At 35.2% G+C, this 72,089-nt stretch overlaps 1 protein-coding gene across 1 annotated transcript; it reads left to right on the top strand.

The window, feature by feature from the left end:
- The first annotated feature begins 35,880 nt into the window (after positions 1–35,880).
- Positions 35,881–38,458, top strand: LOC131856840 (uncharacterized). The gene is made up of 4 exons (XM_059208779.1): positions 35,881–36,228; positions 36,450–36,597; positions 36,689–37,225; positions 38,262–38,458. Exons 1-4 carry the CDS (start codon positions 35,881–35,883, stop codon positions 38,456–38,458), a joined length of 1,230 nt encoding a protein of 409 aa, XP_059064762.1.
- Positions 38,459–72,089: the final 33,631 nt, after the last annotated feature.

The raw sequence follows: 72,089 nt of genomic DNA, 5'->3' as shown, positions 1-72,089 counted from the left end.
AGAGAGGGTATTTGCATTAGAGTATGTATGGAAATTGGAGAGCACAGATAGGTACTTCCATGGTCAGAAAAAGAAGAGCATATTTCGTTCCTTTCCTTTCTCACATGGAGGGTTCACATTTGAGAGAAAAGCATTCAATGTGGCACATGATTTTTTGACAGTTTTTAACTTTGGTGATGAGGGTCTCTGGCAGTATGATCTAATCAGTGTAGTTCAGGAAAGGCTTAAGAGATATGGGAACTCTTCAGCATTATGTCAACATGAAAGTAAACCATTGCTAGAAAAGCTTAGAAACATGGACTCCTGGGATGAGGTTAAAAAAGAAATGGAGAAAATTGTAGCTGATAATAACATTTCAACAGAAGAAATTTCATCACAAATTATGGCATTGCACACACAGAGGACAACAGAGGAGGGATAGGGCATCCAAAATAGGAGGTCCTACAATTTCTACCTAAAATATGCTAATCCATCTAATAAAAATATTCCCAAATCAATTCTGCACGAACGTAAAGAGAATTATTGGACTCAAACCAAAATAAATGATTTTTGGACTGTGAGGAGGAATCTCGGTGAACCAAAGACAAGTGCAAAATTTGAGACCATTGATGAGGATGGAGAGTTTAGCAAATTGTGGAATATGGAGCATCCCACAACAACACATGACAAGAGTGAAGATGATGATTAGTATGAGGTTGAGCCCACTCAAACAACTACTACAGTCCCTAAAATATTAGGTGCAATCCATGAGGCAATGAAAGACAAATATAGAAAAGGGGCAAGCATTGTGGAAAAAATGGGTTTTGAAGGTGGTGGTCTAGGTCCCAGAGGAGAGGGAATTTGGTATCCACTTCAGGTACAACTTCCATCAGGGTCAAAATCAAAAGGTCCTGTTAAACCAGTCATTGGACTTGATTCTTCAGATTCATCACTGATAGGTACTACTCATTACCCTCAAGGTCCACCTACATTTGTTTCAGGTTCAAATCCACAACCACCACCACATCATGGTATTCCCATTGGTGGTGAATCAAGTTCCACTACCACTGGTGGGGAATCTGGGGATAGTATTCCTATTATTGTTCAGTCAAGTGTCATTGTGATTGGTGGGGTTGGCATGGGTACTACTATTGATACTAGTTGACAAGGGCAACAACAAAAAATCTCTCGCAAGAGGCCACCAGTGGTAGATACTCAATCTCATACTATTGAGAATCCTATATCAAGTGCCACTGACACTACAAATCAATCATTTGCAACTTTATATCACACACCTCAAAAGATTATGAAAACTACACATGAAAGTGTCAGTGGGAGTGGGATAGGATCAAGAACTGTTGTTGGTAATCCTAGTCAAGCATTAGTTAAAACCATAGGAATAAGTGGAACTGGAGCCTATGATATTCCTATGTCACCTTTAAAACATTCAATTGCTTCAGCAAGCCCAGATTTTCAATTTCATGATTACTATGAAAAATATGAACACACAAAAAAAGAAAAAAAAGAAAAAAAGAAAGCATTTCATAGGGTTTCCCTGACTGAAGTTGTAAATGAACAACCTACAAGGAACAGGGTATTTCCAACATATTAACCAAAAAAAGATATGATGGAGTTCATGGTTGTTATGCCCCCAACCCCAACTAAAGATAAAAATCCACCACATAGTTAGATAGATCCCTCTAAATTTCAAGTTAGCACCCTCCAAATGGATTTTTCCAAAGTACATAATGTGGACAAAAGTAGTGTGTCAAAAAGGATTAACGAAGTGGTCTACACTTCATTGCTAAAGGTGGAGAGAAAAAAATAAACTGGAGAAACAAATAGAAAAGTTATAGGTAGACCTGGAAAACAAAAAATCAAGGAGGAAAGCAGTAGATAGCAAGTGCAATGATCTACAGAAAAGGATAAAAAATTCGGGCTCTACAGTAGAAATTGTAGAGCAGGAGAAGATGGATGCAGAAATGAAGGACCTGATAGAAAAACTGGCTAAAAGCAGTAAAAAATTTGATGAGGAAAGAGCCAGTTTTAAAAAATTATACAAAAGTTATGAGTCTGTTGCTATCGAAATGAGAAAATTACAGGACCTATTGGATCATGGGAAGGAAAAAGAAAAAAAATTGCAAGAGGAAGTAGAGGAAGAAAAAAAAAAATGTGCACAAATGAAAGAAGACCTGCACAATGCAAATGATAAAATAAAAACTTTGGAGGATAGATTGAAAGATAATATGAAAAATATAACGAAGTATATACAAGAAAAAATTTGGCAGAAAATAATGCAGAGGAGTGACAAGTTGTGTGAATGGTTTCAATTGACTGAAAGTCTGAGACTAATTTATATGAAAATCAAAGGGCTCTATGAGAAGAGCACACATGTTTATTCAAAAGAGGATATGGCAAAAAAATTCTGAAAGTAGTCTACAGTTCCAGTGACAGTTGCTTGGCATCCAAGGGAATTAAGAGCCTCATTGATGCCATAGTTAAGACATCATCTATCATTCAAAAATGCCAGAAGCTAAGGGAAACATCAAAAGTTATGGAAAATTGTGGAAAAAAGATCTTGAAGCTGCAAGAAAAGAAAAATAATTTGATTAAACTTGGTTTGCCTAAGACCGTTGACCCATCAAATAAATTCATTGGAGAAGAAGCTTATAAAAAAAGCATGGAGATAAAAATGAAGTCCGATTTAGACTTGCTTCCAAAGGACACAACTCCCCAAAGCTTTCTAGAATTCATCCAACCATTTACAACTCTAAATTTGGTATTGGATGAAATAGTGATGTCAAGTAAATCTTCTAAATATGGAATGTTGACGAAGTTGGAGTTGACTTTCCATAGTTTATAGACTATTGACCTTCCATCAGATGGAGAGTGGAGCACCCTACAAAAACTGGCACAAAAATCTTAAGAATCATAGTATGTACTGCACAATTTTCTTCTTTTACTCTTAATTTCAAGGTTTTATGTTTTTTAGTTTGCTATTTTGCTAATCCAGCCTATGAATCTATGGTGCACTCGTTATTACTATTTTGCTAATCCAGCCTGTGAATCTATTTTATGAATAGGAAAAAACCAGCACTCGCTATTGCTATTTTGCTAATCCAGCCTATGAATCTATGATGTACAGTGCAAAAATTCAGCCAGTAAATTTTTATTCTCAAATTCTCCCTTGCTTTAACATTTATGCATTTCTCTATTTATGTTTAGTAGGTTTTAGGCACTGCTATTATCTATGTTTAATTTGTCATGGCATGAATTAATATTTAATTTTGAACTCTATTTTTTGAACAGGAGACATCAAACATGTAGAAGATGTTAAATTGCTAATACGGCCCGTGATGGCCATATAAATCTATGTTGAGTTTGTGATTTTGATGTTCAGGCTTTACATGTTGCAAACTTGTAATTTGACCTGAAGCTATTGTTGCTCCCTTATTTCTATAAAAGGGAATTCAGGGTCATTTGCAAAGGGTTTTGAAACTTTGTATTCACTTTTGCATGGACAATGGAGAATCACATAGGAGCTGTTGTTGCTCTCTTGTTTCTATAAAAGGGAATTCAGGGCCATTTGCAAAGGGTTCTGAAACTTTGTATTCACTTTTTCAATTTGCATGGAGAATCACATAGATTGGTGTATTACTATTGAATGAATTGTATCATATGGCTATATTTTGAAAGAATGAATGAAAATCTAAGTTCTTGACATGTGTATTACTATTGGATGAATTGTATCATATGGTTTTGAAATGTATCACATAGATTTGAGACTCAAACATGTATAGATAAACAGTAAACATCTTTGTATCAATAAACACATTATGGTTTTTTTTATTATGCTATTTTAAATCTGGAAATAGAAAGTTGAAAAATACAATTACAAATCAATATTAAATTCTAATTACAAAAAGTAATATGATTTTCTAATATGAATGCTGAGATACAGTAATAAGATTAATAAATACCAATTTCTTACAGTTGTCATTCATCCTCATCAAATTTAGAGCTTTCTTGATTCTTGTCTGTGGTTTGAGCTTCTTCACTTGGAGTCTGCATACCTTTGCCGAGCTGCATCTCAATGCTACCAGTAGGTCCAGTACATGGGGCAATAGTCCCATTGACACTTTGGTTTGAAGTGTTTCCCAAACCTCTTCTTTCACATTTGGACCTCCAGATTTGCAGTGCCCTATCATAAGGAAAAGTGTGGACATCATACCTAGATGTATAGAGTCTCAAGGAATTTTCCAAATTTTTGTCTAGTTTGTTTCTTAGCTTTGATTTTAGGAACCCCAAAGCACTGAAAACTCTCTCATCTTCCACCGAACCCAATATCATGGTAAGACATAAATCAACAAGCTTCACATATTCTGGCATTGAATCACACAATGTTTAGTTCTCAACTATAGTTTTCCAAAGCCTTGTTATTGATCCCTCTTCATGGGGGTTCTCCATTTTTTCATATTGTTCTCTCATAGTGTATGCAAAATGAGATGATTTCTCTCAAAGATGAGTTTCATCTAATATTCCATTTATAGTTACTCCATTCAATTCTCTAGATGTGTAAAATTGTTTTATCAAAATCAGTAGCTTACTTCGAAAATAAGATGCAATGTTGAGGCTCCAATAATGAGGAAACACAATAGACATGGCTTCGAGAAGGTTGTCAGTAGGGAATCTACTTCTAATTTGTGAGGAAATATCATATGCAATTTTCTTCACAGAAGTAGTTATAGTCTCAACAATCTTGTTGAAATCTTCCCTTGTAACTCTTGCTAGCTGCTTCCTAGGGCGCTTTCCTAGTTCCTTGGGGTTGACCATGGCATAGAATTGCATTGGTATCTCAACTCCCTGTACATTGGCACATATCTCTTCATCTACACCAATTTGTAAAAAGTTATTAGGATTGTTCAAATTTGTGAGTGACTGCCACTTAACAAATTTTTCATCAAATAGTGTTGGTTGATTTCGATAGAGATTGTCGAGGGTCATGCATGTCATCCTACGTAGCATAGCATATTCTGCAATATACAGAGCTCTTTTATGGACAACCTTCATAATATTCCTCATTTCCTCTAGCATAGGCAAAAGAGCTGCTAAAGTTAAGAGTGTCTCTAAATTACTTAACCTGCAAAGAAGTTCAGGAAATTTTGGTTGATCTGATTCATCGCGAGTTGTGTGAAATAGTCCAATCAAGGATGGATATTCTGAAAACACTCGATGCGCTGAACCATCCAAAGAGATCCATTTTGTATCAATATCCTTGAGAAGCTTGTTCCCATCAGTTATTCCATCAGCAAAGTGTTGAAATTCCATAAATTGCTTGGGACTTCGACAAAAGTGTGAGTAGAGCTCTCTGATTAAAATTTCTTTTTTTTTTAACCGAAGCAAACTTGCTCACAATTCCAAAAGCTAGATTCATTCTGTGAGCCATGTAGTGAATTGCAGTAATGTACAATGCAAATGAAGTTTCAATCTTTGTACAAAGACTGTGCCTATGACCTTGCATTACTAAAGCTCCATCTGCTTTAACACAAACCAATTTTTTGGCTACCGTCATGTCATCCATACCTCCATATTCAATTAAACTTCTCTTTACTAGTTGAAATAAATTTTCTATTGTCGCACTCTCCTTCATTTTAGCAACATATAGTAGATGAGGTTGGTGGGTATGATTCTCTATAGTATAAACATGCATGCATACCCATGAAGTATTCTCTCTTGCCGTAACTTCGTCTAAAGAAAATGCAATAAAGTTTGACTCTCTTATTTTTCCTTTGCATCTTCTTTTTCAACCTCAACAAGACAACTTGCCCATTCCCATCCATTGTTTACTGACCAGTGTCTATTAGGATAGTTAGGAACTTTCAAAAAGTGTAATAAACCATTAATTAATGGGAAATTTGTCATAGCACGCCCTCTGCTCAAAATATAAAAAACAACACTTAACTGAACAACTTTGCCCAGTTGTTCTATTTGCATTGCTTTTCCAAAAACAACTTCAATAGAACCTTTAACTTCAGTAAGCTTCATCTATATTTTCTCATGAAAATAATACTCTTTGGCATTGCTCACATGCTTACATTCCTCCTTTGTTTTCGATCTTATCACTGATTTTTCAACCCCGTCTATCATTTTTTTTTCATAAACTTTACCCATATGCTTTTCTATGGTGTCAAATTTTAGCTGCAACCTAATTTCCTTGTTATGATTCCAAGTGCAAATCTTACACCTAAATTCTATTAGAGGCTCGCCTTCAATTGGATTCTCCACTGGTTCAATGAATGGATACTTTGATGCCCAATTAATTTGATTGTGGTTCACCCTTTTTTGATATGGCTTTTCTTTTCCCCTTTCATGCATTATCATCAATGGTATTATCACCTAAGTTGATTATATCATTCTAGCTAACTTGGGTATCTACTAGATAATCTTCTTCAAGATCATCCTGATCTGAGATATCAGGTTTGCCATCATCTTCAACATGTGGTGTAGGTGGCAAATTTTGTACTTGTACTTGTGATGATGTACCTTCCTAATTTTCACCACAATCTTTTCCAATGCCAAAGTATGAAGACAACGTTCTACTTTTTGTTGGCCTCTCCTGGCCTTCCCCACATTCAGGTTTCCTACCCCTCCTCCCTGTTCGACATCTCCAATGAAATAAAGGCTGCCAAAAAAATATCAATTTGTTGAAGAAGCAATAATAGACTATAATGTATAATATACCACTTCAAAAATATGATCGCTCACCTTTAGGTCACTAGCAGTCGCCAATGCAGTCAACAACAATGATTTTCCTTGGTCTGAAACTTTGCTATTGATCAGAATTTAGAGCCTAGAACCCAGCAGATTGTGTTGAGATAGATCTGATCTTTACATGTATTTATACCAATCCTTATATGGCGAACTCCACAGGAATTTTATATGGTATACAAATATTTGACGAATCTCACATAACTATAACACGACTTATGTAATTTTCTAGGCGATTATAGGTCGTCCAAATAATTGGCGAATACAATATAGTTGGAAAAAGTTGGGGTGAATGGAGACACACATCGGCAAGATGTTAGGAAAATTGGGTCACCTTGACTAACAAATCTGCACATGCCTATAGGCGAATTAAGGCCATCTATTAAGGCAACCTCAGAGAGTGTAGGCAAAAAAATTAAATTTACCGTGTGTCCACCATATATTGTATTGGCGAAACAGTCGCATAGAAACATTTAATTGCATAAAACATATGGCGATCGGGTCGTGACTTTGACAAAAAATGATATTGTTTTGGTGACATGGCCACCCCTAATCAGTACAAAATATTCTTCATTTCTGACATGGCCAACGTGAAAAATTCACCATTGGCAAATATTCGCCACTAAAGTAATCTCTGAGTTGCATTTGCATTTGCATTTGGCTTGCATGTCATTCTTGTATAGGATCCCACAAGCTCATCTTATCCAAGGTCAAATCTATCGCAGGAATCAATAATATATCATCATAAGTGTATACACAATCAGACTAATGACTCATTTCTCTCCTAATATTGTCGACCCAACATGAATCTTATGCTACCCCCTCAAATATGATCCCACATCAGCATAGCTGCATCTTCTTGCAACTTGATATCAACAAAATGATAGTTATTTATCCAATCAACCTTATCAATTCTATTAATCAATCTCATCTGATCTATTCTATCATATCTTATACAGGATGTATCTTTCCTAAAACCAGACATTCTGATCAAGTCTTATACAGGATATATCATTGTTTAAACTAGATGCTTTGATCATATTTCTCTTATACAGGAGGTGTAAATCCTGAAACTAGACTAGATTTCGATCTTCTCAATCTAATCAATCATATCCATTCAATCAAGCTTTATCAATCATCACATCAAGAACAACACCATCATGATCAAATAACTCACACTTTCATCAATCAATGTTGCGGAAATCAAATCAATTGTAATCGGGAAATCAATTTTGCAACGATCCAAACACTTCAAAGGTCAATTATCTCACCTGATCCCTTGAGGGGGCATCATCATACCGCATTTATCAATCAATGTCTAGGGCATCCTATCGAACCAATATCATCATGAGATTATTCTTTGAATCAACGTGTCATCACACCTCGCTTCAAAGAGAGGCAAAATGTATACACCTAAATATGGTCTGAAGATAATTAATTAAATAAGCAATTATTTAATTAATCCCCCCACCTAATTTAATTGAACTCATTAGCAATTTGATTAAATACCTTTCATCTACTTATTAATAAATCTAAGGATTTATTTAATAGGTTCATTTCAATAATCCCCTTTGATTGATTAATTCAAATTAATTAATCCTCCCCCCTTCATTTAATTCATTCCTTCTAATCTCCTAATTAATTAAAACAAATCAATTTATGAGTTGTTGAAAGTTAATTAGCCTTTTCCTATTATTTGAATTTTTAAATTCAAATAACCCACATGCCTCCTAACTCCTAACCATCCCTTAACCTAACCCATTTCACCTGATCTTGGGTTTAACTAACCCTATCCTATCTTGCACATCCTAACCTCCTTATCCTAACCTCCTATGGTGTGGATATTCTCCCCTTGAGACACATGGAACTTAGGCCAAGTGTCCCTCCCTCCAACCCCTTCTCCAACCTCCTGTGATGAATCTCGCGTAACTATAACATGACTTATGTAATTTTCTAGGCGATTATAGGTCATCCAGATAATTGGAGAATACAATATAGTTGGAAAAAGTTGGGGTGAATGGAGACACACATCGGCAAGATGTCAGGAAAATTGGGTCACCCTGACTAACAAATCTTCACATGCCTATAGGCGAATTAAGGTCATCTATTAAGGCAACCTCAGAGAGTGTAGGCGAAAAAATTAAATTTACCGTGTGTCCACCATATATTGTATTGGCGAAATAGTCGCATAGAAACATTTAATTGCATAAAACATATGGCGATCGGGTCGTGACTTTGACGGAAATTGATAATGTTTTGGTGACATGGCCACCCCCAATCGGTACAAAATATTCGTCATTTCCGACATGGCCAACGTGAAAAATTCACCATTGGCGAATATTCGCCACTAAAGTAATCTCTGATTTGCATTTGCATTTGCATTTGGCTTGCATGTCATTCTTGTATAGGATCCCACAAGCTCATCTTATCCAAGGTCAAATCTATCACAGGAATCAATAATATATCATCATAAGTGTATACGCAATCAGACTAATGACTCATTTCTCTCTCGATATTGTCGACCCAACATGAATCTTATGCTACCCCCTCAAATATGATCCCACATCAGCATAGCTGCATCTTCCTGCAACTTGATATCAACAAAATGATAGTTATTTATCCAATCAACCTTATCAATTCTATTAATCGATCTCATTTGATCTATTCTATCATATCTTATACAGGATGTATCTTTCCTGGAACCAGACATTCTGATCAAGTCTTATACAGGATATATCATTGTTTAAACTAGATGCTTTGATCATATTTCTCTTATATAGGAGGTGTAAATCCTGAAACTAGACTAGATTTCGATCTTCTCAATCTAATCAATCATATCCATTCAATCAAGCTTTATCAATCATCACATCAAGAACAACACCATCGTGATCAAATAACTCACACTTTCATCAATCAATGTTGCGGAAATCAAATCAATTGTAATCGGGAAATCAATTTTGCAACGATCCAAACACTTCAAAGGTCAATTATCTCACCTGATCCCTTGAGGGGGCATCATCATACCGCATTTATCAATCAATGTCTAGGGCATCCTATCGATCCAATATCATCATGAGATTATTCTTTGAATCAACGTGTCATCACACCTTGCTTCAAAGAGAGGCAAAATGTATACACCTAAATATGGTCTGAAGATAATTAATTAAATAAGCAATTATTTAATTAATCCCCCCACCTAATTTAATTGAATTCATTAGCAATTTTATTAAATACCTTTCATCTACTTATTAATAAATCTAAGGATTTATTTAATAGGTTCATTTCAATAATCCCCTTTGATTAATTAATTCAAATTAATTAATCCTCCCCCCTTCATTTAATTCATTCCTTCTAATCTCCTAATTAATTAAAACAAATCAATTTATGAGTTGTTGAAAGTTAATTAGCCTTTTCCTATTATTTGAATTTTTAAATTCAAATAACCCACATGCCTCCTAACTCCTAACCATCCCTTAACCTAACCCATTTCACCTGATATTGGGTTTAACTAACCCTATCCTATCTTGCACATCCTAACCTCCTTATCCTAACCTCCTATGGTGTGGATATTCTCCCCTTGAGACACATGGAACTTAGGCCAAGTGTCCCTCCCTCCAACTTCTTCTCCATCCTCCTCCAATTTCACCCTTGATATCTTCAGACTCAATCTTGTGTCATACCCAAACTTTTGGGTATGAACGGGATAACTTAAAAAAAAAAAAAATAACAACCTAATAACATTAAATTTGCTAATATGAAACGCACTAACAAGTTTTGTCTTAACTATGTTTGAGTTAACACTACCACTAACTCAAGTAAGTGAAAATAATTTAAATGCGGAATACTAAAAGAATTATTTATTATCTCATCAATTTCAATCAATAAATTAACTTAACCAAAAATCTCTAAATTAAATGACAAAGATAATATTAATCTCCAATAACCATTAATTGCTTTTAGGAACTAAATAAATTAGTCCTAGCACTTAGATTATTAATGCCTATAGCACGATGGCCGCAGTCGTGCTATGGGTCGCGGCCCATAGAGGCGGCCTTGATACAACATGCAACTTTTTATTTACATTTTTGCAACTGAAAATATAGCATCCCTTTTCTTAATCTTTTTCTGCAAACCAAGTAAAAACAACAACTCCTATCTTGACTTTTTCCTTCCATTCCAAGCAACCTGCAAATAAATCATAAGGCTTGACCATGGAGTGCTCACATCCCAGCCTAGGCTTACTAGAAGCCACCCCCGAGCTTGGAGAACTAAGCCCTAGACAAGTTACACACATGCAAACACAACAAGCAAGGGAAAACATAGAGCAAACACTTTCCCAACCAAGGCTACACTTCATCACAAAATGTGATGATTTTACATGGGTGGTAGTGGACCAAATACCTTGAGGAGACTGCAAGAATGGTAGATTGTAAGCCACCTCATGACAAACAAAGATATATCATAAGTTCATTAACCCCAAATCCTTATGCCCCCCCAAAGGCATTCATGCCATACTTTCTCCCCTTATGACCCCCAAATGCATAAACCAAGCCATGCAATGAGGGTCACATATACACCCCTTGAGTTCACTCTCATAATGAGAGTCTCTCACTCGAGGGCTGTCAAACTCCTACCACCTACAAGACCATCCTACTCTCCCAAGAGTAGAAGGCCTTGGTTACTCCCAAATCATAGGAAATGCATAAAAGAATAAAAGAAAAGTCGCATAATAATTTTTACAAAAGAAAATACAAGACAACAACTTTTTTATTCAAACAATCTTTCCAACATAAACATGCAACTTAAAAAGAAACAAAAGAAGAAGATGAACCAACCTTCAATCTGCCCAAAGGTTTGCTAGAACTAGTTAGAGGATGAGCAGCCCAAATCCACAAATCTTCCTTCTACACTTAGCCAAAATTCCATCCCAAAACTATATTTTTCAAAATTGCATGATCTCCAAAAATGGAGAGTGGGTGATTACCCACAAAATCTCTCATTCTTGCCTAAAAAGACCTTAGTGAGAGTTCTCACAGGTTTCTAAAACTGAAAAAGGAAAAAGTAGGAAAAAGTGGAAAAGGATCTCTCATCAAAAGTAAGGTTATCTAACCTAGATGGCACCTTCTAGTTTCAATTTTTGCTCACCTTAGGAAACCCACATGGAAGTATATACATGTCTAAAAATACTCCTAACCCATAGGTATACCTTATGGACTTTAGGAAACACCTTTAAACTACCCCTAGGAGTCCATTTGACCCCTTATAAACCCATCTAAAGTTAAATTTTAGGTCAAACCTATGTTGACCACTCCAAAGACTCTCTACCCAAGGAAAATTTAGAAACACATTCAAATGTTTGAAAAAGCTAAGGTTGAAACAACTCCCTCCAAGAGACAAGTCAAAAATCAAGACATAAATCAACACATGTGTCAAGTGACACAATAAAATACATTACAAAATTACACATAAAATTTGTCTCTTGTTGGTTTTACACAAATTAATAAATTCAATTTAACACACATGCATCATTTACTTTCACAAATAAAATACGATACATACGGGGTGTTGTCTCTCTAAATAGACAATCCCTGGTTTTACGAACGTACATAGGTCTAGGTTTGGTTCTCCATATATTTCCATGGTCACATGGATAATTTTCATGTGCATCTCAATTACACATTAGTACTTCCAAATAACCTCATAAAATATTAAGCACATGAATAAGAATACACGTTAAACACTTTGTATACAATTGACATTAAACAAAATCAATATATCTTGTATCAAAATAAATCCACATAAGTAATTATCATAATCCTCATAATTTTGATCCATACATAAGACATGCATCCTATTTCTATCATCATAGTAAAGTCCTATAAATCCAATAATGACATACATCATCACAAAGTTATCCTATTCTAGAATCGTATAGAGTTCTATATCTATAATGCATAGAAATGAAGCATCCATATATATCAATGTTATCCAAATCATGAAATCATATAAGTTCTAAATCCATAATGCATAAAAATAAAGTATACATAATAGGCTCAACATCAAAATCACTGAAATGCCTGGATGAGTCGAGGTAGGGCCTCACACCCTCCCCCTCTAGGCATGAACTTCCTCTTGGAGTTCATGAAAAAGATGGGGATACTATGATCTCATACGTGCTGCGTCCTCCCATGAAGCCGTAACCTCATCATAGCAATCCCACTGGACCCTAACCTAGTCCAGCTCTTGACCTTGAAGGGCCGGCATCTAGCTTGCCAAAATGTGAATGGGCTCCAAAGCTAGCTGCCTGTCTGACTCCACCTGCAAGGCATCCCAATCTAAAATATGAGACTCATCATAGATATACTTCCTCAAAACTGATACATGAAACATATTGTGGATGCGTGACAGGCTAGGTGGCAATGCTAAATGGTAGGCAACTAGTCCTATCCTCTCAAGGATCTCAAATGGTCCTACAAAGTGAGGTGAGAGCTTAGAACCCTTTCCATAATGGATTGGACTCTTATGTGGCCGCACTATCAAGAAAACTCTGTCTCTAACTAAGTAGCTATGATCTATCCTCTTCGCATCTGCATACATCTTTTGTCTATCCTGTGCCTCTCTAAGATGCTGCCTAATCAAATTCACCTACTGCTCCATATCCCAAACTATCTTAGGACCAATAGCAACTCCGTCCTCTATGCGGTCCCAACTCAATGGTGTCCTACAAGGCCTGTCATATAATGCCTGATAGGGTGGCATCCCCAATGAAGTGTGATGCCCATTGTTATAGGAAAACTCTACTAAGGTAAGGTACTCTTCCCATCTAGTTTGATGATTCATGACGTACATGCAAAGCATATCCTCTAACACCTAGTTAACCCTCTCTGTTTGACCATCCATTTCTAGATGATAGGCTGTACTGAAATTAAGCTTGGTGCCCATAGTTTCCTGTAATGCCTTCCAAAAGGAAGAAGCGAAGAGGGAATCCCTATCAGAAATAATCTTGCATGGAATGCCATGAAGTCTGACAATGTCTCGCAAGAACACCTGTGCTACTGCTGGTGTTGTGAAGGTAGTCTGAACTGGTGAAAAGTGGGCCACTTTGGTCAACTTGTCAACTATCGCTAAGATGACATCATGGTGATGAGATGACATAGGGAGACCAATGATGAAATCCATGGATATAGTATCCCACTTCCACTTTGGTATAGCATGAGACTGGAGCAACCCACCTGGATGGTGGTGCTCCGCCTTGACTCTCTAACACTCAAGGCATCAGGCTACTAACTCAGCAATGAGCTGCCGCATTCCTGGCCAATGATATAACTATCTCAAGTCAGCATGCATCTTCTTAACTCTGGGATGTGCTGCATAAGGAGCTCTATGAGCCTCCGTGATAATGAACTCTCACAATCCCCTGGAAGAAGGTACATAGATGCACCCTCTATGGCGTAATAGCCCATTGGACTCTAAGGAATAATCCATGTATTTCCCTTCTAGAGTTTCCTAATATCGTATCACCTAACAAACCTCTAAATACCATCCATCCTCTAGCAACTTCTGCAATATACGATCTCTCAAATCCGTGCCCATAGATATGGTGTATACCTTGTGACATCTCCTACTCAAAGCATCTAAAACTACATTTTCTTTCCCTTTGATGTAGTGAATGTCAAAATCATACTCACACAAGAACTTCATCCATCTCCTCTAATGTGCATTAAGGTTTAGCTGAGTGAATATGTACTAAAGGCTCTGATGGTCTGAATGAAGCTTAAAATGATGACCCAAAAGGAAGTGTCTCCACCTCACAAGTGCATGCACTACTGCTACAAGCTCAAGGTCATGAGTAGGGTAGTTAAGCTCATGAGTCTTAAGTTTCCTAAACGCAAAAGCTATAGCCCTACCATCATGTATAAGGACTACTCCTAAACCCTCTAGGGAAGCATCTATGCAAACCATGAAGTCAGCTGAGGGATCTGGTACTACAAGGATAGGTGCGCTAGTAAGTGCCTTTTTGAGTTCCTGAAAGGCCCTCTTGCACTTCTCTATCCACTCAAATTTCTTCCCTTTACGTTGAAGAGAAGTAATAGGATGTGCAACTCTAGAGAATCCCTCAATAAAGCGTCAGTAATAACTTGCTAAGCCCATGAAGCTCCTGACCTCTGTCACACTAGTTGGCACTGGCCAATCCATAATAGCTCTGATCTTTGATAGGTCAACTAAGATCCCATCATCGGAAATAACATGCCCAAGGTACTTGACCTCTAAACAAAAGAATGCACACTTCGACAAACTGCCATACAACTGATTATCCCTCAAACACTGCAAAACCTGCCTCAAGTTCTCCTCATGCTCCTTCTCATTCTGAGAATATATCAACATGTCATCGAGGAACACAATCATAAAGTGTTCAAGAAATGTGTGGAATACCCCATTCATGAGGCTCATGAAAATAGCTGGAGCATTCCTAAGACTGAATGGAACCACAGTGAACTCATAGTGGCCATATCTAGTGCAAAATGCGGTCTTGTGGATATCACTTTCCACTATTCTCAACTGATGGTATCCTGACTTCAGATCAATTTTGGAAAATACTTTGGCACCCTGAAGTTGGTCAAATAAATCATCGATCCTGGACAAGGGATATCGGTTCTTGATGGTTACTTTGTTCAACTGACGATAATCTATGCATAACCGAAGAGATCCATCCTTCTTCTTCATGAAGATGACTGGTGCACCCCAAGGGGATAACATAGGATGAATGTGACCCTTCTCTAGGAGTTCCTCAAGCTGCATCTTGAGCTCATTAAGCTCATTTGTGGTCATCCTATAAGGTTCTCTTGAAACTAGCTCAGCTCCCGGTACAAGGTCTATATGAAAGTCAACCTCTCTACGAGGTGGCATTCCTCATAGCTCTAAAGGAAACACGTCTAAATATCCCTTAAGGATAGGATGGTCATCAATCGATGTTTCCTTTTCATCCTCTTCCTCTCTATCACTGATGGTGATGGCTAATAGCTGACATCCCTTTCACATGCTTTGCTTAAGCTGCATTGTGGAAATCATACGAAGAGACACGGGTCTCTAAATCCTGGTGATTACTATGGGTGAACCATGTTCATCCTCAAACTCGATCTTTTTCAGGCAGAAATCCCTCTTGGCTCTATGGGCATAAAGTCAATCTATGCCAAGTAAAATGCCATATGATCCAAGTGGTGTAACTCTAAGGTCCACTAAGGTGGTGGTATTGCCAATCTAAAGCTGACATGCCCTAACCTCTAATTCCACTGACACTCTAGCCCTTGAAGCTAACTTCACTTCCCAACTGACACCTTGTCTAGTTGCCACTAGCCCACACCGCTCCACAACCAATGGAGATATAAAGGAGTTAGTAGCTCCTAAATCAAATAATATAGATACACTGCTACCTCTGATCATACCTGTAGCCTCAATGACTATGGCCTAGTGCTCTGCCTGGTGGTTGTCAACCACTGCGAAGACTCTATGGGACCTGCCCATATCTCCAACTATAGGCTCTGATGCTACCATCCTCTGATTCTTTGCCATCTGACCCTAAGGACACTCTCTTGCCATATGCCTCATGGCTCCACACGTGCCTAAAACTGAATGTTCTGAGGCCTAGAGAAAGACTGTCCCCCTGTCCTACTAGAACCACTATACCCACCCCTGGAGGATTGTTGAGTCCTTGCCGGAAGTGTGTAAGGAACTTGAGATCATTGATCTCATCTCTGACCCTGAGACTACCACTACTTGGGCTTTGCACCCTGATGACTCTGCAGAGGCCTCTACCTCTGGTTCTGCTATGACTGTTGCGGAGGAGGGGGTTTGGAGAACCCCGATGTGTGCCTGTTATTACCCTTCCAATGGGGGTTCTGAAACCTCTAAGTCTGGGGTATAGGGTTTCGGTTCTGGAACCGATCCCTTATATCCTGTGGCTTGACCTGAATCTCCTCTTCTATCAAAGCCTTCTCCACGGCAACCCGAAGGATCCCTGGAGTGGACATCCTCACTGGTCCTTCTATGCCAACATTCAGCCCTCTGATGAAATAGTTGATGAGAAGCTTCTCATCTTTCAAGTAGTCCACATAGGGCAAGAGCTCGAAGAACTTGCTCTTGTATTGGGTCACTAAGAGACCCTTCTGCTGGAGGTCATGGAACTCATCTATCCTACACTGTTTGTAATGCTCTGACAAGTACCTTTCCCTGAACCTCTCTGTGAAAATCTCCCATGTGAGAGTATCAACAACTAAACCACACTTGTATTCCTCCTATCTCCACCATGTGGAGGTCGTTCCTCTCAATAGGTGGACTACTACACGTGCCTTTAGATTGCTCTCATAGGAGCGCAATGCAAAGCACCTATCTAGGCTCAAAAGCCAAGCCTCAGCTTCTACCCCGTCGGTAGATCCCCCAAAAGATGGTGGCTGGAGATGCATAACCTCTCTAATTAGATCTCCTAGATCCTGATGTGATCTCTCATAATACACTAGCTCTGCTACTAGAGGTGGTCCTGGTAGCTGAACAGACTCGGGCTCATGCCCAGCCTGACTCTCTATGAGATTAGGAGGTGGACTGCTACTTCGTTCCCTATCTGCCGACCTATGGCTCCCTAAGTTCTGATTTTCAACATGATGATCCTCTGTTGGAAGCCTTTCCTGGACTATCCCTATTAGGTTCTAGAGTGCTTCTAAGATGTCTCAGTTTGGGTCAACCAGCCGTTCGAGAGGGGCCTCTAGGTTCCTTTTCGGAACCAATTCCTCCCTATCAACCTCTTCGTGTGCCATACTTTCACGCCTAGGACCTCTACCATGTCTGTGAGCTTGTCGCGTAGTCGGAGGCATCTTTATGAAAAAATAAAAATAAAATAAAATAAATAAATAGTTTTTCAGAGAAAATATTCAATTAATTAAAAATAAATATCATAGAAAATTAATTTAATATAATTAATTAAATAATTAAAGCGAAATGTAATGGAGAAAGGTTCCTAGTGTTGGACACCTTACTCTGATACCAAAATGTCATGCCCAAACTTTTGGGCACGAACGGGATAACTTTTTTTTTTTTAAATAACAACCTAATAACATTAAATTTGCTAATATGAAACACACTAACAAGTTTGTCTTAATTATGTTTGAGTTAACACTACCACTAACTCAAGTAAGTGAAAATAATTTAAATGCGGAATACTAAAATAATTATTTATTGTCTCATCAATTTCAATCAATAAATTAACTTAACCAAAAATCTCTAAATTAAATGACAAAGATAATATTAATCTCCAATAACCATTAATTGCTTTTAGGAACTAAATAAATTAGTCCTAGCACTTAGATTATTAATGCCTATATTTTATTTCAACAATAATTAAAATGTGGTTAAACTAATTCGACTAAAGGGTCAATTAAATCCCTAATGTAAATTTCCCTATAAAATTTAGTCTGGAATAGCCTAAATTTAGGTGGTCTAAACAATCCCCTAAAGTCAAAATAACTTATAAAGTCAATATAATTTCCTAAAAGATTACACTCTAAAAGATATTTAAAATTAAAAAAAAAACATCATATTCGAATATTTACATGTCCATATGTTTATATAAAACATATATAAAATATAAATACATCATAAAATAATAATTTGAAAATTAGACCTTTACATGCATATGTATAAACATGTGTGAATATATATATATATATATATATATATATATATATATATATATAATTCTCTTATTTCCTAAATAATAGAATAACCACAAACCCTTAAATTATAAGTTATAAAAGTATAAATAAAAGGAATTACCCTCACATTTTCTTTTATTCCTTTTAAAATTTAAAATACCCTAACCCAAATAGGGTTAGGGTTTCATGATTTTTTTGTTGAAGGAAGGAGGGGTTGAAGGCATGGTGTAGGGTTTTGTTTTGCAGGTGGCAGTGGTGCTGAAGGAGGGGAGAGGATTCCATGGGGGGAGGCTCCTCGCAAGGATGGCCGCAGTCGTGCTGTGGGTCACGACCCGTAGGGGTGGCCTTGGCCACCGCTGTGAGATGCGGCCCGCAGCTTTGGTTGCGCTGTCACCGTGGGGCGCCGCCACAGGGGGGGCCGAAGCCTCCTTGACTGTGGGTTGTGGTCCACAGTGGTGGATGTGGCCACCACCCACAGCGCGGGGGGGCCACCTTGCGGGGATTCCGCAGGGGCCGAGCCCTTTTTTTTTTCTTTGTTATTTATTTATTTTAAATTTTTTTGATTTTACATTATTTAAAAAATATATATATATATATAGGTATATATATAAATGTATATATATATATATGTATATATATATATATATATATATATATATATATATATATATATATATATATATAGTTACCTTCAAAAGTATATTTATATATTTGATATTTTTAAATATACTTTTGAAATTTTAGGGCAAGATTTAATATGCAAATATATGTATTTTTTTTTGAAACCAACTTGCAGGATATAAACAAAATAATGACAGTAAAAAAAAATAGCAAATTTATTTATTTATTTAAATACCATGTAGCTAAAATTAGAGATAGACTAATTAACTTTAGATTTATTTTCTGCAATTAAGTAAAATGACATAATTAAATAAATTTAAGCAGCAACTATATTAGACTAGAAACCATTGAAATAAATCTTAGAGATATGCATGTTAAATTTATTAAACCATGATATGTATTTGGAAATAAATAATTAGAACTAAATGCAAAATTTTCTTTTATTAACATGCAAGCTTTCTACTTTACTCATTTCCCATTATTTCAATATGCATACGGAGATAAAATGAACCTTTATTTTCAAAACTAACATGCATACTACAAATATTATTTCATTAACTATAGGAAACTTAATCCAAGATATACATTTCATTTTTGCAACAAAATGATACTTAATAAAAATAATGCATTTCTTTAAAGTGTATTTAAAATACAATATAGCCAACAATACAAATGGCTGAGATACCCAACTAGTCTCTCATTTCTATTAAATGCAGACTTTAAATAAAATAGATACATTTTCTTTTTAAGGTAAATACAATGTGCAACTTTTTATTTACATTTCTGCAACTGAAAATATAGCATCCCTTTTCTTAATCTTTTTCTGCAAACCAAGTAAAAACAACAACTCCTATCTTGACTTTTTCCTTCCATTCCAAGCAACCTGCAAATAAATCATAAGGCTTGACCATGGAGTGCTCACATCCTAGCCTAGGCTTACTAGAAGCCACCCCCGAGCTTGGAGAACTAAGCCCTAGACAGGTTACACACATGCAAACACAACAAGCAAGGGAAAACATAGAGCAAACACTTTCCCAACCAAGGCTACACTTCATCACAAAATGTGATGATTTTACATGGGTGGTAGTGGACCAAATACCCCAAGGAGACTACAAGAATGATAGATTGCAAGCCACCTCATGGTAAACAAAGATATATCATAAGTTCATTAGCCCCACATCCTTATGCCCCCCCAAAGGCATTCATGCCATACTTTCTCCCCTTATGACCCCCAAATGCATAAACCAAGCCATGCAGCAAGGGTCACATATACACCCCTTGAGTTTTCTCTCATAATGAAAGTCTCTCACTCAAGGGTTGTCAAACTCCTACCACTTGCAAGACCATCCTAAACTCCCAAGAGTAGAAGGCCTTGGTTACTCCCAAATCATAGGAAATGCATAAAAGAATAAAAGAAAGGTCGCATAATAATTTTTACAAAAGAAAATACAAGACAACAACTTTTTCGTTCAAACAATCTTTCCAACATAAACATGCAACTTAAAAAGAAACAAAAGAAGAAGATGAACCAACCTTCAATCTACCCAAAGGTTTGCTAGAACTAGTTTGAGGATGAGCAGCCCAAATCCACAAATCTTCCTTCTACACTTAGCCAAAATTCTATCCCAAAACTGTATTTTTCAAAATTGCATGATCTCCAAACATGGAGAGTGGGTGATTACCCACAAAATATCTCATTCTTGCCTAAAAAGACCTCAGTGAGAGTTCTCATAGGTTTCTAAAACTGAAAAAGGAAAAAGTAAGAAAAAGTGGAAAAGGATCTCTCATCAAAAGGAAGGTTATCTAACCTAGATGGCACCTTCTAATTTCAATTTTTGCTCACCTTAGGAAACCCACTTTTTGAGGTGACATGGGAGTAGACACATGCCTAAAAATACTCATAACCCATAGGTATACCTTATGGACTTTATGAAAGACCTTTAAACTACCCCTAGGAGTCCATTTGACCCCTTATAAACCCATCTGAAGTTAAATTTCAGGTCAAACCTATGTTGACCACTCCAAAGACTCTCTACCCAAGGAAAATTTAGAAACACATTCAAATGCTTGAAAAAGATAAGGTTGAAACAACTCCCTCTGAGAGACAAGTCAAAAATCAAGACATAAATCAACACGTGTCAAGTGACACAATAAAATACATTACAAAATTACACATGAAATTTGTCTCTTGTTAGATTTACACAAATTAATAAATTCAATTTAACACACATGCATCATTTACTTTCACAAATAAAATATGATACATACGGGGTGTTGTCTCTCCAAATAGAGAACCCCTAGTTTTATGAATGTACATAGGTCTAGGTTCTCCTTATATTTCCATGGTCACATGGATAATTTTCCTACGCATCTCAACTACACATTAGTACTTCCAAATAACCTCATAAAATATTAAACACATGAATAAGAATACACGTTAAACACTCTGCATACAATTGACATTAAACAAAATCAATATATCTTGTATCAAAATAAATCCACATAAGTAATTATCATAATCCTCATAATTTTGATCGATACTTAAGAAATGCATCCTATTTCTATCATCATAGTAAAGTCCTGCAAATTCAATAATGCCATACATCATCACAAAGTTAGCCTATTCTAGAATCATATAGAGTTCTATATCTATAATGCATAGAAATGAAGCATCCATATATATCAATGTTATCCAAATCATGAAATCATATAAGTTCTAAATCCATTATGCATAAAAATAAAGCATCCATAATACTCTCAACGTGAAAATCTCTGAAATGCTAGGATGAGTTGGGGTAGGGCCTCACATCTTGACCGTTGATTCTTGCCACCTCACCCCTGGCCTTGGAAATCCTATAAATATCCCCCATTTTGGAGCACAAAGGATCCCATCTCATATCACTTTAAGGATTTTTACTATAGGCATATCCATTCTAGCAATATCATTTGAGCATTGTTATTATAGGAAATTGCATCTTAGATCTAGTTTAATTTGATCATTTTCTAGCATAATTGCTGAATCATGTAGCTTAATCAATCTCTTTTCTAGCTTAATTCCATTATCATCATAGCTTAATCATGTATATGTTATGGGTCCCACAGATACTGAGAGGGGGGGGTGAATCAATATTTAACCGGTAATAAGAATTTCTTAAGTTAAAACATGCAGAACATAATATAACAATGTACCGGTATGAAAGAAATAATGTAATAAACAGAATCAAGAACATCCACATGAAAAGTACACCATAACACAAGATGTTTAATGAGGAAACTTAGTGTGGGAAAAACCTCAGTGAGATTTGTGACCCACAATATTCACTCACTGGCCAATAAGAGAATATTACTTATAATAGGGGCCTGCACATGTAGGAAGGCCAACTGCCTAGAGATCACTGCTCAATGGGAAGTCACACTAACTTACAATAAGGATTATACTAATCCAATGACTTGTACTACTTTACAATAGCATCTCCAATGCTAGATTCAGTACTGGTTCCTACTCTGTTCTTTACATATACCCTTTGACCTATATTTCGCACATTAGGTCTACCTAATATTTTCCTTAATACTTTTTCTACCTCTATATCAAATGTCTATAATGATCTCCTTTATATATAAGAGTCATTTTACAATTTGCCAAGTTGGCTTACAATAATAAACAAAATATTATATAACAAAAATCTTGTTGGCCTCTGTGCTGGTATACTTGTTTTCTTCTATGTCAGTGTTGGTGTCCTGAGTGTCAGTGTAGAGTGTGATCTGCTAATGCCGGTGCACTATCTTGCCGATGTAATGATTTGTTAGTATAATGTCTTGTCAGTGCCATAGGATTGCAAGGTTTCCATCAATGACAAAATCTTCAATCACATACAATGTCTCATTGGAGTGTCCATATGCCAATAGTATATCATTAGCTTAATTATCCTCTTGGATCAATCTAGCATAGTCAATCTCATATAGCTTGCATATCATCATCATTTCAAATCCTCCATCTAGGTGTATTCAAGTCAATGGGATTGCTTATCTAGATTTGAAAGAAAATCCATACTTGCATCTCTTAGGAGGTGATAGGTCGCTTTGTCATGGTTTATCTTTCATTTGATTTGAATTTACTAACCATTCTTGTAATGATCTATTGAGTGTTTGTGTTGTAGCTGCAACTGCCCTACTTCACACACATGATAGTGATAAGACTATTTCAGTGTGACCTTAGAGTTTGGTAATATTCTTCAAGCCGGTAGTCGAAGTCACTCTTCTTACCGACAAACTATGATATCGATAAGATAGTTAATGTGCTATAGCAAAAAAGTTGGATTTCGGTGTAACATTAGTGTTCAATAAGACATTTCAAGAAGGATGTTGAAGACAGTCTCTACTGATAAGACCATATCAATAAGACATTGCCGAGTATTGATGATAAGGGGATAGATTTTGGTGTAGCCTTTCTTTTTGGTCAAGCAATTATGAGAGATTGCCAAAGTGAGATCTTTTGTCGATAACCTTTGAGACTTAGTGGGGACCATGTTTGATTGGTTTTCTCTTGTTGAGTTGGATGTCGATGGTTGTAGAGGTTAATCAGTGACTTGACGATACCAATATGAACAGATCAGTGAGATCATGCACTTAGGAGATGCTCTGATTCTATATTGCCAACTAGCCTATGCACATGTAGATGGACACTCAAAAAGAGTTACCCATAAAATCCGTGTCTCTTTTTGTAAAAATCTCGTGGTGACTTCCTGTAGTTAGTTTTTGGTCTCTTAAGTCATGACTTAAGCCTTTCTCATCATTTTTGTGACCGACCCCTTCTTGCTAGCCTCCCAGTTGCATGTGCTTTAAGTCACTCCTAAGTCATGGTCCTAAGTGAGATTGTGTGCATATGAGAGGCTCTAATTCTATCTTGTCAACTCTCCTATGCACATGTGGATGAACACTCAAAAAGAGAAATCTTTTTGGTGAGATGCTACATCCTAGTGACTTTTAAACATCATCTTGGTGACTTGTTGATGCATACATGGATGTACACATCAAAAGAAATGACCATCAAAAAAATCTTCTTACACATCCCAATGACTTAGAGATGGAGGAGGTTGCTAAACCATGACAGATATGTGGCATCAAAATCATTAGATAGTGCAAAACTCATCAATGATGGTTTTAAAATGTTTCAACTACCTAACGATGCCAAGTGTTGCAAAACCGACCATCGGGGAAATTTTTCTGACAAATGTTGATCAAATCAAATCAACAATGAAGTTTTAAAGTTGCTCAATTGTTTGTTCCAAGGAATCAAAGCACTAATTCAAGAGAATTTTCTTAATTTTGAGAAAAAACTCGATTGAAGGCGAAAGAAAATGCAAGCTCAAGCTTTGGAGATTGTGTTGCAAAGAAGCTAAAGAAGAATTGTAGACAAGGGAATTTGGATAGTGAGTTACCTTCTTTCCCCTTTTCTTGCATTAGTCTATAATTTGTTAAAGTTTAGAGGATAAACAATTTAGAAACCATATCCATAGAAAGAAGAAAACCAGAAATTTTTTTTTAGGATTCCTCCATAAAATTAAGAAACTAGAAAACTTGTCAACCTCATCCAAAGCCTCTACAATAGAGGGCCCTAAACCCAAAAGAAAAAATAAGGAGACGAACCTCTGCGATGACCTAAATGCTCAATGTCTAGGGTCTTCTCAAAGGCCAAGAACTATAGGGTGTGCAAATAGATTTCATGACTCACAGAGGAATTGTAAAGAAGCTTATATGTCATTTAGAGGCCATAACATTTTTCATATATTTTTACATCAAATAAAATAAATAAGTTCCTGAGTGTAAAACCTAGAGGCTAGGGTTGGCTCAATTGGTAGTCCCAAATTTATTTGTAAATGTGGACTTGATTAGAGTAATTACAAAGCAATACAATCCCAATACAAGGTACATTCAATCAATTTATAGGAACCTGATTGAAATCAGTAAAGCTAGTCTTTGTAAAGTGTTTGGCATGGAGGATGTAGTAGGCAATGCCATGGTTATCGACCTGGGTAGCTTGAAAATAGAATACCAGAGTGTCGAGTGGATTTATAGGAGAAAGTGGCTACCACTTCATAGGTCCAAATTGGAAATTTTTTTTTCAAAAGTTTGATAAAACAGACCTACCACCTTATAGTGTTGATTTGTTTCAAAATTATTTCTAGATGCCTTATTATGTTGTATGTCAAGTGCTTGGTTTTGAGGGAAAGTTACACATGCCTAAGGTACTTATAGTGTTGATTTGTGATGTCCAAAGTAATGTTGAAAATAGATCTTTTGACTATCATTTCTTTGTAGCAGAAGGGATTCACAATGCCCTAATCTGTATCCAAAGGGATAGTTCAACTATCACATTCAAATAGTAGTCCTTATTGATGCATATACTATTACTTTTTGGATAGAGAAATAGATTCTAGAGTAATGAATCATGCATTAAGGAATTTGATGATGATGGAGCAAGGCATACCATGTAGTTGTCGACATCTATTTGGGATTGTGGTTTTATGCATGCCCAATATTGTTGTTTTGAGGAGCATTTTGTTCAAAAACTATATGGTTTATTTGATCATAACCCTAAAAGGTTGTCAGATAAGATCATGAAGTTTTTGAGGCCTAAAGGAAGGGAACATGAGATAAAGGTTAAAAAAAACAATAATTGGGGTGATTGATACATCATAGAGAAGCATACTTACATAACAATCTATGGATTTGAGGGACAAACACATTTTCTACCTATGATAGTTCCCGATAGACTGACATATCTAGAAATAATTAGAAAAATGTGTGGGGCAGATGCTCCTTTTGATAATTCACATAAGGCCCCTTTTCTCCCTTCTTATCTTCATATTGGAGATTTTAAAGTTTCTTCATCAAGTGGCTTTGCAAAAGCCATCAATCTCTTGGATAGTTATAAGTTAGCCCTACATTTAGAGGGCCAAAAATTTGATTTAGAAGGATACATCACATTTGCAAGAAGTTATGTAAGTTTGGGCTCATATGGTCACACATTTGTGCTCAAAGAGGAATTAACAAGGAATTTACCCACTTATGAAGCCACTTTGGAAAGGGTTAAAGCATGGATAAGAATCCGGCAAGCTGAGAAAGCAAGAAAGCTAGTTAACCCTACATACAAGGGTGCATTTGCAGAGGAAGATAATAAAGTTAGAATAATGGAGTTGTTACTCTAACATGAATATAGGTTGACATCAAATGTACCAATCATTTCCCCATCTTTATCCATTGTCTCCTCCATCATGGCGTAAGGACATAGGGATGTTTCTCCTTTAGCTCAAATGTCTCTCGTTCCATTAGTAGGATTGGAAGTATCATAAGATGTGGAGGAAAATGCAATAACCCATGAGGAAGAGGAATAGATTATGCAACAAATGTAGGTGCATGTGCTAGATTACTAGCCACCAAATGGTCAAGATGATGACATTGCTGAAATTATTGATTTCTTAACAGATGAAGTCAGAGCTCTGGCTGCCAAGAAGTTTGTATCTGATGATGATTTCATCATTACAAGTGAGTTCAAAGTGTTCATTAATAAATTCATGGGAATGAAATTGAATGAAATAACTCTTGATACTCCCTCAGATAAAATAGATGAGGTTGTCAAACAATTTTGGGTAGAGGTCCGTGAAGAAACAAAGGACATGACCCCAAAGAAGGGAAGACAATTCCTAAAAGAAGCAGGATGTATGCTCCTTCTAGGGACAAATATGTCCTCTTCCATCTCCTTTGACAATCTTGGGAGATATCAAGATTTGGATCTAAAGTTAAGTGATGAATAAATAAATAAGTTGTGCTATGGTTAAGATTTTAGGCCTAGTGACAAAGTGTTGGCTATATGGTGTCTGTATCTACCTCACAAGAGGTCTATCACCATTGCAGGTCCACAAAAAATTTTGGGGCAATTTATGGTTTACATGGTGGAAGATGTCATTGCAAAATAGGTTATAGATTCAAATGTAAATACTACATTATTTACCAAGGCTATAGTAGAGAAGCTCATAGCTAAGAATGAGGAGCTGGATCAGAAGAATCGTGAGCTAAATGAGAGATTAAGCACCTTTACACAACAAGGTATTCTATTATCTATAGAGCATCATGCTACTCAATTGAATATTTACATATCCATTGAGAAGGAAAAGAAGATAGAAGCAAAAAGATGATTGGCCAAGGCTTAAGAGGAAACTAAAAGGCTTAGTAACGATCTCAGAATTTATAAGTTCAAAATGGTTCAGAAGTTTATCAAAGATAAATTTGCACAGATGCTACCTCATTTACAAAGAATGTGGAACAATTACCAAGATATTGCAGGTCTTGTCAAATGAAGGTAGAGTTTGGATTGAAATTGACTCAAAGGTACATAAAGAGAAAGCAAGAATTGTTACAAATTTTTGAGCAAAATGGAAGTCATTTTAATAATGATGTTCAATTGCAATTAGTAACTATAATGGATGATACAAAGGCTATATTATCAGAGATCAATCTATTATTGAATGAAAATCATAAATATCATGGGCATCTAGGGAAATCTTTGAAAAAATTCAATAAACTACAAGGAACACAACCGCTAGCATTTTTCAAGGACATAGGAGAAGATGAAAATGAAGCCAAGTGGAAAGAAGATCTTGGGAAAGTGTTTCTCCATGACACAATGAATGAAGTGTGTTGATGATGTTGACAAAGTAGAAGAAAACCTTTATAAGCAGCAAGAAGGAATGTCACAAATGGATTTTAGTGTGAGGTTCTTGAATAGACAAATTGCTTTGGTGGCTAGTAAAGCTTATGAAAAGCATATAAAGACATACACCGAATTCTTGCAAAAGGAGAAATGATTGCTCATGAAGACCATATTCTGGTTGAGGCTAATGCAATTTTGAAACATGTGCAATTATCTAGAAGCTTGTTTGGCTCCTTTACTTTTATAAAAAGGAATTCAAGGCCATCTGCAAGTTGTTCTCAAAAAATCTCTTAGGTGGGTAGAATGTATTATGTTTGACACTGCTTTATGAAATTATATACACAATTGAGTTGAATGAAATGACTATAAGAAAATTCAGATTGTCTCCCATTTTATGTGTTTACTTATATGAATGGATGTGTCTATGGTATATTAATTTGTCTTCACAATTAATTATGAATGTGTAGTATGAATTCTAGGTTTATTTCAAGGAAAAAAATTTAATTACGTAATTATATTGCAACAAGGTAGACACAACTTATAGTGATTCTTAAGTAAAGACAACAAATCCATGAGGAAGCTTCTGCAATTTATCAATTTCTTTATTATTATGCAAAGTTGAAATAAGATACAAATTAATGGTGCAATGGAGGGCTAGACAAACTCGCATCTACCTTCAACAGTTAACACCAAAATCAACTTGTAATTGGACAACCTAATTGGTCTCATTCAATTTCATGGACGACATTGTCTGAAGCTTGTTTTTCTCCCTTGTGTTTATAAAAGGGAATTCAAGGCCATAGTGACAAGATTCTGATTGTTTTTCAAAAAGTAGTATGTAATAGGCCAAAAGAAATAGAGAAAGAGTGAACATTTCCTTTCTATAGATGTCTTCTTATAATGTATACTTATATTTTGAAAATTAATGATTAAATGCCATTTCTAGATTGTCTCATATTTTGTGTCCACATATTGTATGAATTTTTATGTTAATGGCATATGAGTTTGTCTTCCTCAAGTAGTAATGTGTAATCTGAATGTGGGTCTCTTTTAATGAAGGAGTTAAAGTATACTTTCAAGGTTACTGCAATATGTGTTTGATTTGAAATATTGGTCATTTTGTTATGATTTTCATAACAGATTGTGCAAGCCATAAAATGTTCAAAGTGCTAGTTGAATGGTTGCATAGAAAGTGTTGACATTCTGTAGGTTGGACTTTGTTTACCCTAGGTAGACACCGATCGATTTTATATTTTTAGGATTATTCTTATTTCACCTTTTATATTCCTTGTTTATCTTTTTTATTCTTATCTCACCTTTTATATTTGTACAAGAGGAGTAGTTGTTAGTTTAGAAAACCAATCTCAATGCAGACATATAAGATACAAACTGAGGTTGTAGCCAGAACTAAGAGTTTATCCTCTTTCCTTGCTATATTTTCATTGATACATCTACTTAATGTAACAATGTTAGCCCATGTATGATTTTAGTATCTTGAGGCATTATTAAGGTCTAATCACCTTGATTTTGTAGAGCCAAAAGTGCAGGAGATTGTAACCGAATCTTGTTCCTTGGCCAAATCCAACCTCAAACCTATTGATAAGAACATGGATAAGTATTTAGGGTTTAAGGATCTGTTGACTTGTGAACCAACACAACCAAAAAATTCCTATCCAACCATTTCCAAATTCAATCACCAAATATTCAATCACTTCAAGGTTCAACCAAATCCAAACTCCAAATGCAATCAATATGCTCCTGGATGGTAACCTAGAAACATTATAAGAAAGCTAAATAAATAGACAATTAATTCAAAACCATAGAAAATCATCAACCAATCAAAATATTTCATAAAACTATTTGTTATACCTACCATACATAATATTGAGGCAAATAATATTTTAACAATATTATTTATTTACCTCCCACAATTCAACCAATAAGGTAAAAGTGTAGGTAGGCTATATAATATATCCAATAACCATGTAATAACAAAGGTTAATATATATTTAATAACAATAGTATTATAAACATTAGTAAATTAATAACAAATCAAACTCGATAGGATAATAGGGTAGGTAATAAATATAATAACCAAGGGATAAATAACAAATCAAATAAAACCATATAAATCAACTCTGCAATAATTAATTAAATAAAAATAATAAATCATAATTAAAAAATAAATAAATAATAAATAACCATCAACAATAAATCAATTAATTAAATAAATCAAGCTCAATTAATCATTAACCAAGCCAATAAAAATAAATATTAAATAATCATCCAAATAATAAATAAATAATCAAACTATAATATAAATGTTATATTAATTAAATGCTAATTAAATATTAATCACATACAATCACCTCAAGGCAACCTGACATGGGGTCAAAAAATGACACAAAACTCTAACCACTGACTTGCTCCACAACACAAAACTGCCAAGGTGAACAACTTAAGCTTAGAGTGTAAGAGGGAAACACATGTTGTCTCCAACAACTTGCCATTGGGATAAAGACACGGTCAGACCTGTGAGACCAGGTGGAGTTGATGTCTAGTACCTGCAAACTTGCATCCACCACTAAACACAATACAATATATATACAACACATATACATCATAAATGATCAAGCAAGTGATAGAGAATCACAAAGTGATATCGTGTTCGCAGTGGTATGACATCGTCTCTAATCACAAAGACACTAGAAGGAAATCACAATTATCAAAGCATCAACTTAGTCATCATAATCATAGAGTAGGGTTAGCATAATCATAATATCATCAAAATTCCATAAGCAATATGATCCATCATAAATTATGAACACATATAAACCATCAAATATAGGTCCATCATCAATATCGTTTAAGATGTATCAAACATCCACATTAGTCATCAAATAGAATGTGTCCACATAAAGTATCTAGCATCATCAATATCATCTGAGATAGAAATCAAAGCATCACATATGAGTCTATATATGTCTATCGATGCATAAATCAAAATGCAAGTCTAGGAGGGACCAATCCCAAAGAGACTATCGGAGCACAAATCTAGAAGTGTGTATCACATCCTCTCACAAAGGATGATTCAGGGAGGGGCACTACATTATGCTTAATAAACATTCTTGACCAAAATAAAGAGGGGGAGAAAAAGAATATAGTTATAAATAAAAATATTTTAATGCTATAATAATACAATCATCATCCAATCCTTGATAAAGAATATTTACAAAAGAAGGTGGTAAACTCTAAATATTTTTCCCCATTGGAGTTAAATCTAGATTTTATCAAATACAAGTTAAAAAAATAGAAAATGATTGTTTTTAATTCTTTATTAAACTATTATGAATTGATTTATAATGGCATTTTGATGCAAGAGCATCCCCGGTTCATATAAATCTTGCATCAACCAAAAATATTTGTTTTTTGTTTTGTTTTCTATTTGCAGTTTCAACATTTCTTTATGCGTGTCCCAGATTTGTCTCACCGAAACTTGTGGAGCTTGATTTTGCTTGAAGACCTGATCATCTTCCTTATTTCAAAACCATAGAGCATTTGGATAATTTTTCAGCAATTTATTTCTACCGGTTTCTGAGATAGTTTTCTATTATCGGTTGCTTGGACCTATTTGCATTGGTGATCTATCAGATCCCTTCCATAGCTTGGAAAGCCCTGAACATTGATTTTGATTTTCCTTAGCATGTGGCTGACCTTACTGATTATTGTGGCATCTTCCACTTTCCCTATGTGTCTCAAGGGGAGAGTATCCACACCATATGAGGTTAGGATAAGGAGGTTAGGATGTGAAAACTAAGGTAGGTTTAATTAAACCCAAGGTTAGATGGAATGGGTTAGGTGGTTAGAAGTTAGGAGGCATGTGGGTAATTTGAATTTAAAAATTCAAATAATAAGAAAAAACTAATTAAATTTGTTTTAATTAATTAGAAGATTAGAAGAAATGAATTTGATGGGGAAGAATTAATTAATTTGAATTAATTAATTAAAGGGGACTATTGAAATGAACCTATTAAATAAATCCTTAGATTTATTAATAAGTAAATGAAAGGGGAGAATTTAATCAAATTGCTAATGAATTCAATTAAATTGGGGAGGGGGATTAATTAAATAATTTCTTATTTAATTAATCATCTTTAGACCATTTTTAGGTGTATACACCTATATGTTAAGTTTTGTGAGTTAAACCAGTGTAAAGGGTTAAACCTTTCTATGTAATGTAAACAGTAAACCCTATCAGCTATTAAACCCATTAAATAAATAAAAAACTAGCAAACCAATCGCTCTGCAATTCCGTTAGCTGTTAATGGCAGAAAGGGAGGACATGCAGAGGAAATTAGAATAGACCTTTGTAAGGAATTGAAGGAGGATGTGGTGTTCTGGGAAGAGTATGCGGTAATTGCCAAAATAATAGGTTTGAATTGGCCAAGAAAGGATATCAAAAAGTGGGTCGAATGCAATTGGGGAAAAAGAACTGTGATTAAATTTATTGCTAAAGGTTTTTTTGTAGTTTTCTTTGAAGAGGTGGAGGAGAGAAACGGTGTGCTCACAGATAGGAATTGGTTTATCAATATGCATGCGGTATACATTCAACCATGGATACCTCATTTTGATCCAACCTCGTTGGCAGTTTATTCTGAACCTGTATGGACACGCCTATATAATCTTCCGATAGAATATTGGAGTGAGGAATTATGGGAGAAAATTGGTAGAATGTTGGGCACATTGCTGGAAATAGATTTTGATGATGCAGAAGATATTTGCAAATGTGCCCGTATAAGAATTGCAGTAGTTAAAAGTATTCCTGAGAGCATAACCTTGGTTTCTGAATACGGGGAATGGACTCAAAAAGTGGAGATAGAAAAGAATTAGCAAGATGCCCTAGATGTGGTAGCGAATTCCATGGCAAGAAGGAATGCAAGATGTATGTTAGAAAGGCAAGAAGGTACTTAGAAAACCAACACAGACTTGGAGAAGAAAAATAGAGGAAAGTAAGAAAATAGTTGAGTTTCAAGGAAAGGAAAAAAATAAGGAATATGAACAGACTCACGTGAAAGAAAGAATAGAAATGGAAACTTTGCAAAAGGTTGACGAAGGTGACATGGAGAAAATGAAGGATAATATGGAGATAGAAATAGTGATAGATGGTGAGAACAAGAGAAAGGAAATCAATTATGGACCCTCAATAGGAAATATAAATGGCAATGGTAACAATGCAAAGGAGGATTGTAGAGGTACACCCACTAGAGAAAAAGGGTTGTCAGATACTGAATTTGAATATGAAAGGGGTTCAGATGAAGAACCATTTCAAATTGATGAATTGGAAAACATTGACCCTAGATGTATAAGCCAATCGACAAACGCTCTACTGGGGAAAGCAAAAGGAGTAAGGGGCAGAAGAAGCAATAGACAAAAAAGAGAGGATGGAGATAATGAGAAGGGTTTAATTGGTCTAATGAAATTCATTAAGAAAACCAAGGGAGAAGGAATCTCCCTTGGAAAACAATGAAGATAACAACATGGAATGTCAGGGGTTTATCGGCCCCTGACAAAAACCGCTTGGTCAAGAGGGCAATACAAAGAATTTCAAGAGATATTATAATGATGCAAGAGACCAGGCTAAATGAAGAAAAAGAATCCTTTTTCAAATCCTTTAGCAGGATGTGGGACGAAGATTTTTAGGAGGTGAATGGGTCAGTGGGTGGATTGGTGGTCCTATGGAATCTAGACAAAGTTTCAGTAAATTCGATCTCCAAGCAAGAAAACTGGATGCAATGTAAAGTTAGAGTTTTGCAAGAAGATCTGGTTTTTTCATTGTTCAATGTTTATGGTCCAACCAAGATAGAAGAAAAGAAAAGGGTTTGGAAAGAAATCTTAGAAAAAATTAGAATGGTTGATTCAAAGAAGGTGATTGTGGCAAGAGATTTCAATGCTATACTCAATAACGAAGAAAAAACTGGAGGATTAAGAATGAATGCCCGAGTGATAAAAGACTTTAGAGATTTTGTGACAGACAATAACCTTTTTGACGTTATCCCTAAATCATGAAATTTTACATGGACTAATAGGAGGGCAAATTTTAGCAGAATTTCAGAGAGATTGGATAGAATATTTATTGGATCATATTGGATTAGAGGATAGTTTGATTTGGAGTCAATAATTTTTCCCATAACACTTTCAGATCACTTCCTGGTATAGTTGAACTGCACCACACCAATGGTAAAGGTGAAAGGGAATTTTAAATTTTTGAGCATGTGGTGGAGAGATACAAATTTTGAAAAAAACATTGAGAAATGGTGGGAAGAATGCATAGATTTTAAAGGCACTCTAAGCTATTGTTTTGTTAAGAAGATGAAATACCTGAAGAACAAGATTAAAATATGGAATGTGGAGTCCTTCGAGAATATTTTTTCAGAGAAAATGAGGGTGGAAGAAGAACTAGATAGGATCAATAACTTGGTGATTGAGAAGGGGATGACTAACGAAGAGTTTAATTATGAGAATTAACTTAAAGCATAATTGGCAGAGATTCTTCTTAGAGAAGAAATGTTTTGGCAGGACAAATCCAGAGAATTATGGATTGAAGTTGGAGATTCAAATTCAAAATTATTTCATGCTTCATTAAAAGAAAAGAGGAACAAAAATAGAATTAATCATTTGACGGATGATTCGAGAAGATTGGTTGGTAAAGAAGAGGAATTGGAATGCATAGCAGTTAATTATTTTGAGAAAATTCTAGGATCTGCGGTGGGGGAAAGTGATGGAACTGTTGGTTTTTTTGCTGGATACTATTGACAAAACAATTACAAAGGAGGGTAATGCTATACTAATGTCTCCAATCATAAAAAGATGAAGTTAAAAAGGTTACATTTGCATTACATCCGCACAAGGCTCTTGGACTAGATGGGGTGACTATGGAGTTTTACTAGAAGTGTTGGAAATTCATGGGAGATGATATATGGCTGGTGGTGGAGGAATTTAGAAGGAAAGGTAAATTTGTGAAAGAAGTGATCAACACTCTTATAGCCCTGATTCCAAAAAAGCAAAGTTGTTCGAGCATTGCTGATAATAGGCCTATATCTCTATGTAATTTGGTATACAAAATAATATCTAAGGTAATGGTTAATAGGTTGAAGCTTGTTTTGGACAAGCTTGTGTCTATAGAGCAACATGGATTCACTCCTGGTAGAGAAATTGCTGATAGTATAATCATTATTGCTGAAACCATGCATTCGATGAAAAGAAGCAAGATGTAGGGGATGGTGGTCAAATTAGATGTCAGCAAGGCATATGATCGGGTGATTTGGTACTTCCTCTTCTCTGTTCTTGAAAGATTTGGATTTGATACTAGTTGGATAAATTGTATAAAGCATTGTGTTACTTCTGTGTCATATTCTATTATTGTAAATGGATCTATTGAAGGTTTTTTTCATGCCACAAATGGTCTTAGACAAGGCGACCCCTTGTCTCCATTTTTGTTTGTATTAATGGCTTAAATTATGGGTAGAAATATTAAAAAGCTTGAGATTGTGGAAAGGTGCACACATCCATGATAGTATTGATCCAATTTCCCATTCTCAATTTGCTGATGACATAATTCTTTTTAGGGAAGCTACTGAGAAGGAAGCTAAAGTAATGAAGAAGTTACTGATTGATTATGAAAAAGGGTTTGGTCAGAGAATAAACAATGATAAGTCAATGATATATTTCTTTAATACTAATGTAAGGATGCAAAGTAAAATTGGTGAGATATTGGGTTTTTCATCTGGCAGTTTTCCTTTGAAGTATTTAGGGGTGCAAATAGATTTGGGTAGATACCAAAATAGAATGTGGGAGGAATTGATCAACAAATGTCAAGCAAAGGCTTCCTTATGGAAGAATAAATGGTTAACGTAGGTGGGGAGGATCCAAATGATTAAATTTGTTCTTTTAGCAATCCCTATATATCACATGTCATGTTTTCGATTATCATATAAAGCTGCAAAAGAGCTAGACAATTTTCTTAAAAAGTTCTTATGGGAAGGGGCGCAAGAGAAGAAGAAAATCCCACTCATAAACTGGGATACAACCTGCCTTATTAAAATGGATGGTGGAGCGGGTCTAAGAAAAATGGACTTGCACAATTTGGCTCTAGGGGCTAAGTTAGCATGGAGAATGTATGAGCAGCCTCATAAATCCTGGTGTAAGATTATGACTGCAAAGTATTTGGATTTAAATGATGTAGATAGGATTTTTACTGTGGCAAACTTGATCAAGGGATCTCCAATTTGGAAATTTATTTGGGAAAGCAGAATCATCATAACAAAGCATCTAACTTGGAAAATTGGCAACAGTGGAAAGGCAAAATTTTGGAGAGATTCTTGGAATGGAGACATTTCTATAGCTGAGGAAATTGATGATTTGGTATGGGTTAATGAAGTGGAAGCACTGGTAGGTCCCTTTGTCGCTGATTACATTTTGGATGGATAGAAGGAGGCAGAGTGGATTGAGTGGAAAACTGTGGGTGTATGGAAGATGGAAAATAGCATTAAGCTGAAGGATATCTTGAGCAGAAAGAAAAAAATTATCTACCAAAATGAAGTTGACTGTTTATTATGGTGTGCGTCCAAAACTAGAAAATATAAGGTTAACTTGGGATACGAGATTCTTAGAAGCAGAGCACAAAATGTGGAGTGGCCCTCGGCATTGTGCTGGCACAAATTGGTACTGCCCAAGGCAGGGGCATTCCTTTGGACCACATTGCATGGTCATATTATAATAGGAGAAAGGTTGAAACTAATTGGAATTGCAAGTCTGAGTGTATGTATTCTATGTAAGGAAAATGAAGAAACTATGGATCACCTCTTATACTGGTGTTCATACACTAAAAAAGTTTGGGATTGGCTACTAGGTAAATTGCAGTATGGATTGGTGAGAAGTCAAACACTAAAAGGTTTTTTATTGGCATGGCCTACCTGCTATAAGAAGTCAAAATGGAGCATATTGTGGGTGGTGAGTCTAGTTTTTCTAGCATGGCATATTTGGAAGGAGAGAAATCGAAGAGTCTTCAATGAGGAAGCTTTGTCTTTTGATCTTCTAATCCCAAAAATCAAAGTAGCCATTGAAGAAGTCATCAATGTCAAAGTAGTGGGAAGGAAGTATTACACTTATTCTTCTTGGGACAAGGAAATGGAAAGGCTATGGAATTTGATGAAGAACAGTGGCTACAAGTTTGTGGACAAGAAGCAGAACATAGATAGTATAGTTTGGACTCCACCCTCAACTAGAAACTTAAAGGTCAACTTTGATGAAGCAAGCCATGGAAATCCTAGTAAATCGGGATATGGAGCCATTATAAGGGATGAATTTGGTAATTTTGTTGGTGCAAATTTCAGTCCCTTAGGAATCACAACAAACAATATGGTAGAAATTGTAAGGCTGTTAGCTGGTTTGGAATGGAGTGTGGGCTGAGGTTTTTGTGACATAGAAGTAGAGGGTGACTCGCAAATTGTCCTGAATGGGATAATCAAACAAAAAAATGAGAATTGGAAATTGGAGGCGTGTCACCCCAAGATCCAAAGTTTATGTGACAACCTAAACAGATTCACTTTTAAACACATATATGGAGAGGGAAACTCGGTGGTGGGCTGGCTGGCAAATAGAGGAATCGATTGTGATGGACCAAAATGGATGTCTAAGGTAGAGGAGTTACCAGACAATCTGCTTTCGGTCCTTGTTGCAGATAAAGCCAGGATTCCAAGATCTGGAATTGGATAATAGAGATTTTTTCTGAGAAAGGCAAAGTGCATCAAGGAGAGGCAATATGATATTAGTTTTGCAATGAGTGCACATAGTATTTGAGGCTTGCCAATTTCTAGAGTAACTTTCTATGGGGGTTGGCCGACTGTAAGCTGAGGCAAGTGTACAATGAGTTTTGGCTTGCTCGAGTCCCAAAATTGGATAAACTTTGGCGAAATATGAACTGGAGACTGGAAGCAAGTAATTGTTTCTTTGACGACAGGATCACATGGCACCCGAGTAGCTTTGCATGCCTATAAATTGTTACACTTCGAAAAAGATATGTTTGCAGAGTGAAAGATTCTAGCAGGGAATGGACAATGCACTTGGTTGACTCCATAGATCACAACTTTTTATGACGAATTTGGAGGGCATAAGCAAAATAGGAAAGTGTGAGGGCTCTCTGGGGAGTGTTGCTCGGTAATCTTTGGCCATGGCTTACTTTGGAAGGGTTAGATGTGTAAACTATGAAAATGCATTAAATGTGTAGTTGAGAAACTTGTTTTGCACTGATCAGTATGTATATGACTCTATGAGGGGGCTAGTGGGCATTACACTAAATACTGACAGGCACTAGTGTGATGCTACGGTTTTGGAAGCCATCCTCCTACCACTGGTGGATATCATAGAAACAAAGGAGCGTGTGGTTGAACTGTTAGCAGTTTTCATAAAACCATTTATTGTAGATATGGTTGCAGATGCCATTCTAGGTATGGAGGAAGATGTCAGAGTGAGCATCCTGAAGATATACTTCCAATTTGAGAACTACCTACATTTGGATATAGAGGATGACGGAGAGAGTGAAGAAGAAGGCAATGTGGCTAGGGAAGACAGTGAAGAAGATACAGATGAGGAGGATTTTGTGGATAGTGATGTTGTTTGAGAGATGGCCCACAAAGAAGTATGGAGGGAAGAGTGGGCGAGAGTAAAGAATTTTGGGGAAGAGGCATGGGAGATTTTTAGGTGTGCGGTATTCAATGGTAACTTGGAACCATTTCAAAGGGTAACTGATTCAGATGATTGGTGGCTTTCAAATAATTCCACATGCAATGCAATTGGAATTGGTGAGTTTGTTGTTGTAATCTATCAAGCCATTGGGGGACAAGTGTAATCTCGGGATTGAGCGGGATTAGTAGTGGGGTATATTTGGATAAATTGGGGCTGATAACTTTTTGTTTCTATTATGTAATGTTGGGCATATGCATATAGAGGGAAAGATGTGTATAGACTAATGGGTCTATATTGTCTACAATCGTATGTAATTTCCATAATTTCAAGAAATATAGGGAGCTATCCCCATAAATGATAGCACTTACCAAAAAAAAAAAAGCTATTAAACCCTAATTGACCAAGTTTGATGGTTTGTTATCTGATAAGCGATAATGATGGAGACACATGTGATCGTGTGATTAAGGAGATATTCAAATCATTTTGGCATGTTTGCTCCTGTCTAGGTAAGGAGCAAAGTGGATTACATCTAATACACAACGCATGATGAGTTACAAAGTCCAATAGAGCAGTGATCATGGAGCAGTTGAAATTGTCTTGAAGAATGTGAAGAGATTGTCATAATTTCTATTGATCAAGCTTGTACCGACTTGTTTGTAATCTCGATGATGAGAATTAGGTTTTTTTTTCTGGGTTACCGACCTAATTGATTTCTATTTAAGGTCGATGAAGCTGTTTGTTAAGGTTGTTAGCAAGGTTGGTAGAAAACCTATTGAGTGTATAGTTGCCAAACCGGTGAATGGATCTGCACTTTGAGTGAAGGCAGACTGAAGGTTATAGAAGGATTTGATCAAGAAAAAGTAGTGCTATTCAGACAGATCAACTAAACTATTGTTTTCTAACAATTATAGCAGAAGTTAAATCCCTTAACCGGGTAAGCTCTAACAAGCTTGGTTACTCGTTAAATCCTCTAACAAGGTGGTCCATTAGCTTGGATTCTCAAATCCTCCAGCAAGGTTACTCATAACAGGGTATTGTGCTTCAGTGATTCCTAACCGAAATTAGTTTTTAACAATTGTTATTGTAAAGCTCTAATAGGCTTTGGCTCCTAATAGGGCGAACTTTGAAAGAGTTCAAATAGCTATCCTTTTGAGTCTCATCTCACCATGGTTTTTACCTACTTGGGTTTTCCACGTATAAACATTTGTGTCAAGTGGTGAATGCTTTTGTGGTTGTGATCTTATTTGTTGATTTGGTTAATCTTTGATAAGGCATGTTAAGTAGAAGCATTAAGAGATGAATATGTTGAGTTATGATTAAGCATTGTTGATATTCACAAGATTGAATTAGTTTACTATTAAATTTGTCATAATAGTTAAACCAGTTGATGTCAAGTATTCTTATGAATATTGATCTTGACTAAGATATGATTTCTTTGTTTGATTGAGTTTGAGTTTGGGAACTTTGTATCAGTTTTTTAGTATACTGATTCACCCCCCCCCCCCCCCCCAATCTTAGTATTCTACCAGATATTGATTCTTTCATCATACCATCAATTGGTATCAGAGCATCTCATGTCCTCTTAATATAAAAGCCTAACAGCTTGAGGAAAAGATTGTGTAGATCATGATGAAGAAAGAAGGTCCAAAGTTCAACAAAGATAACTATAGAATATGGAGTGATAGAATGAAGATTTACATTAAGAGTCTTGGTAGTCAGTATTGGGAGCATATAGAAAATAAATATACTACACCTACTAGACCTCTGATTGATGATCAAAAGAAAGAACAACAAGAAAATCACTAGGCACTAGAAGCTATTATCAGTTCCCTGTTCAATGCTGAATATGTAGATGTTCATGGTCTTGAAACTGCATATGAAGTATGGAAGAAACTAGAAGAGATTTATAGTGGTGATGAACATGTTAAGATTGCCAAAGAGGAGAGTTTAAGAGGTAAGTTCGATGACATGAGAATGTCTGAAGGTGAGAATATCCAATAGTATGGTCAAAGGATTAAAGAGATAGTTGGTGAAATAAAGAGTGCAGGAGGGAAAGTGAAAGATGCCACAGTAATCAGTAAGGTATTAATAACCCTACTATCGGTCTATGCTATTCAAGTTGCAGATATTCAAGAGCTGAAATCCATTGATAAGACAAAGGTAACTCTTGACTCTATTATTTGTAAACTTATTGCTTTTGAACTAAATGGCTATGATGGTAGTGTACAAAAATCAGAATATACATTTAGAGCTTTTGTCTCTAACCCATCTATGAGAAGAAGTAGAGATACCATCCATAACTATGAATTTAGACCCAGTAGAGATGTTGAAGATGAAGACAACCTAGTATAACTTGAAGCATTGTTGGCAAAATGACTGCCTAGAGGCACTGGTAAATATAGAGGTAAGCTACCTTTTAAATGTTTTGCATGCAACAAGATTGGTCATATAAAAACAAATTGCCCTAATGGTGAAAATGAATACAAGAGAGACAAATTTAAGAAATACATGGGTAAAGGCAAGAGAGATTGTCTTGTAGCTATTGATAGTGGTGTTAGTGATGAAGAATCAAATGATGATGCTAGTGAAGGTATTGTGTTTGTAGCAATTAAGGAAGAAATAGTAGATCAGAAGGCACTAGTATTCAGAATGGATAGCTCTAGTGATTGGATCATTGATAGTGGTTGTTCACATCACATGACCGGTGATCATAGCAAATTTATTTCCTTGAAGGAAGTCGATGGCGGTGTTGTCAGATTTGGCAATGACTCACCCTGTATGGTTAAAGGTAAGGGAGTTATTTCTCTTAATGGGAAAAGTAGTGCTGACGATGTCTATTGGATTGAAGGCCTAAAGCACAATCTTCTTAGTGTGGCACAACTTAGTGATAGAGGATACCCATAGGAATTCAGAAATGGTATATACAAAATCTATGACAACAAAGGAGAATTGATTGCAACTGGTAAACATCTAGAGGTAATCTATTTCATCTCAATCCTAAAGTTAGCAACTGTTTGATTGCAAAAATAGATGATAACTGGATTTGGTATAGGAGATTTTGTCATATTAATTTTGACAATATTATTAAAGTAAGCAAGTCTAAGACAGTAAGAGGTCTACCTCAGCTTGACAAATCGGTTAATGCTCTTTGTAAAGAATGTCAACTAGGAAAGATGACTTCTTCAACTTTCAAGAGCAAGTCCTTCTCAGTAGAGCACTTGTTATATTTGGTCCATATGTGGACCAATAAGAACAAGAAGCATTCAAGGTGACATTTACTTTATGATCTTCACTGATGATTCTTCAAGGATGATGTGGGTCACATTCTTGAAGGATAAAAATGAAGCATTTGGTAAATTCAAGGCATTCAGAGCCTTAGATGAGAAAGAGAGTCGCAAAAAGATAAAATGTATAAGAATAGATCAAGGCACTGAATTCACTTATGTAGAATTCACTAAATATTGTGATGATAATGGTATCAAACAACAACTTTCTACACCAAGGACACCATAGTAGAATGGTATAGCAAAAAGAAACAACCGGTCAGTGGTTGAAGCTGCTAGGACTATGTTGATACATGGTGGTGTATCAAAAACATTTTGGAAAGAAGTTGTAAGTACATCTGTATACACAATGAACCAAGTTTTGGTAAAAAGAGGTAAGGAAAAGACCCCATATGAGTACTGGTAGGGGAGATCACCTGATGTTAGCTATTTTAAAATATTTGGTAGCAAATGTTTTATGAAAAGAGGTGATTACATAAGAAAATTTGAAGCTAAGAGTGATGAAGGCATATTCCTTGGCTATTCTACCAAGAGTAAGGCCTATATATGCTTCAACAACCAGACACTGAAAATTGTTGAAAGTGTTGATGTTCGTGTTGATGAATGTCTTGAAATTGCATAAGGAACTAGTTCTGAGAAGAAGGATGAAGATCCTTGCATTTTTCTTTTGGAACCTGAAACTGTTAAATCAGAAACCAGTAAAGAAAATCCTGATGAACTTGTTCAATCAGAAAAAATAAATTCAGAGGAAGATGACAATGATGAAGCTGAACCTGAAGAGAATGATCATGTTATTCCTAGGTATGTGAGACTGAATCACAGTCTTGAATAGATAATTAGGGATAAGGATGTTGGAGTACTAACTAGAAGGACAATAAGAGAGAACTCCTACATGATATCCACCTTTGAACCTAGAAGTGCTAAAGAGGCATTTGGTGATGATCATTGGGTGAAAGCTATGGAGGAGGAGTTAGATCAAATTGAGAAGAACAACACTTGGACCCTAGTACCCTGACCGGTAAACAAGAATGTTATAGGTACTAAATGGGTGTTTAGAAAAAAGTAAAATGAAGATGGTGTTGTAGTTCAGAATAAGGCAAGATTAGTATGCAAAGGTTATGCACAAGAAGAAGGAGAAGAATATGGAGAAACTTTTGCACCAGTAGCAAGACTGGAAGGTGTCAAAACATTGCTTGCATTTGCAACTCATAAAAAGTTCAAGGTATACCAGATGGATGTTAAGTCTGCATTCTTGAATGGGATACTAAAAGAAGAGGTCTATATAGAGTAGCCTGATGGTTTTGCATTGACAGATAAGGAATACATGACATGCAAATTGCATAAAGCCTTGTATGGATTAAAGCAGGCACCTAGAGCATGGTATGAACAGATTCATACTCATTTGATGAAGATAGGCTTTACTAGAACCAGTGATGACAACAACATTTATCTCAAGTCTGAAGGAGATGAAATACTGGTTAGTGAAGTATTTGTAGATGGCATTATATTTGGAGGTAATGATGTCATGAGTAATTATTTTGTAGATTTGATAAAAAATGAATTTGAGATGTCATTGGTAGGGGAAATAAAAAATTTCATAGGTTTAGAGATACAACAGATGAAGAATGGTATTTTCATTACTCAATCCAAGTATGTGAAAGGGGTTTTGAAGACTTTCGGTATGAGTGACTATAAACTAGTTGGAACCCCAATGGTTACAGATTGTAAATTGTCCAAGGAGGATGCATCTAAGTCTGTAGATGAAAAGGAATACAGGTCAATGATTGGAAAACTACACTATGTTGTTCACAATCGACCGGATATTGCCCATGTAGTTGGTATTGTTGTGAGATTTCAAAAGAATCCAAAGGAGGCACATTTGATGGTAACTAAGAGAATTTTCAGATATCTGAGGGTACTGTTGACTATGGGTTATGGTATCCATATGGTGGAAATTTTGATCTGAAAGCATACACAGATGTTGATTGGGCAGGAAAAATTTGATGACCAGAAAAGTACTACCGGTGGAACATTCTTTTTTAGGAGGAAGGCTAGTCTCTTGGAGTAGTAAAAAGCAGAGTTGCACTTCACAGTCTACTGCTGAAGCTGAGTATGTAGCATCTTATATAAATTGCACACAAGCTATGTGGATGAGGCACATTTTGGAAGGTTTGAAGATAGAAATCTCAGAACCTATAAAGATTTTGTGTGATAATACAAGTGCAATAAACATTTCAAAACATCTTGTTTTGCACGCAAGGACTAAGCACATTGAATTGAAATATCACTTCTTGAGGGAAAAAGTTCAAAGTAAAGATATTATCTTGGAGCATGTTTCTACCAAGGAGAAACTTGTAGATATCTTTACCAAACCTCTTCCTAAGACCACTTTCGAGTACCTTAGAAGACAATTGGGGGTTGTCTCTCTTCATGAAGTTAGTTAAGCATGATGGTGATTGCATCACTCCTTGAACCACTTGTAGAATCTTATATGGATTGATGAATGAGTGGATGTATTCCAGAGGGGGAGCATCAACATCACAGTGAGAGAAAAATTACATGTTTTACTTTCACTTTGGCATTTTTGTCAAAGGGGGAGAAGAATTATGTGTCTGATTAAGTGAACCAGTGGCAGGCTGAAGACAGACAGAGAAAGGTGAATATTTGGTAATGTAATCTAGGATTCCTATTCACCAATCTCATCAATATTAGTAGCTATTAGAGGTGTTGGTATTTGTATTTCCATCAATGCAAAAGGGGGAGATTGTTGGTATTTTGCATCAAGATTGCATCAATGATATGTTGTCATTGATGTCAATTGAACCGGTAAATGGTATTCATGTTATTGTTGTTATTGTTGTTTTTTATATTGGCTAGTAACTGGTAAGAAGAGATTTATGGAAGATGTTGTAAACCTATATATTAAGTTTTGTGAGTTGAACCCGTGTAAAGGGTTAAACCTTTCTATGTAATGTAAATGGTAAACCCTATCAGCTGTTAAACCCTAACTGACCAAGTTTGATGGTTTGTTATCTAATAAGTGATAATGATGGAGACACATGTGATCATTTGATTAAGGAGATATTCAAATCATTTTGGTGCATTTGTTCTTGTCTAGGGAAGGAGCAAAGTGGATTGCATCTAATGCACAATGCATAATGAGTTACAAAGTCCAATAGAGTGGTGATCATGGAGCAGTTGAAATTGTCTTGAAGAATGTGAAGAGATTGTCATAATTTCTAACGGTCAAGATTGTACCAACTTGTTTGTAATCTCGATGATGAGAATTAGGTTTTTGCTCTGTTACCAACCTAATTGATTTCTATTTAAGGTTGATGAAGTTGTTTGTTAAGGTTGTTGGCAAGGTTGGTAGAAAACCTATTGAGTGTATAGTTTCCAAACTGGTGAATGGATCTATACTTTTAGTGAAGGCAGACTGAAGGTTATAGAAGGATGTGATCAAGAAAAAGTAGTGCTATTCAGATAGATCAACTAAACTGTTGTTTTCTAACAATTACAATAGAAGTTAAATCCCTTAACTGGGTAAGCTCTAACAAACTTGGTTACTCATTAAATCCTCTAACAAGGTGGTCCATTAGCTTGGATTCTTAAATCCTCCAGCAAGGTTACTCCTAATAGGGTATTGTGCTTTTGACAAGGCATATTTGTAAATACCTTAACTAGGTGATTCCTAACCGGAATTAGTTCTTAACATGGCTTATTGTAAAGCTCTAACAGGCTTTGGCTCCTAACAGGGCGAACTTCGAAAGAGTTCACATAGCTATCCTTGTGAGTCTCATCTCACTGTGGTTTTTACCTATTTGGGTTTTCCACGTATAAACATTTGTATCAAGTGGTGAATGCTTTTGTGGTTGTGATCTTATTTGTTGATTTGGTTAATCTTTGATAAGGCATGTTAAGTAGAAGCATTAAGAGATGAATATGTTGAGTTATGATTAAGCATTATTGATATTCACAAGATTGAAGTTGTTTACTGTTAAAGTTGTTATAACAGTTAAACCAGTTGATGTCAAGTATTCTTATGAATATTGATCTTGACTGAGATATGATTACTTTATTTGACTAAGTTTGAGTTTGGGAACTTTGTATCAGTTTTTCAGTATACTGATTCACCCCCCCTCTCAGTATTCTACCGAATACTTATTCTTTCATCATACCATCAAATTCTTCATCCAAAAAGTTAGATAGAGTTGTGAAGAGGTTGTATTGCTTCTACATCTAATGGTCGTGCTTTAGGTACCTAAGGGGTGCCAATTCTTTGGAGACAAAACTTACAGCACAGAAGACAATGTTATGGCACCAAAATATTGGTCACATTAGTGATAATAGTCTAAAAACCTTGAAAAATAAATGCATCATAAAGGGACTTGATGATTCCAATGTTAAGTTTGATTTTTTCAAAAAAATACATTTATGGAAAGCAAAAATTTGTTCAATTTTACTATAGTTGTTAATATCTCTTATGGGTTGTTAGAGTTGATTCATTCTAATGTTTTTGGTCCTCTTAATGTTCCTTCAATTTTTAAATTATATATTTTGTATTGTTCATTGATGACTACAATAGGACATCTATTTATTTTCTTGGAAGCAAATTTAAAGTCTTTAGTCGGTTTAAGGAGTTTAAGGTTCTTATTGAGAATTAAACTTGTAGAAAGAATTAAGTGTTTAAGGATTGACAATGTTGGTTATTTTGTTTGTTGGATTTTGAAAGGTTCTATGTGGACCATGGGATTGAGAGCCATAAGAAAAAATCATACACCCCTTAGTAGAATTTAGTTGTAAAGAGGATGAATAGGATGTTGATGGAGAGGTTTTGGAGAGGTCTAGGTGTATGCTTAGTGGTGCTGACCTTGAAGAAAAGTTTTGGGTAAAAAATGTAGCCACTTTTCTATCTAGTAAGTAAATCTCCTACACCAGTAGTTACTAATAAGACACTTATCGAGTTGTGGTTAGGAAAGAAGTCTTCAATGAGATATCTTAGAGTTTTTGGTTGCGAGACATATGTGTTGAGTGAAAAATGATCTATTTTGAAAACAAGGGTGTTAAGTGTTGTAGTGTCCTAAATTGTACTCCCTTACAATTTTGTCCTCAATTGGGCCCTCACCTTGGCGTTCATTTCCCAAGACCTGATTGGAGCCTTGATTCTACTCATACAATGCATTAAACCCAAAATTTTCATCATGCATACTTTTTACCTCAACTTTTTGTGTCCCTGATTGGTCAGAACCAGGGTGCTAGTATGTCGGTCCTCCCAATCAAGGCACATTTTTGGGCCTCTTAATGGTCATTTGAAATGAGTGGGAATCCTAATCCCATGTCAGCTCATGTTAGAAAAGTAAATTTTTTTTCGATAAGCATGTATAAAAGGAGGTCTACCCCTCTCGTTTTGATATATACATGAGATCAATTGAGAAATTCAAGCAATCAAAGATTCATTCAAATTCAAGTGAGCAAGAATTCAGTCTTCTTTCAAGCATTGGAGCATAAGTAAGGTCAAGATTCAAGTATTGGAGTTGAGATTCATGTTCTATGTTTATGAAGACTACATGAAACCCTAATTCCTTGTGGAGATAGATAAAACTCCATAAAAAGGTATATGATTAGTGTTTTAGATACTTTTCAACATTTCTCTCAAAAACAAATCATTTCCATTACAAAAATACATTTACATTTCATTTCTATTCCATGGTTAATTCCAAATATGAGGTGTGACCTAAGGTAAACCCTTATACCTAACCATTTTCCCTTCTCGTCTATGCACATGAACAAGTGCAAAGATACAATTCTCAGGATTGACTTTATTCACAAAGACAAACAGATTCCCCTTTGGATGACAAAAATTACAGAGGACCAGAGTGACAAGCATTCTTGGTATAGTCATGATTAGGAGGGTCCTCAAGGAGAACAATCCAGACCATGCAACAGATAAAACACAACACAACAACACAATATGATGGAGGAAATGAAGCATTAGATTTATTATATCATATAAATTGATTACAAACTAGCAACAACATCTGGGCTCACATATTCAACTCATAGGCTTGAGTACAAAATATGTGTGTTATGTAACATTCAGCTCCAGCAAGAATGTGGGCCAACTCCAGAACTCCTAATATTAAGATCTTTCTTCTCTATGATGAAAATTGATTCTAAATGCTTAATTACAATGATTTATGTGATTAAGGGTGATCAACTTTGGCCCAAGATGAAACAATAACTGATGAACAAGATGAAACATGTAAAACAACAAGGTCAGCCTCCGCCAAAGAGATCCCTCCAAAAAATCCATAGAATGAAGTACGGACCCAAGGGAAGGTTGGCCACATGTCAAGGAACATTGGAAATAATGAACTAAAGTTACACAAGCTATGAAAGTGATCCACAAGATTCACCAATAGAAAAAATAGGTTCAAGTGGTTCCAGTACAGAGGAAAAAAAATTGTCCCACATTCCAGAAGTGATAACTTGCCAGAAAAAGATCCATATGTCCTATGAACCAAAGATAATATTGATGAACATGTCCACAAACCAAATCTAGCTCTGCAACATCTGGTGAGAAAACATTAAGAAATGGTGAAAGAAATACCGAAACTACAAAACATGAAACAAACTAAAAAAAATGTTTTTGGTTGGTGCAAGATTGCCAAGAACTAGGGATGCTCTTGCATCAGACATCTGGGGTTGATTGAAAAGTGAGCCTCTCACATTCTCGGGGCTATAGAAAACCAAGATGGTTCACCTCATCCTGAGAAATCCATGACAAGTATTCAACTAGTTTGCCTTTCCACTTCACAAGATACTCTCTATACTACTTGTTGCAAGTGTTGTGCCCAATTCTGCTATCCAAAATTTCTTCAATATGGTCTGATACCTTCTGGGGCACCTATTTCTCCAAGTTTTCTACATTTTCTACATTTAATTTTGCCTCATGATATTTATACAAGTATGCAATGCTGAATCTTGGGAAAATACCCAAACTATCTAGTAACTCCACTTCATAAGAATTTTCGAAACTAAATTTCTTAAAGATCTTACAAGGTCCAAACTTGCTCATCTATAACTTATTATAGGTACCAATTGGGAATCTTTATTTTCTCAGATACACCATCACTTCATCTCCAACTTCAAATTCCTTATGTCCCTTCTTCTCATATGCCTTCTCCTTATACTTGTTGTTCATGTCCTCCAAATGATGTTTAACTTGATTATGCACTATATTCATATGCTCTACAAATTATTTTGCTTCTGCACTCTGCTTGTCCTTGTTACTGATGTCTCCCAGTTCTGATATGCCTCAAAAGGTGTTCTTCCAATACTCCTATTCATTGAATTATTGTAGGCATGTTTTGCTTGTGTAAGAATCAAATCCCAACTTCCAGTTTTCTCTGCAACTAAGCATCTCAATAAGTTTCCCAAACTCCTATTTATTACCTTTGTTTGTCCATAAGTTTGTGGATGAAAAGTAGAACTGAACTTCAAATCTCTCTTCATCTTTTTCCAAAGTGTTCTCCAAAAGTATCCAACAAACTTAGTGTCTCTGTCTGAAACTATACTCTTAGGTAATCCATGCAATCTTACCACTTCCTTGAAAAATAGGTCTGCTACATGCACATCATCTGTGGTTTTCTTACAAAGTATGGAATGTGCCATCTTCAAGAATGTATCCACCATCACAAATATAGAATGATTCCCTCTCTGTGTTTTAGGTAAGTCAAGTAGGAAATTCATGCTTATATCTTCCCAAGGTCTCTTTAGAATTGTCAAAGGCTTATACAATCCAACATTCTGACTACCACCTTTTTCTAGTTGAAAAAACCTATAGCTCTACACAAATTTTTTGACATCCTTATGAATTTGAGGCCAAAAGTAATCCTCACCTACCAAGGCTGTTGTCTTGTCTACTCCAAAGTGTCCAACTGATCCTCCACTATGCTTTTCCTTTATTAGATTTTCTGTCATAGAGCTCTGGGGCATACACAACTAATTTCCTCTAAACAACATCTCATAATGAATGAAATAGTCCATCCACTTACTCCTATCCACCATGATAGGTTCTATGCAAGCTCTCTATAGTTCTGCAAAATCTGGGTCATCCTCATATAAGTTCTTCAATTCCTCAAAACCGAATACTTCTATTCTCATCTTTGTTAACAAATTCCTCCTTCTGCTCAAGGCATTAACAAATTTATTTGATTTTCCACTCCTATGATTCAAAATATAAGTATATCTCTGCAAGAATTCTACCCATCTCATATATCTTTGATTCAACTTACCTTGACTATTCAAATATTGCAAATCTTGATGATTGATATACAACACAAACTCCTTAGTTAGCAAATAATATCTCCACTTCTTCAATGCTTGAATTATGGCATAAAATTATTGATCATACACTGAATATCTTCTCCTTGTATCATTCAATTTCTCATTGAAATAAGCTACCGGTCTTCTCTCTTGACTCAACATTGCTCTAATTACATTTCCACTTGCATCATAATCTACTTGAAAGACATTGCTAAAATCAGATAAAGCCAACATAGGTTGTTGTGTTACTTTTTGCTTCAACAATTCAAAGCTCCTATTTTCTCCAATTGTCCACTTTGAAATCCTTTCTATCTCCTCTCATTGTCTTTGTCATAAGACTACAAATTGAACTGAATTTTTTGATGAACTTCAGGTAGAAACTAGTCAATCTATGAAATGATCTTACTTCTCCAATTCTCTTTGGTGTAGGACAATCAACAATTTCTCTTACCTTCTTAGGATCCATCTTCAATCCATCCTTAGATACCACAAATCCCAAGTAAACTAACTCTTCCTTCTTGAAACTGCAGTTCTTAATGTTTATCAACAACTTCTCTTCTCTCAACCTTTGCAAAACTTGTCTCACATGCAACATATGTTCCTCCTTTGTCTTACTAAAAATTATAATGTCATCCAGGTACACAATAACAAAATTATCCAAATATTTCTTCAATACCTCATGGATCAATCTCATGAAAGTGCTTGGTGCATTAGTCAGTCCAAAAGGCATCACCAACCATTCATACAGTCCTTCACTTGTCTTCAATGTTGTCTTCCACTCATCTCCTTCTCTAATTCTGATATGATGGTATCCAATCTTCAAGTCTATCTTCATATAATATCTAGCTCCACTCAAACAATCCATTATGCCATCCATCCTAGGCAAAGGGAGTCAGTACTTCACTGTGATCTTGTTTATTACTCTAGAATCAGTACACATTCTCCAATCTCTATTCTTCTTAGGTGTTAACACTATTGGAACTGCACAAGGAATCAAACTCTCTTGGATCAAACCTTTCCTCAACAACTCCTATACTTGTATGTTTAACTCCTCATTCTCTACCAATTTCATTCAACATGTTGCATTATTAGGCAAACTAGCTTTGGGAATCAGGTCCATACAATGACTGATACTTCTCATAGGGGCAATTCATTAGGTACATTATCTGAAATGATGTCTCCATACTATGTCAATAAATTTTTATCTCCTCCAATGGTTCTTCTTCAGGCTCTGGATTCTCAGTATTCTTAGCAATTAAGGCAAAGCACATATTCTCATGTCTCATCCCATCCAGGAACTTCCTTCCATCAACTAGACAAATTCTGGCATTAGTACAAACTTTACTCCTCTCATGCTCCTGCAAAGGAAATAAGATCTATTTATCGCCATTGGCCACAACAATATATATATTCCTTCTTCCATCATGCATCACTTTCCTAACATACTTCCAAGGTCTACCCAACGAGATATGATATACATCCATAGGCATAATATCACACAAAATTTCATCATGATAAGCTCCAATCTTCCATTTTACCAAACATTGTTCACTTACTAATACCTTATGATCATCTTGAATCCATGCTATTTGATAGAGCTTAGTGTGTTTTATTCTCTCCAAATTCAACTTAGTCACCATTTTTTCCGAAACAAGGTTATCAGTACTACCACTGTCAATTATAACTTTACAACACTTATTGGCTACTTTGCATCTTGTCTTGAACAAATTATTCCTCTATAAGGGCTCTTTCTCTCCTCATCATCAACAACTCTCCATCCTCCATTATGTTACCATATTTAGTAGGTTCTTCTTCTTCTACCAAGGTTGCTCTCCCACGGTTCTCTATTTTCTTGCATTAAAAAGCATGATATCCTTCTCCTCCATATTTAAAATAGGTTCCTCTAAACACCCTCTTTTCTTATCTTTTTTCTTCCTTTCCATAGCCCTAATTTTGGTAACCTTCATTTTCTTTCTTTTGGTAAACTTTTTTGTCATCGCTTTGGTATGAACTACTATCTCAGATAACTTCCTTGTCCTTGTTCTAATCTTTATAGGTTCCTTGACCTCTGGTATAAAATCTTCCTTCCTGAAATCTTCTGCATCTTCCTCGCTACTTCTTCTCATGTCTTTTTTTCAACTTCTCTTCTTCCTTCAAGGCATATTGATAAGCTTCTTCAACACTACAAATTGATCAAGCTAAGCTCTTCTTGTATCGACATTTGCAATCCATTCAAATACTGGGCAACTTGTTCAACCTCATCATTGACATGTCTAAATTTGATGTTCATCTTATAGAATGCTTTAGTTTACACCTTCATACTAGTTTCCTTTTGCTTCAGGTTCTGCATTTTTCAAAAAAAATTTACTTGATAGTCGATAGGCACGAACTTTGATTTCAACTTACTAACCATCCACTCCCTTGATTTGATCTTTTCTTTACCTCTTCTCTGTCGGTCTACCTGCAAATTTTCCCACCAAAGAGATGCATGACCTTTCAACCTAATGCAGGCATATTTCACCTTCTGTTCTTCTGTGCTGTTCTCAAAATCAAAATACTTTTCCATCTCTAAGATCCAATCCATCAATTCATCTGAATCCAACTTGCCATCATAATCTAGTGTGGTAAAATGTGGTTTGGTATTCTCTCTACTCAAAACCCTCAAGGACATCTCTTCTTTTGGATTGATCACCAGTTGATTTGCTACTACTTCTCCTGCCTCAACTTTTCCTTCATCATCGCTCACATCTTCAATATGTTAGCCTTGTCTCTCGGCTATTTCAACAACTTCTAATCGGGATGCAATTCCTCTCAACATTTCCATCATAATAGGGTCTACATTTTCATGTGCTCCACCACCTCTATCATTCCTTTGTGCCATCTTCACACAATTCCTCAATAGCTACAAGTCGGATCCTCAATTTTGCCACCCCACAACCACAAAAAATCCTACAATACTCCATAATCTCTGAAAAAAAATCTCGCTCTGATACCACTTGGTGCAGTCATGGCTAGGAGGGTCCTCAAGGAGAATAGTTTAGACCATGTAGTAGATCAAAAACAAAACAAACAACACAATGTGATGGAGGTAATATAAAATCAAATTTATTATATCATAGAAATTGATTACAAACTGCTAACAATATTCGGGCTCATAGATTCGGCTCATAGGCCTGAGTACAAAACATGCATGTTATGCAACATCCAGCTCCAACAAGAATGCAGACCAACTTCAAAACTCCTAATCTTTCTTCTTTGTGTTAAAACTTTACTCTAAATTCTTAATTACATTGATTTATATGATCAAGGGTGATTCGCATTGGCTCAAGATGAAACAATAACCGATGAACAAGATAAAATGTTTAAAACAACAAGGTCGACCTCCTCCACAGAGATCCCTCCAAAAATCCATAGAATGAAGTATGGACCCAAGGAAAGGTCAGTCACATGGAAAGGAATGTTGGAAACAATGAACTAAAGCTCTGTAAGCTACGAAAGTGACCCACAAGATTTGCCAATAGAAAAAGTAGGTCCAAGCGGTTCCGGTACATAGGAAAGAAAACTGTCACACACTTCGAAAGCGAACTTGCCAGAAAAATATCCATATGTCTCATAGATCATAGATAAGATTGATGAACATGTCCATGAACCAAATCCAACTCCACAACATCTGGAGAGAAAATGGAAAGAAATGCTGAAAGAAATACTGAAACTACAAAACAAGAAACAAACTAAAAAAAATGTTTTTGGTTGATGCAAGATTGCCAAGAACTAGGGATGCTCTTGCATCAATTTTGGTTTTGATAATTCATGACAACCTTTTGAGAAAAGATTCAAAAACTCACATATTACTCAGATCTAGGTTCATGGCTCTATCCAATAACTGTAGCTCATTGTTTATGCATATTTGCTTCAATTTTCACACATTTTCATAATTGAAATTAAAAGAGGGTATGAAATCTGAATCCAATGAATCTAATAATAATTCTCATCCCTATCCTTGATGATTTGAGGCTAGATCTATTAGGTTCACCCCTCTGTAATGTAATGGTCCCTAAGAAACAATTAAGGGTTTTACTTTATCATTGGGTGAAGCCCTAATTTTTCACCATTACAAGTGTATCTTTATTGACTATGGTGTGGATGTAAAAGGGTCTAGGCATTGGGATCTAGTGATAGAGAAGGTTCCCTACAACAAAAGTGTCATCTTCAGAGAGATGAAACCTTCAACTATTAATATTCAACCAAAGAAAGAGGAGGAATAAAATAAGTAGGTAGTTTAGATTCATTTTACCCCTAAGAAAGAAGAACTACAAGCTCCTAATGAACATATCGACGAGGAGAGCTCTAGTAGCTTTGAAAGTTCAAAAGGAGAACCTCAACCTCATCCTTTGAGGAGGTCTACAAGAATTAAACAAAATGATAGGTTTAGCTATTCAATGTTAGATTATAGTTGCATTTTTTCTTTGGTTGTTAACATTGATGAGCTTAGGACTATTAGAGAGACTATGGGTACAAGTGATACAAATTTTTGGATGCAAGCCACAAACAATGAGATGATGTCTTTGAAGAAGAATAATACATGAGATATGGTACCTTTTTTCTAGAAGTATGTAAGGTTGTGGGATGGAAATGGGTATTCAAGAAAAAATATGGCCCTAATGGTAGTGTTGAGAAGCATAAAGCATAATTAGTTGTGAAGGGATATTCACAAGCTGAGGGAATATACTATGGTAATATTTTCTCTCCAGTTGCAAAATAGACACCCATACATTTATTTTTATCTTTCTTTACAACTCATGGATAGGAAATAAAATAAATGGATGTTAAGTGAACATTTCTTCATGGTAATCTGGAGGAAGAGATCTATATGTCACAACTTGAGAATTTCATGGTGAAAGGTAAAGAAATCTAGTTTGCAAGTTGAAAAAGTTTTTTGTATATTCTTGTATGGTGGTGAAAATAGGATTTCATAAATTAGATTAATAAAACCACTAATTTCATGAGGCCATATCACATTAAGGAGGATCCAACCCTAAAAGGACTATTCATGTAGATCAGATTAATCCTCCTTGTTTGAGTTGAAATTATATTTGAATTAGGTTTGAATTGCAATGTTAGATGAAGGAAAAACAATGAGATTTTGGCATAAAATAATAATAATAGTAAGTTCCAAATGTCATGCAGAGCTATAAAGTTAAATCCAAGGATGGAAAATAGATTAGAACCTATGACAAAAATCTCAGGCTAAATTATCGAGACTACAAGGTGTGGGGTGCCCTGGTCATCTAGATGTCAAATCTAGACAAACTAAATCTTTTTCAGATCAGGATGACACAAATTCTCCTCAAATATTCATTTGAAATTCCCAAGACTAGGAGGTGTGGGGCGACTTGGTCCTCCATTTTTTGTGCCTTCAAATTTGGATTTGATTGTCATCATCTACTTTGTGGAATTATTTACTTATGGATCTCGAGTCAATTTCTTGCACACAAAATAATATAAATTTATTTGTTGATGGGGGTTTGCCTTAGGTAAAACCCCTATTTTTGAATTAAACTTGAATTGAATTGAATATGAAATAGAAATTCTGAAATAAATGGTAGATGATATACCTTAGATCTACAAGGATTGATGGAAGATGATACAATTCCTATTAGATGTGATCATAAGTATTGATGTAATAACATGACAACACATAGAAAACTCAAACACAAACATATGCTTGCATGAAAATTGATATTATTTTCTCCATTATGCTTGAAGAATACGATGAGATGAAATGTTGCCTTGAATTATTGCAAATGCTTGATGCATACATGAATGATGGGGTAGGTTGTGGATGAATTTAGATGAAAATGAATAAGGATAATTCACTTCTATAGGGTTTACTAGGTAATTTACTAATTTAATTGACCTTCAACATTCAAATTGAGGTGTGATGACCAAAAATCCATTGGGGAGGGAAAGTGTAGCACCCCATTTGAAATAGGGCATGTTTAAGGAGGACCATGGTGCCCAAGGTGCCTTGGTTTAGATAGGGGTACCCCATGTGTCCTTGTCATCACAAAATAGGGAAAACAAGTAGGAAATCAAGAGGGCACCATTTGAGGATGGGGTTCACTCAGTCATGTAGTCAGGTGACTTAAGATTTGAGGTAAAAATGAACCAAAATGGACCTAGGGGAGAACTATGATGTGCCACACTAAAGTAGGGGCACAAAAGGTGGTGTAAATTGTACAAGGTTATAGTTTATGATGCTACATTTAGTCCCCACTTTAATGGTAGTATGATCCTATGCAAATACTCATGATAAAGTAGAAAGATGAGGAAGAGAGAGAGATAGGCATATGAGAAACTAGGAGCAAGATCACAAAGAGATACTTGACATCGCTAATTTTGAGGAATCAATATTAGGATATTAACCCATATAATCACATGCAAGGATAAACAAAGTAATATAAATACAAAAAAAGAAAACAAATAAAATCAAAGTTAAAAGATACACAACAAAGGGGTTAGTACTGAAACAAAAAGCTCCAAGTCAACTAGTTGAAGAGACCTCAGTAGTCAAAATGCCTTAGCTACTAATTTCATTCTCAAAATGCTATTACAAAGACAAAATTGGTCACATAGAAAGAGAAGGAACATGCATCGAGTGATGAACCATGATCCAACATTTATAAAATCTATGAGCTCATAGGGATAAGAAATGAGAGAACATGGACTCCATGGTCTAGCAAGCTATGTTATGCTAGGTGATTTATACAAACATGAATTCTTACAGGACAACAAGTTGTGTTATGTTGTGTGATCCATGTAAGAAGTAAGAGTTGAAATAGTGTAGCAAGTTGTATTATGCTAGTTCCACTGATCATAAAAATGCAACACAAGGAGAGTTGAAAGGTCTAGAAAGTTGTGTTATGGTAGTCAATACTACCTTAAAGAAGTTGAAAAGGTCTAGAAAGTTGTGTTATGGTAGTCAATACTACCTTAAGGAAGAGTTTATGGGTCTAGAAAGTTGTGTTATGCTACTCAAATTATCTTGTTATATATGTCATTGTCTAGTTTTAAGAGTTAAGCATCTACTCTAAGACTTTGATCTCATTTCAAGCATGCAAAAACCTGTATAAGACTTACAATTGAAAATGTCTACATTCAAGAATGAAACATCTCATCTAAGACTTTGGTCTAGTTTCAAGCATGTACATCCCATCTAAGACATGCAATAAGGATAACCAAACAAAACACTATGTTCATAAGGAAATTTACAATCTTGACTTTGAATAGGATAACCAACCAAGGCATCATCCAAGGAAATTTGCAATTTGTATTGAACATATATTACAAGGAGGCTATGATGTATGCCCCCCTTAAGATGTCAACATAGCTCTATGTTGATGTCTTAAGGAAGATATAAACAAGTATATACAAATTCATCACCAAGGAGATATCCTTTAGGCAACAATGTAAGTAGCTCCAAGCTAAAGAGGAATTTCTCTTATAAGAAATGAAAAAAGAGATATCTTGCAACAAGTTTAAAGGGATCCTTTTGAGGGGTGCATAGAGGAAGAGACCTTTATCCAAATATATTCACCTCCAAAAATGGAGGAGATATTTGATATAGATAAAGTCTTTGGAAGGAGAAGAAGACTAAAATTACACATCTTCCCCATTATTTAGGAAAATGTGGATTCTTAGTGATGAATTTTACACATTCACTAAAGAGAGATTTTTCATAAGAAGACACAACAATGCAAAAAAAGAACAAGTCCAACCAAGGGACATATATGTACTTGCATGGAATACCACTCTATGTAATAAAGGACCTCAAGTGAAGGAAAATACAACTCAAAGGAAAAGGCAATCTTTGAAAAGGAGAGAGAATTGAAATATTATTCTTGCCCCCCAAGCAATGGAGACAAGGAAGAATGAATATTATGTTGTTGTCCAAGTATAATTTTTATTTAAGCTGTACCACTACACATGAGAAAGAGCCCCCAATAAAGGTAAACTACTAATGTCATAGGGTAAGGAGAAACATAATAAGTGGAAGAGAGTGCTAAGGTACTACTTCTTTAACAAGAAAAGCATGATATTAGTTGTAAGAGTAATACGAGCTCTAGAATATTGATCTTGGAAAAATTATTTAAAAGCTTTATAATTTCAAAGAGAATGAGAATATATATGATGAAAGAGACAATACACATTACCATCTTTGTTCTTATAATTATTGATGTAACTTATGAGAGGAAAAGTAACATTCTTATCATATTTCAATCTCCAAAAGGTTATTGTAGTTAGTTTTTCTTGATTGTCTATAAGGGTAGGTCTTGTCTCTTGAGAGGTAGGGTAAGGTATACTAGTAGAGGAAGAAGGATCTTGTGATAAAAGGATTGGCAAGGAAAGAGGGAGATTGTTTGATGGAGAAGAATTTTTAGATGTACAACAATTTCTCTTTTATTGCAAAATACTCCTTAAACATTTGAACCTTAAGAAGATCATCCATAGATGTTGATGAATTTGGACATCCTATACCTTTTGTAGTATATTATGAGGGAGGATCTATAGGGATCTTAATTCGTTGTTCTTGTTTTCCAATTACTTGTCCCCTATAGCCTTATTTTGAAAAATATCATAGTGAACCTCATAGGATGTTTTTAATTGTGAAAGAGAAGGGCTTTCATTGTGAATTTATTCAAAATTTATTATCTAAGGACAAGTTCAAGGAACAAAGGGATGACTAGATGAAGAAGAAATATCCTTTGTAGGAATATTCTTATTTTCATGATTACTATTCATATCCACTTTGTTAGGCTGGGAAGGAGGATCCTCATTATCGAAGAATTAATCTTTGCTCAATGTTATATTAGGAGATAGATCATGAATAAAGTGTATAACATCATATTGGCTACAAATATGTTGATGATCAAGATAAGCTATAGGAGAATAGGGAGGATCTAGAGAGATTGATATACCAACATGTTTACCTTGCTCCCCTTGCACTAAAGTATCTTTGTGAGAAGAATATGGCATCATGTCTCTCTTCAATGCTGCCTCTCCATTAGAGAGATCATTGATAGGAGTATTTATTATTTCCTCATTAACATAAGATACCACACGAGAGGTACAAGTGTTATCCCTTTCAATGTCATCTCTAGGATTATCATGAATATTGTCTACTAAAGCCCTTATGAGATCTACATATTCCATAAATGTAATAATGTCATTACGTAACCACATGAAATATGGATAAAAGATTTGAACAATGATTTATAAGGAAATATTGTTGAAACACTTAAGATGCAATATGTGAAAATGGTATGAAAAAATGCAAACAACATGAAGTGGAAAATTCTATTAGCCAATACATGATTTTGGTACATATTACTAATAATTAATGTTATCACATGTAAAATAGAAAATGAATAAAATTTTATGAATTACATTTTGAACAATCAGATCTAAAAATACTAAATTAAAATTATGTAAAATGTAAGAAGCACTAGGTTCACCAAAATGTAAGGTCCTGAACTAGACCTCAAAATGTACATAATGTAATGATATATTTTAGAAATGACTATAAATATGAATGAATAAAATGCATACAAATTAGATCTAAAATTTAGATATTAGCATGAGACATGTCGGGTTCACCAAAATGTAAAGGGGTGAAATTAGGATTGCACAAATTATATTATTAGTCAGTAATTTAATGGGTTCATCTCACATTTAGGAGAAGATTGAATTTGATTGATCCACCACTAAAAGAATTGACTGTAGATAATCCTCCTTGTTTGAGTTGAAATTGTATTTGAATTGAGTTTGAATTACAATGCTAGATCTAAGGTAAACAATTAGATTTTGACATAAAATAATTGTAACAATAAGTTCCAGAAGTCATGAAGAGATGTAAACTTGAACTTGAGGATGGAAAAAAAATCAAAACCTATGACAAAAAACTTGGGTTGAATTATTGGGACTAGGAGATGTGGAGCGACTTGGTCCTCTAGATGGTAGATGCAAACCAGGGTATGTGTAGGATCACGAGGGGCCAAAAAGTGGCAATATTCTTACTAAAGTTTTGATTGATAGGCTGATTGAAAAATATACATAACTTTCAAATGGTATCACATTTTTTGAATCTAAAACATGCATCACATTCTATGCTTTATATACTATAGGATTAAAAAAAGAAACATTGAATTTCATAAAGTTTTGACCAAGTTATGGTGGTCAGACATATGAGTTTTTTATATTTTTAAAAAAAGATCTAGTAAAAAAATCATAATTAATTATTTATTTAAAAGAAAAATACAAACAACTTTGTGTCACATCCAGACATGAGTCTCCTACTTATATCTAAAATCTTTTAAAAAATATTATGATTTGATTGTGATTAGTGTGGTCAGACAAACACCTACTTCTTATCTTTTTCCTGAAATTTTAGTACTACTGCATTGAAATTTCAAATTTTAGTCAAATAGATTTAATTTTTTTTAGAAAAAAATTAGTAGCTTAGAAACTATATTCAATTTTTTACAGATTCTATTCTTACATATTTTTGAAATAATGTTGGTAGCTTATTCAAATTTTTACGTCAATTTTCCTAACTCTATTTTCTTATTTTCATTGCCACTTAAGGGCCTATTTGGCCCACCATGATCTTGCACATACCCACCAACTAGATCTTTGTTGGATCAGGATGATGCACATAATCTCCTCTCAGATTTGTTAGAAATTCTTAGGACTAAGATGTGTGTGGTGAGCCACTCCTCTACATTTTGCACCTTCAAAAGCTAGATCTAGTTGTTGTCATCTACTCCATTGGATTCTCCACTTCTGGCTCATGAGTCAATTTTTTGCACATAAAATGACATAAATTTTTTTGTTGATAGGGGTTTTCCTTATGTAAACTTCGGTTTAGGAAGTAACCTTGAATTAAATTGAAATATGAAATAGAAATTTTGAAGTAAATGCTAGATGATATAACTAAGATTTGCAAGGATTGATGGAAGATTGCAATGCCCATTAGATGTGATCAAAATTATTGATGCAATAACATGACAACACAAAAAAAATCAAACACAAACATATGATTGCATGAAAATTAATGTTTGCTCCTTGATGCTTGAAGAATATGGTGGGATGGAAATCGACCTTCAATACTTGAGATTGCTTGATGGAAAATTATTGATGAATGCATGAATGATGGGGTAGGTTGTGGATGAAGTTAGATGGAAATGAATAGGAAGAATGCTCTTATATAAAGTTCCCTAATTAATTTACTAATTAGGCTTACCTCCAATGGTCAAATTGAGGTACATGGACAAAAATCCATCAAGGAGGGTGTAATGCCTCGTGCATTTATATTCTATCATTTGATTATTTTGATTCAAGCTAGACTTTGTATATGCTTTATCCCTTGACTGTGTATATGTTATTCTTTTGTATTGGCATCCATGTGGTGTTTTTGATGGCTGTTATATTCTTTTGTTCATATGATGATATCATCGCTGATATGGATGGTAGGTTATACTTGTAGTTTAGTGATGATAATATATGCATGATGACTCTACGATGATGTAACCTGATTTATAAGATGATGTCTATATTATTATATAAGGATATTCTAGTTTATTAGTGTTATGTGATTATTGGATGATGCTTAAATGATGTGATGTTTTGATGAGATGTGATGCTACTGACCATGGTTTTTATTTGATCCCGATTGGGGAATGATTAATGATGCTTTAATTATATTATATTATATGTATGTGTATACACAAGTGTTTTATTCTTTGTTTAATACAAGTATTGGGCATCAAATCCACCCACTTTCACAATTTTGAGCATGCTCTCATTCCCTGACGGTGGTTATAGGAGATAGCACAAGGTCAAACACATGTTTCCTAGCCAAAGGAATCATTCATAATTAGGATGATTCATTCCCTAACCTTTGTGATTACACCTTCAGGATACCATTGAGGTAATGACCCAATGCCCTATTACATAATGTACAAAGCTAGTAAAGATTGTTTGTGCATTAGTTGTCAGTTGCATGATGTCATCACTTAGTATTTATATTACTAATAGTTAGCATTATAGTGGAAATATAATATCATAATGTGTAAAATTTTATATGTGTGCATTTAAATTAATGTTTATATGATTTTATATTTTGGGGATTTTGGGAGTTTTGTGGTTTTAAAATTTTAATTTGTTTGATTTTTCCCTTCTTCAAAGGAAAGCATATAATTTGTAAATAAAGTCCATTTTTGACACTTGGTGCATTTTCCTTATTTTGGCTCTCAAAAACCCTCTTCTTGGCCATTGATGAATGTGGAGATTAAAGGATTTTAAAAAGGATATTTTATGGGTGATGTAAGGCCTGCCAAAATACCCTAGAGAAAAATAACTAAACTAACCAACAAATAGAGATATTTTTTTAAAGACATTAACGAATGCAACATAATAACTATCATTGCTCCAAATCATAGATTAACATCACATGAATGCATATAACATCATGAACATAACCATACCCATAACAACACATAACGTAAGTGAAAATATCATCATAACAATTATCATCTCAATGCTTACATCTAATCTTTCATTCATCCATTTACTTTCTCCCTAGGCTATCTTAATGTCACTACTTACTAGAAACATCACAATAACTCATCCATATCATGAAATCATTAACATCCATTTCATTTAAGTTCTACTCAAGTACTTTCTTCCTGTCTTGAGATTATGGGCTATCAAATTCATATCTTCATAACCCCATTAACTTTCTAAGTTCATTTTAAAGCACAAAATCAAATGTTCCTAATTCCCATATCTTTCATTACTCATCTATCACTTCATGAGTCTATATATATCCTTCCCCTACAAATGAAACTAGACTATATCCTTAAGAATATCCATTGCACAATTCATCAAGATTACTATCCATATACACATGCAAGATTATAACAAGTATTAAACTTCTTTTCATTTACGATCTCATGCTACCAGACCAATTCAAGAACCAAATGATACAACAAGAATGCACATAATATAATCATTCAATTTCCTAATCCAACCTAGGACCTCAATCTTAACATAATGAACATTCTTACAACATGAACCATACAATGAATACATCATCTTATTCCATTATAAGATCATAGTCTCTACATAATCATGTCCTATTACATAAGAAAAAATGACATAAGAATACATAATCTCACTTGCATCTACAATGTCATCATGATACAATATACTATCTCAATACCTAGGAGTCAACTCCGCATAATGAAGAATCCTAGATTCCGTACAAATCTACAACTACTCATTCATTTCCATATTCCAAATATAACTAACTATAAGGATTAACATATTTAAAATCAAGCCATACATGATTGTTAACATAACCACTACCATCCACAAGATATACATAGGATAATTCTATTTGTATCACTCAATCATTTAATTTCCTTCTAATCTAGCTCTAGAAACATATTGAATATTCATTTACAATAATCTCATCCAATACATCTCATTCTAAAATCAACCTACTACAAGTCCTAATACATATGTTCACAAGATACTAATTATATAGTCTTCTTTACTATTACATCTTTCCCAAGATAGAGAACACATGATATCGATTCCTATTACATATATTATGCTCCAAAGATCCATCCACATAATGAGATAATATAAAGCCATGCCCATGCAAGAAAACATCCAATGAAGATCATCCCAATGGAAGAAGGCATCAAACCATCGATCCATGTGGAACCAAATAGGAACCACCTCCTCATGCTAGGAGATGACATGGGGTTCCAACTCATACTCAAGACCTAGGTTGACACCTAAAAACCAAGGGAATCAACAAGATGTGCACAGGAAAACAACCACAATAAAGGATCAAATCATATCACAAGGATAATCACAAATCAATAAACTCCTAGAGGCATAATCAACAATCAAGGTATAAGGATAATGGACACATGTAGGGAAGAGTGTCATCACATGATAGCCTCATGTGGAATCCATCTCAACCTTGGAGCCAAACTAGGGAGCCTGGTTTACCACTCCAATGGTCTTCCCAAACATAGATCCCAAAACCATCTCTCTAAGACCCACCATTGGGGAATATAGCTCAACTTCATTATCTTTATTAAGTGAATCCTAACTACCCAACCCATTAATTAATTTATTCAGGTTATCACTTGAAATTACAAGAAAAACTCTTGATGTGCTCCCAGCCAGTCTATACTCTATCCTAGAGGTCCATTTGTTGGATATTGTTGGGATAATGTGTAGATATGTGTTTGGATTGGCTGAGTGATGTGTTGTCATTGATGTTAACATATTCCTCTATGTGTTCCAGTGTTGCAGTTAGATTAAGTGAGTTGGTTTAGCCAGTGTGTTGTAGATGAGTTGCTACAGATTAAAGGGTTTTGAGTTAAGTATCTCTAGTTTATTCAACTCAAGTTTTAGGTGTTCATATGAATATTTGATCAAGTTATGAGATCCAGTATTATAGTTGGTTTTTAAGTTATTTGGTGTTCATCAGTGTTCTGGATTTTCTCCGCATTGCAATATCTTGGTTTGTGGATTCAACAACGTTTGGGATATTCTGGTGTGTCCTTAATTCAAATGGTTTGTGATTTGGAGGTTCACAAGTGAATCTTTCAGTTTGACAATCATTGCAGGCAGTGTTCTTGAAGTTCAGTATAATGATGATGAAGATTCTAGGAAGTGGTGTTGGTGTGGTTGTTTCTATGTGCATTTGAGGTATTTTCTCTTGGGCCATTAGTTTAAGTTACATAGAGACCATCAATACTTACATTATATATTTAATTAGTTAAACCTTATTAGTAGGAAAAAATGATGCATATAGTTCCTTTGCAAGTATAGTTTTGATGTCCACTACATTCAGGAAAAGGAGAATGTTTTGGTAGATGTTGGTGTAGTAACAATAGGGCTATCCTCAAAGAGAATAGTCTAGGCCATGCAACAAGAGTTGCACAATAGAAACAACACAATTGTGATGGAGGCAATATAGGAAAAACTTTATTATATCATGAAAATCAATTACAATTTGCTGACAACATATAGGCTTACAAGATTTGAAACACAAGCCTGATTACATACATGCTCAAATACAAGTTCCATCTCAAGCAAGATTGTGAGCCAACTTCAGACCTCCTAACATTCAAATTTATTTTCTATGTTCTAATCACTTACTTTTACATGCTTGATTATATTTATTTATATGATCAAGGATGATCCATGTCAACCTAAGATGAAACAAATGCCAAAGAACAAGATGTAATGTGTAAAACAACAAAGTCGGCCTCCACCAAAGAGATCCTTCCAAAAAGTCTATAGAATGAAGTGCAAACCCAAGGGAAGGTCAACCACACACCAAGGAACATTGGAAACAATGAACTAAAGCTTCATAGGCTATGGAAGAGATCTGCAAGATTCACCAATAGCAAATAGGTCCAAGCGGTTCCAGTGTTGCAAGCCAAAAAATTATCTCAGATTCCGGAAGTGATAACTTGTCAGAAAAAGATCCAAATGTCCTGCATACAAAGGATAAGGTAGATGAACACATCCATGAACAAAATCCATCTCCACAAGATCTGGTTAGAAAATCGAAAGAAACATAGAAGAAATATTAAAATTGCAAAGCAGGAAACAAACTGAAGAGAAAATATTTTTGGTTGATGCAAGATTGTCATGAATGAGGGATGCTCCTACATCAAATGCCTTGAAAAGGAGGAGGAATGAGATTTAAATGATTAATATTGGTGTGGATTTGTAGAGTTGTATCCTCAAGGCACTTCCTAGAGACACCTTCTATCAAGAGGCTCAAGCAAAGATAGAGTCAGGGAGAATCCTTGAAGGTCATATCTATGTTCTAGTTATGGATGATCTCTATACCTTGATCATGATTGAGGCACATTAGGCTCCTTATTCCACACATCATGGTGTCAAGAAGATGCATGCCAACCTTAAATAGTCATATTATTGGGAAAGAATGAGGCATGACACTACTAATTTTATGTCTAGATGTATTTAGTGTTAAGAGGTGAAGGAAAATCATTTTCATCCCATAGGTCTCTTGCAGTCACATCTCATTCTCGAATGGAAATGGGTCACTATATCCATGGATTTTATTGTGGGGCTACCTATGTCTTCACATTGTCACTATGCTATCATGGTTACAATGGACATATTGTCCAAGGTAACACATTTCTCCCCCATCAGATCTTCTTATACAACTACTTCAATGGAATATGTGTTCATGGTGGATATTGTGAGGTTTCATGGGATACCTTGTTGTATCATATCAGATTAGGACCTAGTGTTCACTTCTACATTTTGGACATCCCTACAACATACATTGGGTGCCCAACTTAATTTTAGTTCAACATATCATTGCAAGACCGATGGTTAGACTAAGAGAGTTAATCAAGTGTTGGAGGATATGCTTCACTTATATGTGATGGATCAACAATCTCATTAGGAGGAATATTTGTACCATTTTGATTTTTCCTACAATAATGGGTACCATAGTTCCATTGACATGCCATATTTTTAGGCTTTGTATGGCCATCTGTGTTGCACCTAATTGAGTTGGGATTGTTTAGTGGACTGAGCTATTTTGGGTCCTAAGATGATCCAAGAGATAGAGTAGCATGCAATTTCTATTAGAGAGAATTTGACTATAGCGCATGATTGGCAAAAGCAGTATTCCAATGCCCATAGAGTAGACCATTTTTTTTCAATGGGTGACTGGGTGTTGCTGAGAGAAGGTCCACAAAAGAGCCTCATCCATTATTGGAAAGTCTATAAGTTGGCACCATATTTTGTTGGGGTGTTTGAGATTGTAGAGAGGATTGGTCCTATTTCCTATCACCTTGATTTTTGACCTAGCCTATCTCACATCCATAATGTATTTCATGTTTATGTGCTTAGATAGTATGTCCCTCATGTGACACATGTTATTAATTAGGGTGCTTTAGAGGTTAAGGACAAATAAATTTCTTTGGAGCCCATGCACATTCTTCAATATTAGATATCGACCCTTAGGGGTCAAGACATAAAGTAGGCAAGGGTCCAATGGGATCCAAATGATGAGTTTTTAGCTACATGGGAGGATGCTATGTGGTTAAGAGAGTTGTACCCTTACTTTTTGTAGGTTTCCAAGAGTAAGCATAGTCCTAGGGGGGAGGGTTGAGCCATAGAGAAGGTAAGGGTCCAATGGGATCTGAACGATGAGTCTTTAGCTACATGGGAGGATGCTACACATTTGCGAGAGTTGTACCCTTATTTTTTGAAGGTTTCCAAGAGTAAGCCTAGTCCTAGGGGGAGGATGTAATGCCTCCTCCATTTGCATTATGTCATTTTATTATTTTGATCTTAGATAGACTCTATATATTTATCTCTTGTGTGTATATATTTTTTGTATTAGCATCCATGTGGTGCTTTTGATTATTGTTATATTTTTTTTGTTCAAATGATGATATCACTATTGATGTGGATAGCAGGTTATACTTATAGTTCAGTGATGATCATATATGCATGATGACTCTATGATGATGTGATATGTTGTTATATAATGATGTCTAGATTATTATATGAAGATATTTTGGTTTACTAGTGCTATGTGATTATTGGAGATGCTTGACCATGGTTTTTATGTGACCTTGATTGGTGAATTATTAATGATGTTTTGGTTATATTATATTATATGTATATGTATGCACGTGTGCTTGTAGTTTTTGGTTGATGTAGGTATTGTGCATCAACTCCATCGGGTTTCATAGGTCTAAGCATGCTCATATTCCCCAACGGTGGTTACAAGAGATAACACAAGGCTAAAAAAATTTTCCTAACCAAATCCATCGTTCCTAATTTGTTTAAATATTCCATTCTTCAAAGGAGAGCATATAATATGTAAATAGAATCATTTTTGCACTTAGTGTATTTTCCTTATTTTGGATCTCAAAACCCCCCTTCTTGGCCATTGATGAATGTGGAGATTAAAGGATTTTGGAAAGGATATTTTGTGGGTGAGGGATTGTTTGAATTGATTTGTGGAAGCTTTGTTGTTGTTCAATTTTTGAGAGCATTGGTGGAGTGTGGGAAGAGTAGTTTGGTTTTGAGTGAATTCCTCCATTTATAGGTAGGCTCTCTCTCTATTATCTTTTCCCTTTAATTTAAATCTTCTATGGTTATGTATAATTCTTTAGTAAATGTGTTTTGTGCATGTTATGATCATGTTATGTTGATATGAATATTTTATTGTTGCATATGCTTGTGTGTTAGGAAATTTGTCCAATTTGGGGATGTTCTTAGGTAAATGTTGTCCAAATTTCTTGGGGATTCTTGTTTTGGTAATGCGATTGTGTTTTTGGGGTCTTTAGAGGTAGTTACCAAATGGGTCTTGCCCAATTTTAGGCTATCTCATCCATTTTGTGAATTCTAGGCTCCTAAGACCCAAACTGGGCTTTTGGGTGCAACTAACTAGCTGATGAATGTCGAATTAGTAGAGTGGCATAATTGATTGTTGGTATTTTGGATATGTTGATATGGTTTTTTTATTGATGTCAACACTTGTTAACACTTGTCAATACTTATCAACACTTGGAGATTCTTTATTATGTTCACTGGCATGTTCAGTGATTTATGCACAGTCATCGACATCTGGTTCACTGAAAAGTTATATTATTCATCGGCACTTGGAATGACTTGGAGACTACTTGGTTATGTCGAAGAAATTATTTGATCACTTGGTTTTGGCGATTTGGTTATTGGTCTATTCGGGTTTGCATATTTGTTGTTATCGACAAATAGGTCTAGGTTATGTACCGACAAGCATATCTATTCCAGATCAACACAACATGTTATGGAGATGATTTCTTATTATTGTAAATGCATTGAGCGGACATGATGCATCAAATATTGATTTATTTGTAATTGATTTTATTGTAATATCTTTAGTGAGCCAACCTACTCAATTGATCTTAGGTTATGGTATAAATGTAAGATCTCATTTGTGAGATTGATATGCAATTGGAAAAAAGGATTGTAATAAGGTATATGTGAAAATAAGCAGATCTATACACGCAAACATCATTTAAAGATTGAAGTAAGGTATTTGAAGAAGGCATATCAGAGCTAAACTGGTACTGAATTGAACATATGAAGATGCTATTTTGAGCAGTACATTATCATTGGATTTAACCATCCAATTGTAGTCAGTGTGACTCCCATTTTTGTGATTGAGTAGTGAGCTCTAGACAATTGTTCTTTCTGCATGTGCAGACTCTATATTGTACACACATACTATCTGTAGTAGTAGCATTTGATTGTGGGTAAGGCTTCCCACCATGGTTTTTCCCCTTACAGGATTTGCACATACAAATATTTGTGTTATGTGTTGTGGATGTTATTGTCTTTCTGTTTCATGCATTAATCTTTACCGGTACTATAATTAACTAATAAACTGTCTACCAACATAAAGTTTAGTTTACCGACATTATGTATTAAGTTTAGGTTAAGTTAATTTTGGTTGAATTTATTGGACAAATAATTCATCCCCCCCCTCTCAGTTGTCTCTAGGACCTAACAATTGGTATCAGAGCCTAGTCCTCTTTTTGCAGAAGTTTAACAACTTGAGGAGATCCAATGTCTTCTAACTATTTCAGGAAGGATAGTCTAAAACTTGATGGAGCCAACTATGGCATATGGAAGATCAGGATGGAGACACATTTAAATTGCATTGGAAAGGACATATGGGATGTTACAAAGAATGGTTATACTACTCTTACTCAAGTTCAACCTAATCCACCAAACTTGGCTAAAGATGAAGAAAATGATTGCAAAGCAAGAGAAGCACTTTTGAGTGCATTGTCAGATCAGCAAATCATGGGATTATCGGATAGATCTACTGCTGAAGCTATTTGGGACAAATTGGAAACATTGAATGAAGGAGATTTAACAGTAAAAATTGCAAAACTTGAATGCTTCCGGGTCAGGTATGAAAATCTGAAAATGGAAGAAGATGAAAGAATTTCTTCTTTTATGGAAAGAGTAAATGAAATTGTTTTGGGTATACGATGTTGTGGAGGAACCTTAAGTGAAGATGAGGTTGTTTCTAAAGTTTTAAGAGTATTGCCACTGGCATATAAAATGAAATTTACCGCTATAAATGAATTGGGAACAATGCCTAATGCATCAATATCTAGAGACACTTAGTTGGAAACTTTCAACTTTTGAACTTGAGGAATTTGGTCCTGTTGCTAACAGATCTAGCTTTTAAAGCATCATCATCATCTGAAAAATCTGATTGGAAAGCCTTTTATACAAGAGAACTTGAAGAAATCAAGAAGGAGAATGAAGAACTGGAAGAGCTTGAAGCACTATTTGCAAGGAAAATGCCTAAAGGTCCAGTTGGAAGTAAGTATGAAGGTAAAGCACCCTTTAAATGTTTTAACTACAATAGAATTGGTCATATGGCTTCTAGGTGTCCTGATAGACATGAAAGATTAAGAGAAGAAGCTAAAAGAACATATAAGCCTAACCCTAATTATCAGAGATACAAGTTTAAGAAGATTAGTAATAAATCTTGTTACTATGTTGATGAAGGAGTTACTGATGATTTTGATGAGGAACTGATAGACAATGGATAGGATTTTGTTGCTATAATAGAAGATTAATTGCCACCTACTGTTCAACCGGTAGAGTAGACCTTGGTAGCTAAAATTGAAGATAAGGATGAATGGATCATTTATTTTGGATGTTCACATCATATGACTAGTGATAAGAGTAAATTCTTAACCTTTCAAGAATACAATGGAGGTCTAGTGAGATTTGGAGATGATAAAGCTTGTTCAATCAAAGGAAAAGGCACTATATCTTTTGATGGTAAGGACAATACTAATAATGTTTACTATGTTGAAGGTTTGAAGCATAATCTTTTGAGTGTTGGTCAATTAGTTGAAAAAGGATTTCAGTTACAATTCAAGAATGATAAATGCAAAATCTTAAATAGAATTGGTTTGGAAATTGCAACCGGTAATCAGACTAAAGGTAATATCTTTTACTTGAATAACAATGTGAAAGAATGTTTGATTGCTTATATTGATGAAAGTTGGTTATGGAATAAGAGACTTTGTCATGTAAACTTTGATTGCATTGTGAAAATTAGTACAACTAAGGCAGTAAGAGATTTACCTAAGATTGTTAAACCTCACAATCCAGTATGTAAGGAATGTCAATTTGGAAAGCAAGTTAGAGCATCTTCTAAGAGTATACTAGAAAAATCCAATGATGCTCTTGATTTAATTCATACTAATTTATGTGGTCTAGCAAGAACTAGAAGTATACAAGGAGATAGATATTTTATGCTAATCATTGATGACTATTCTAGAAAGTGTTGGGTTACTTTTCTCAGGGAGAAATCTGAAGAATTTGGGAAATTCAAACTATTCAAGGTAATGGTAGAGAATGAAACCGGTAAGAAAATAAAATGTTTGAGATCAGATCAAGGAGGTGAATTCACATCTAAGGAATTTAATACATTCTGTGAAGTGAATGGGACAAGAAGACAATTGTCAGCACCCCAGACACCCCAACAGAATGGAGTTGTGGAAAGGAAAAATAGAACTATCTTAGATGCAGCTAGAAGCATGATATCAAAAGAAAATCTACCTCATATATATTGGAGAGAAGCAGTCAATACAATAGTTTACACATTCAATAGAGTTCACATCAAAGGTGAAACTGGTAAGACCCCTCATGAACTATGGTTTGGTAATACTCCTACTCTTAAATATTTCATAATATTTGGAAGTAAATGCTATATTAGAAGAGATGTGTATATTGGCAAATTTGATCCTAGAAGTGATGAAGGAATATTTCTTGGTTATTCATTTAAGA

This window comes from Cryptomeria japonica, chromosome 7 (genome assembly GCF_030272615.1).
Source record: "Cryptomeria japonica chromosome 7, Sugi_1.0, whole genome shotgun sequence".
Classification (NCBI taxonomy): Eukaryota; Viridiplantae; Streptophyta; class Pinopsida; order Cupressales; family Cupressaceae; genus Cryptomeria; species Cryptomeria japonica.
This window is presented reverse-complemented; position numbering and strand designations above follow the sequence as displayed.

Excerpts from the sequence above, each read along its gene's own strand:
- LOC131856840 (XM_059208779.1), top strand. The coding sequence starts at position 35,881 with ATGGATGGTGGAGCGGGTCTAAGAAAAATGGACTTGCACAATTTGGCT. Across the intron at positions 36,229-36,449 it reads TTAATGAAGTGGAAGCACTG|AAGCAGAGCACAAAATGTGG; the intron begins GTAGGTCCCTTT and ends CGAGATTCTTAG. Across the intron at positions 37,226-38,261 it reads AATTGTAAGGCTGTTAGCTG|ATATGGTTGCAGATGCCATT; the intron begins GTTTGGAATGGA and ends CATTTATTGTAG.